General features: G+C 41.9%; 1 protein-coding gene and 1 long non-coding RNA gene across 2 annotated transcripts in view; both read right to left on the reverse strand.

Moving 5' to 3' along the window:
• Positions 1-13,474: 13,474 nt before the first annotated feature.
• On the reverse strand, positions 13,475-46,143 carry LOC129545103 (acyl-coenzyme A synthetase ACSM2B, mitochondrial-like). The gene is made up of 13 exons (XM_088832825.1): positions 45,955-46,143; positions 42,556-42,766; positions 39,013-39,220; positions 37,403-37,546; positions 35,803-35,959; positions 27,647-27,726; positions 27,309-27,432; positions 26,051-26,131; positions 24,850-24,951; positions 23,233-23,360; positions 23,011-23,110; positions 21,625-21,744; positions 13,475-13,633 (listed from the first exon to the last, which is right to left on the reverse strand). Exons 1-13 carry the CDS (start codon positions 46,129-46,131, stop codon positions 13,475-13,477), a joined length of 1,791 nt encoding a protein of 596 aa, XP_088688951.1. The 5' UTR covers positions 46,132-46,143.
• Positions 46,144-58,034: 11,891 nt separating this feature from the next.
• LOC148773672 (uncharacterized) overlaps positions 58,035-72,089 on the reverse strand; it is a 20,713-nt gene continuing 6,658 nt past the window's right edge. The window contains exons 2-3 of the long non-coding RNA XR_016036574.1: positions 67,639-67,765; positions 58,035-58,068 (exon numbers count right to left, since the gene is read on the reverse strand). This is a non-coding gene — a long non-coding RNA (uncharacterized LOC148773672). The remainder of the gene's footprint in view (positions 58,069-67,638; positions 67,766-72,089) is intronic.

Raw genomic sequence — 72,089 nt, forward strand, 5'->3', positions numbered from 1 at the left:
ATACCTTCACTTTCAGTCTATGTGTATCTTTGTATCTGAGAGGTGAGGTTCTCATAGGCAGTATATACGTGGCTCTCATTTTTCATTTTTGTTTTGTTTTTAATATCCTTCCAGTTACCCTATGTCTTTTGATTAGAGCATTTAGTCTATTTACATTTAAAGTAGTTATTGATAGACATGTACTTATTGCAATTTTGCTAATTGTCTCTCAGTTGTTTTGTAGTTCCTGTTTCCTTCTTTTGGTCTCTTCCTTGTGGTTTGATGGATTCCTTTAGTCTTCTGTTTGGATTCCTTTCTCTTTATTTTTGTATATCCATTGTAGGGTTTTTTGGTTTGCAGTTACCATGAGATTCATCTATACCAACCTGCATATTTAACCATCTGTTTTAAGCTAACAGTTGGTTAAATTTAAAAACATTCTAAAAGCACTGCATTTTTATCACCCTCCCATACTTTATGTTTTTGATGTCATATTTTATATCGTTTTATTTTGTGTATCTCTGAATTATTTACTGTAATTATAGTTGATTGAACTACATTTTTGTTTTTTAACCTTTGTACTAGATTTTTAAGTGGCTGATCCATTGCTTTTACTATATATTTGCCTTTACCAGTGAATTTTTTCCTTTTACATATTTTCTTATTTCTAGTTGTGATCTTTCTTTTCTGTTTATAGAAAACCTTTTAACACTTTTATAAGGTCGGTTTATTGGCAATAAACTCCTTTAGTTTTTGCTTCTTTGGAAAACTCTTTATCTCTCTTTTAATTTTTAGTGCCAACCTTGCCAGATAGAGTATGCTAGGTTGAGTTTTTCCCTTTCAGTACTTTAAATATATCTTGCCTGTAAAGTTTCTTCTGAAAAATCCACCGGTAGTCATGGGGTTTCCTTGTATGTGATTAGCTGTTTTTCTTTTACTGCCTTTAAGATTCTCTCTGGGGTTTCCTTGTATGTGATTAGCTGTTTTTCTTTGACTGCCTTTAAGATTCTCTCTTTATGTTTGATTTTTGCCGTCTTGCTATGGATCTCTTTGGATTCATTTTGTTTGGGACTCTCTATTCTTCCTATATTTGCATGTCTATATCCTTCCCCAGGTTATGAAAGCTTTCAGTCATTATCTCTTCACATCAGTTTTCTGTCCCTTTCTCTTTTTCTTCTTCTGGGACCCCTATAATACAAATGTTAGAATGCTTGAGGTTATCTCAGAGATCTCTTAAACTCTCATCATTTAAAAATTTTCTTTCTTCTTTTTCATGTTCTAATTGAATGATTTCCACTATTCCATCTTCCTGATTTTTTATTCATTCTTTTGTATCATCTACTTTGCAATTGATTACCTCTCAGTTCAGTTCAGTTCAGTTCAGTCACTCAGTCGTGTCCGACTCTTTGTGACCCCATGAGTCACAGCACGCCAGGCCTCCCTGTCCATCACCAACTCCCGGAGTTCACTCAAACTCATGTCCACAGAGTCGGTGATGCCATCCAGCCATCTCTTTCTCTGTCGTCCCCTTCTCCTCCCACCCCCAACCTTTCCCAGCATCAGAGTCTTTTCCAGTGAGTCAACTCTTCGCATGAGGTGGCCAAAGTATTGGAGTTTCAGCTTTAGCATCAGTCCTTCCAATGAACACCCAGGATTGATCTCCTTTAGAATGGACTGGTTGGATCTCCTTCCTCTGCTGCTGCTGCTGCTGCGTCACTTCAGTCGTGTCCGACTCTGTGTGACCCCATAGACGGCAGCCAACCAGGCTCCCCCGTCCCTGGGATTCTCCAGGCAAGAACACTGGAGTGGGTTGCCATTTCCTTCTCCAATGTGTGAAAGTGAAAAGTGAAAGTGAAGTCGCTCAGTCGTGTCCGACTAGTAGCGACCCCATGGACTGCAGCCCACCAGGCTCCCCTGTCCATGCGATTTTCTAGGCAAGAGTACTGGAGTGGCTTGCCATTGCCTTCTCCGCTCCTTCCTCTAGTATATTTTAAATTTTAGTTATTGTATTCTTTGTTTCTGATTGATTCTTTCTTATATTTTCTAAGTCTTTGTTGAAATTCTCACTGAGGTTCTGCAATCTTTCCTAAATTCAACGAGCATCCTCATGATGATTTCTTTGAACACTTTATCAGGTAAATAACTCATCTCTGTTTTATTTAAGCTTTTCTGGGGTTTTATTTTGTTCTTCCATCTGGGACATATTCCTCTGTTTCCTCATTTTGTTTGACTTTTGTTTCTGTGTATTAAACAAAAGACATACCTCTCTTGTTCTTTAAGGAGTGGTCTTGTGTGGGAACATCCCTTGTGTAGACTACTTTCACCTGGCACCTTTCACAGGCCAGCTGGAGCTATATTTGACCTAGGTCAGAAAAGTCACTGGGGAATGCTAAACCCAAGGTCACCTTGGTAAGGTGACTAGAGCTGCAGTAGAGCATGATTAAGTATAGTTCCTGGGTCAAGGCTGCCTTGGCAAGTGGCTGGAGCTGGAGCAGGCATGGGTCACAGGGAGTCAGAGGAGCAGTGGTGCTTATCAGCACCTCTGACCCTGGAGAGGGCTCCAGCTGTTTCCTGTCATTTTGGCTGGTGGCTCAGATGATAAAGAATCTACCTGCAATAAAGGAGAGTCAGATTCAATCCCTGGATCAGGAAGATACTCTGGATAAGGGAATGGCTCCCCACTCCAGTATTCTTGCCTGGAGAATTCCATGAACAGAGGAGCCTGGTGGGCTACATTCCATGGGGTCACTAAGAGTCAGACATGACTGAGATATTAACACTTTCACTTTTCACTAGGGTTAGCAAATGGGTTTCTTTCTTGTGTGGTCTAGGAGTCCTTTAAACTATTTTCACTGTGTCCCAGGGAGGATAAATTTGCACTCGGACCCTTCAGTAATATTGCTTCCTACTGAAGATTGCTGTGATAGGGGTGGGATTCCCGTGAATACCATGTCTCCATCTCTCTTACCTATTTCTATGTGGTCTGCCTATGTGCAGTCGTTATTCAATCAGTCCTGAAGTATTCTTCAAGAGGAATTGTTATATATGTAGGTATATATTTGGTGTGTCCCTGGGAGCATGTGAGCTCAAGATCTTCCTACACTGCTACCCCTCTCTCTAGGGAATATTTAAAAGATTATTTTAAGAGAAGTAAGCGTTAGAGATGAAGGCAAGCAAAGAAATGCATGGACATTATAAGCAGATAGGCCTGTGTTTGAACCTGATGCTGTCATTTACCATCTATGTGACTTTGCAGAACATCACTGAATCTCTCCAAGTCTTAGGATTTTCCACTGTAAAATGGGAAAAAATAATAGAACTTGAATTGAAAAGTGAGATTAATATATGGGTATCTTGCCATAGTGCCTGACACTTAGCAAGTACTTTATAAATAATTGATATTATTATTGTTGTTGTTATTATTACTAAGTATTAGAGTCGACTCACTGGAAAAGACTCTGATGCTGGGAGGGATTAGGGGCAGGAGGAGAAGGGGACGACAGAGAGTGAGATGGCTGGATGGCATCACCGACTCGATGGAGGTGAGTCTGAGTGAACTCTGGGATTGGTGGTGGACAGGGAGGCCTGGCATGCTGTGATTCATGGGGTCGCAAAGAGTCGGACACGACTGAGCAACTGAACTGAGCTGAACTGATTCTTAAGAAGAAGAGTCATAGACTCTCAGAGACCCTTTGTTTTCTTCTTCAACTCACTTTAACCTTTAATCTGCTAGGAAGATTCACCTTCCATCTCTTAGTTATAGGTAAAGCCCTCATAGTCCTTACCCCTCTCCTGGATCCCTGGCTGTGGGATCCAGAAGTCTCAGGAACTGACTCTATATTTTATTCTTCAACATAACTTCTTTGTTTTCCCCAAAGATAATCCTTAGGGTCTTAACTTTAATAAAAATGACTTTATTATTGATTCTAGGAAGAGTAGATAACAAAAAAATGAGAGAGAAAAGCCATGGGAGAAGGGCCACCCTTTTGAGGTGACTGTACTATTCTCATAGCCATGATGTGAAATCTGTAGATGCCACGTAGAGATAAGACATGATAGTATTTATGAAATGGCTTGCATGGACAGTGCTTTGCATGTGGCAAATACTCAATAAATGGTGTTTCTCCTCCTCTGGTCATGATTGCCCCCAAATCTGAAATTACTTGTGGATGATTCTAATTTTCCAACCACACTCACAAGCCTCTCTGCATGGAGATTATGTCCTAGGATGGCGACGGAGTGTCATAGCCTTTTGTTTCCTAGCTAAGATCCAGTTTTCTTCATGATTCTTGTCACTATTTGTGGGAGAAAACTAAAAGTTTCCTTCTCTCCTCCCTTTCTCCCCTTCTTACTGTCTCCCATCATTTTCCTTTATCATTTTCTCTTACTATTAACATTTTATTGGGTTCTGTCTTTCTTTTTTCCCATTTCTACCTTCCCACCTTCTTTCTTTCCTTCATTTCTTCCTTTCTCCTCCTTCTATTTCTCTTCTTCCCTCTAATTATTTCCGTCTTTCCTCCTGGCCTCCATCTCATGATCCCTCCCTCCTTTTCTTATTTCTCAATTTCTTTTTACTGCTATTTTAATTTCTCTTTCCTCTCCCCCCTTCCTCTGTTCTCCTCTCCTTTTCTCTCTTTCTCATTCCTCCTTTCTCTTTCTTTTTTCAATATCCAACATGGCACAATTTTGAAATAATAGCCAAGGAAAGACAAAAATCAGATCATGTTTTGTCATAAAGAATCTCATATCCCCAGAGGAAGGCAGATGACCCAAATGGAATTAAAGGGGAAGAAGGACAGGATCCACAGTAAAGCACCTTGCAGGTATCACTAGACTCCGACCTGCTCAGACTTTTTCCACTCCTTGTCTCGAAGCTTTGCCCGCTGAATTTTCCCTGTGTTGGTCTTGGGCAGATCTAAGACGAACTCTATCTGTTGAGAAAAAATCAGTCCAAAGTGGGTTATTTGTGACCCCAATGGGTTGGATTTTTCAGAGGAATTGCTATAGAGTGAGAGGAAACTCTTGAGGCCGAAGGCTCCAGGTGAGTGAGGACAGATCCTGGTAAGTCCCTTGGGAAATGCTTTGTGTGACAAAAATCTTCAGAAAGTGTTCTGGGACAGGACAAGAGATTAAACATAAAGATTAGTCACTTCGTCTCTGACATTCTCTACAAGAGTGACGACACAGCATGATGAATGCAACATGACACAGTAAACAGCCATCTGAGTTTTAACCTCAGACTCTCTGGGTTCCAGCCTTTCTTTACCATGTACCTGGCTTTGATCAGGTCACTTATTTTTTCTGAGACTCAGTATTCCCACTGAGTAGACTGAAGGATAACAACTTCTTTGAGTTGTTGTGATAGAAAAGTGCAATTACACAGACTAAATTTTTGCATGAAGTTGTAGGGGATGAAAATTTGCCAGCTCAAAATGTGCCTCTTGGGCATGAGGATTACTTTAGGCTTATTATTTTTAAGAAATAGAAGACTCAGGATGCTTTTCTTGTTACTTACCTCTTAACTGCTTAAAATTTTTAAATACTTTATTCCCCAGATATCTCTGCAAAGAATATAGTCAAGGGTGTGGGGAAGATTCAACAGGGCCTAGACATCAATGTGTATCTGTGACCCATTGTATCTGAACAGCTCAAAAAATATTTATTTACCAAATATTTGCTTTTCCATTTCCATTAGAATTGCCTAAAACCCTTTTGAGGTCCCAAAACCAGTATTCCCAACATCATGTTTTGTCTTCAGCTGAACATGGTATTTAAGGTGAGGGTTCTGACACTTTTGGTGAGTTATTGAGTTTTTCTGAGTCTCTCCCAAGAATACATGACTAAATTTGTGTTCGATTTCTCCTGTTAATCTGTCTCATACTGATTTAATACTTAGACCAGCAGGAAGAACCTAGAAAGGAAGAGGAAATTTTCTTGCTCTCCAACAAGGTAAACACTCAAAAATATTCAGTTCAGTTCAGTTGCCCAGTCGTGTCCGACTCTTTGAGACCCCATGAATCACAGCACACTAGGCCTCCCTGTCCATCACCAACTCCCAGAGTTCACTCAAACTCATGTCCATTGAGTCGGTGATGCCATCCAGCCATCTCATTCTCTGTCGTCCCCTTCTCCTCCTGCCCCCAATCTCTCCCAGCATCAGACTCTTTTCCAGTGAGTCAACTTGTCGCATGAGGTGGCCAAAGTATTAGAGTTTCAGCTTTAGCATCAGTCCTTCCCATGAACACCCAGAATTGATCTCCTTTAGGATGGACTGGTTGGATCTCCTTGCAGTCCAAGGGACTCTCAAGAGTCTTCTCCAGCACCACAGTTCAAAAGCATCAATTCTTCAGGGATCAGCTTTCTTCACAGTCCAACTCTCACATCCATACATGACCACTGGAAAAACCATAGCCTTGACTAGACGGGCCTTGGTTGGCAAAGTAATGTCTCTGCTTTTTAATATACTATCAAGGTTGGTCATAACTTTTGTTCCAAGGAGTAGGCATCTTTTAATTTCATAGCTGCAATCAGCATCGACAGCGATTTTGGAGCCCCCCAAAATAAACTCTGACACTATTTCCACTGTTTCCCCATCTATTTCCCATGAAATGATGGGACCAGATGCCATGATCTTTGTTTTCTGAAGGTTGAGCTTAAAGCCAACCATTTCACTCTCCTCTTTCACTTTCATCAAGAGGCTTTTGAGTTCCTCTTCACTTTCTGCCATAAGGGTGGTGTCATCTGCATATCTGAGGTTATTGATATTTCTCCCGGCAATCTTGATTCCAGCTTGTGCTTCTTCCAGCCCATGCTTCTTCCAGCCCAGCGTTCCTCATGATGTATTCTGCATATAAGTTAAATAAGCAGGGTGACAATACACAGCCTTGACGTACTCCTTTTCCTATTTGGAACCAGTCTGTTGTTCCATGTTCAGTTCTAAATGTTGCTTCCTGATCTGCATACATGTTTCTCAAGAGGCAGGTCAGGTGGTCCGGTATTCCCATGTCTGTCAGAATGTTGAAATAGATGTTTTTCTGGAACTCTCTTGCTTTCTCCATGATCCAGCAGATGTTGGCAATTTGATCTCTGGTGCCTCTGCCTTTTCTGAAACCTGCTTGAACATCTGGGAGTTCACGGTTCACATATTGCTGAAGCCTGGCTTGGAGAATTTTGAGCATGACTTTACTAGCATGTGAGATGAGTACAATTGTGCGGTAGTTTGAGCATTCTTTGGCAAAAATATTAGTATGGCTATTAATGTAGACCAGAGAATAGTATCTAAGAGTTACAAGGTCTGGTTTTGAATTCCATCTCAGTCATTTCCTATTTGTCTGTCCTTGGAAAAGGCAAAATGGCTGTCTGAGGAGGCCTTACAAATAGCTGTGAATAGAAGAGAAGCCAAAGGCAAAGGAGAAAAAGAAAGATATACCCATTTGAATGCACAGTGCCAAAGAAAAGCAAGCAGATTGGAAAGATAAGAGATAGAAGATATGAGATAAGATAAGAGATAAGATAAAGATGAGAAATAGGAGATAGGAAAGCCTTCCTCAGTGATCAGTGTAAAGAAATAGAGGAAAACAAGAGAATGGGAAAGTCTAGAGATCTCTTCAAGAAAATTAGAGATACCAAGGGAATATTTCATGCAAAGGATGGGCACAATAAAGGACAGAAATTGTAGGGACCTAACAGAAGCAGAAGATATTAAGAAGAGGTGGCAAGAAAACACAGAAGAACTGTACAAAAAAGATCTTCACGACCCAGATAATCACGATGGTATGATCTAGAGTCAGACATCCTGGAATATGAAGTCAAGTGGGCCTTAGGAAGCAGCACTATGAATAAAGCTAGTGGAGGTGATGGAATACTAGTTGAGCTATATCAAATCCTAAAAGATGATGCTGTGAAGGTGCTGCACTCAAAATGCCAGCAAATTTGGGAAACTCAGCAGTGGCCACAGAACTGGAAAAGGTCAGTTTTCATCCCAATCCCAAAGAAAGGCAATGCCAAAGAATGCTCAAACTACCACACAATTGCACTCATCTCACATGCTAGTAAAGTAATGCTCAAAATTCTCCAAGCCAGGCTTCAACAGTACATGAACAGTGAACTTCCAGATGTTCAAGCTGGATTTAGAAAAGGCAGAGGAAGCCAGAGATCAAATTGCCAACATCCACTGGATCATCAAAAAAGCTAGAGAGTTCCAGAAAAATGTCTACTTCTGCTTTATTGATTATGCCAAAGCCTTTGACTGTGTGGATCACAACAAACTGTGGAACATTCTGAAAGAGATAGAAATACCAGACCACCTGACCTGCCTCCTGAGAAATCTGTATGGAGGTCAGGAGGCAACAGTTAGATCCAGACATGGAACAACAGACTGGTTCCAAATAGGGAAAGGAGTACATCAAGGCTGTATATTGTCACCCTGCTTATTTAACTTATATGCAGAGTACATCATGAGAAACATCAGGCTGGATGAAGAAAAAGCTGGACTCAGGATTGCCAGGAGAAATATCAATAACCTCAGATGTGTAGGCGACACCACCATAATGGCAGAAAGCAAATAAGAACTAAAGAACCTCTTGATGGAAGGGAAAGAGGAGAGTGAAAAAGTTGGCTTAAAACTCACCATTCAAAAAACAAAGACCATGGCATCTGGTCCCATCACTTCATGGCAAACAGATGGGGAAACAATGGAAACTGTGATAGACTTTATTTTCTTGGGCTCCAAAATCACTGGAGATGGTGACTGCAGCTATGAAATTAAAAGATGCTTGCTCCTTGGAAGAAAAGTTTTGACCAACCTAGACAGCATATTAAAAAGCAGAGACATTACTTTGCAAACAAAGGTCCATCTAGTCAAAGCTATGGTTTTTCCAGTAGTCATGTATGGATGTGAGAGTTGGACTGTAAAGAAAACTGAGCAATGAAGAATTGATGCTTTTGAACTGTGGTGTTGGAGAAGACTCTTGAGAGTCCCTTGGACTGCAAGAAGATCAAACCATTCAACTCTAAAGTAGATCATCCCTGAATATTCATTGGAAGGACTGATGCTGAAACTGAAACTCCAACACTTTGGCCACCTCATGCAAAGAACTGACTCATTGGAAAAGACCCTGATTCTGGGAAAGATTGAAGGCTGGGGGAGAAGGGGATGACAGAAGATGAAATCATTGGATGGCATCACCAACTCGATGGACATGAGTTTGAGCAAGTTCCAGGAGGTGATGATGGACCGGAAGCCTGGCGTGCTGCAGTCCATGGGGTTGCAAAGAGTAGGACACTACTGAGGAACTGAACTGATCTGAATTGATCTCCCACTATATGGATCAGCTTGCCAGGGCTTTGGTCTAGGAGTCGGATGGTCTTGGGTTTAATGCAAAGAATAACAAAAGGGATTGTTGTTTATTCTCTAAGTTGTGTCTAACTCTTTTGCAACCCCATGGGCTGTAGCCCACCAGGCTCCTCTGTCCATGGAATTTCCCAGGCAAGAATACTGGAATCGGTTGCCATTTCTTTCTCCTGGGGCTCTTTCTGACCCAGGGATGAACCCATCTACTAAATTGGCAGATGGATTCTTTACCACTGAGCCACCAGAGAAGCCCCAACAACAGGGATACAGATATAGAAAAAGTATCTTAGCAGATGATATGGGAATCATCCATAAAGTAAGACTGACTTTGTTGGAGGAGTTTGTTAAAATCACGAAGGAATGGAGCAGGAGCTGGTAAACTATAGCCTTTGGGCAAAGTTCAGCCTTCCTCTGTTTTTGTAAATGAAGGTGTTCCCTGGTGGCTCAGAGGTTAAAGCGTCTGTCTGCAATGCTGGAGATCTGGGTTTGATCCCTGTGTCAGGAAGATTGACTGGAGAAGGAAAAGTCAACCCACTCCAGTACTCTTGCCTGGAGAATCCCATGAAGGAGGGAGCCTGGTAGGCTACAGTCCATGGAGTCGCAAAGAGTTGGACACAATTGAATGACTTCACTTTATTTAAACACATCCCCACCCATTCATTGACAATCGTCTCTGGCTGCTTTCACGGTATCAGGGCAGAGTTGCAATAAAGACTGTATGACCTAAAATATTTAATGTTTGGCCACTTGGATGTAGATGGGGTAGAAGGAAGTCTTGGGGGAGATCTGGGCTTAGCAGTAAGAAGAAAATCACTCTGCATATCATGAAGAAGGAAGCAGAAGGATATAGTCACCAGAAGGAGGGAAGAAGTGGAAAAAATCTGCTGCCCAGGGCATTCTAGAGGAGATACTCGAAAAAGAAGACATGTCTATTGAATAATAGAGTGTTATACTGTGGGATAGCACCACCCCACCTGATCCTCCAAGATACTGTTACAATTCAAAATTTATGTTATGATTGGATTTCTAGTGTCCTTTTAAAAATACTTATGAAATGTTTACTAATGTGCTAGTCACTCTTCCAAATGCATTATGCCTTACAAATATTAATGTTAACTTGTCTTAACAACTGTGAAGGTGTAACACCACCAGCCCACTTTACAGATAAGGAATTCGAGGCACAGAGTAATTGTTCAGAAAAGTAATGGAGATGAATTTCAAATGGAACAGTCTGATTTCAGAGACTCTGCTGTAATGCCTCACTATCAGTTTGAGGTTGAAATTCTGTGTGGTGGATTCTTTGATGTGCTACTCAGATCCCCCTGCAAGAATGAATGACTTACTCCCCCACTGCCAAACCACCTTGGGGAGTGTGGCAGTCAAGGAGCATTATCTCTTTCCAGGGCAGCTTGCATCCAAACCCAACCTACATGAGCATAGAGACCCTTCTCCCTGTCTTCCCCTGGGAAAAGTTGTCCTAGCTTCAGAACTCCTCATGGGGTTGGCTGAAGCCCTTATTAAGATTACATAACAGTGCATCTCCACATTCTGCCCTGGAGTTTGAGGATAAGTCTTTCTCTTGGGTTTAAGCTTCTACCCTCTTTGTGTTTTGAAGGTCCTTAGATTTTATTCAGGTTCTACTTAAAGGTTTCATCCTTTCTAGTTAAGGCCTTGTTCTCTGTGTGGTTGCTCCATTGAAACTTTCAGTTCAGTTCAGTCGCTCAGTCATGTCCGACTCTCCGCGACCCCATGAATCACAGCACGCCAGGCCTCCCTGTCCATCACCAACTCCCGGAGTTCACTCAAACTCATGTCCGCAGAGTCGGTGATGTCATCCAGCCATCTCATTCTCTGTCGTCCCCTTCTCCTCCCGCCCCCAACCTTTCCCAGCATCAGAGTCTTTTCCAGTGAGTCAACTTGTCGCATGAGGTGGCCAAAGTATTGCAGTTTCAGCTTTAGCATCAGTCCTTCCAATGAACACCCAGGATTGATCTCCTTTAGAATGGACTGGTTGGATCTCCTTGCAGTATAAGGGACTCTCAAGAGTCTTCTCCAGCACCACAGTTCAAAAGCATCAATTCTTCAGCAATTAGCTTTCTTCACAGTCCAACTCTCACATCCATACATGACCACGGGAAAAACCATAGCCTTGACTAGACGGACCTTTGTTGGCAAAGTAACGTAACCAAAGATCCTCACAAATTTGCTGAGTAATTTAATATTGTCACTAAAACTTAATCTGGTTTCTCCAACTTATATTAGCTCATCAGTAAATGCCAAACTCAGTATTTGATGAAAACTGTTAATAGGGAAAAGCTTGAAGGATCTCTGGGTCAGGAAGATCCCCTGGAGAAGGGAAATGCTACTCACTCCAGTATTCTGGCCTGGAGAATTCCATAGACAGTGGAGCCTAGCAGGCTAAAATCCATGGGGTTGCAAAGAGTTGTACATGACTGAGTGACTAACACTTCCAGTCCTAACTGACACAGGAGCCATACTCTCAGTGCTCAATCACACTACTATAAGCATCCCCTGTCTTGGAGTATTAAAAGGGATCTCTAAGAGGTTCTTCTCTCTAAATCCATTTCCTTTTGTTCAGGCTGGTTGAGAAATAACATACACTTTTCCCCTTAGTGCCTTTGCCCCAACCCATTTATTAGGCTGATAATTTCTTAGAAAAGTATGTCAGAATTTCTTTCTCAAAAAAGGGAACCAATAATTCTAGAATTTGACAGTAGTCATCAAAGCAGCCAACTATGTGAATTATTTATTTCCTCTGTGTCTGATGGTACTACAGCTGATTCTAGAAACAGATCATCTGACCCTGTTGGATTGGTTCCCAACTTCCTAATGAGCAAAATCTCCACCTGATATTGGAAAAATTCACAGTGCACCTCCCATCAAGATTTTAATAGATCCCTCAAAACCTCTTCTCAGAATCAATCAGTATCTAAAAGTAAAGAAGCTCTGCAAGACATAACGTCTGAATAGAAGATTAAAGGTTCAAAGTCACGTTATCCTTGGACTAACCCTTGAATATTTCTATTTTAGCAGTGGAAAAACCTAAAAATGGAGCGCATGGATTTGTCCAGGACCTCTGAATAATAAATGTTATTATCCCAATACCCTATTGTCCTTAACCCTCATCACTACTAATATCCATCCCCACTGGAAGCAAATTCTTCAATATTTATGCAGTACATTCTTTAGTATTCTAGATGATGAAGCCAGCCAACACCTTTTGCTTTACCTGGAAATAAAAGCAATTTACCTGGACCATAATGACTCAGGGTTTTACTTAGAATTTGTCACAAATCCTGAAGGCTGATGTGGACGATATCAAGTTATCTAGATGTTCTGCTGTTGTGGTTCAACAATCTTGTCCAACTTCTTGTGACCCCATGGACTGCAGCATGCCAGGCTCCTCTGTCCTGCACTATCTCCCAGTGCTGTTGTGGTTTAACAATCTTGTCCAACTTCTTGTGACCCCATGGACTGCAGCATGCCAGGCTCCTCTGTCCTGCACTATCTCCCAGAGTTTGCACAAATTCATGTCCCTTGAGTTGGTGATGCTATCGAACCATTTCATCCTCTGCCACCCTCTTCTCCTCTTGCCTTCAATCTTTCCCAGCAGCAAGGTCTTTTCCAATGAGTTGGCTCTTCTCATCAAATGGCCAAAGTATTGGAGCAGTCCTTCCAATGATATCATTTAGGATTGACTGGTTTGATCTTGAAGTCCAGAGGACTCTCAAGAGTCTTTTCCAGAACCACAATTTGAAAGCATCAGTTCTTCACCATGCAGCCTTCCTTGGGCTTCCCTGGTGGCTCAGATGGTAAAGAATCTGCCTGCCATGCTGGAAACCTGGGTTTGATTCCTGGGTTAAGAAGATTCCCTGGAGAAGGTATTGGTAACCCACTCCAATATTCTTGCCTGGAGAATTCCATGGACAGAGGAGCCTGGCTAGCTACAGTCCATGGGATCACAAAGAGTCAGACACGATTGAGCAACTAACACACACATAGCCTTCTTTATGGTACAACTCTCATATCCATACATGACTAAGGGAAAAATCATAGCTTGAACTCTATGGACCTTCATCAGTAAACTGATGTCTCTGCTTATTAATATGCTATCTAGGTTTGTCATGGGCTTCTCGGGTAGCTTATCTGATAAAGAATCTGCCTGCAATGTGGGATACCCTGGTTCAAATCCTGGGTTGGGAAGTTCCCCTGGAGAATGGATAGGCTACCAACTCCAGTATTCTTGAGCTTTCCTGGTGGCTTAGTTGGTGGAGAATCCGCCTGCAATGCAGGAGACCCCAGTTCAATTCCTGGATTGGGAAGATCCCCTGGAGGAGGGCATAACAACCCATTCCAGTATTCTTGCCTGGTGGACAGAGGAGCCTGGCAGGCTACAGTCCATGAGGTCTCAAACAGTTGGACACGACTGAGTGACTAAGAACAGCACAGGTTTGTTACAACTTTTCTTCCAAGGAGCAAGCATCTTTTAATTTCATGGCTGCAGTCACCATCTACAGTGATTTTGGAGTCTAAGAAAATAAAATCTGTCACTATTTCCACTTTCCCCCATCTGTTTGCCATGAGGTGATGGGACTGGATGCCATGATCTTACTTTTTTGGCTGTTGAGTTTTAAGCCAGCTTTTTCACTCTCCTCAAGAGACTCTTTAGTTCCTCTTCACTTTCTGCCATTAGAGTGGTATCATCTACATATTGAAATTTGTTGATATTTTTCCTAGCAACCTTGATTTCAGCTTGTGATTCATCCAGCCCAGGATTTTACATGATGTATTTTGCATATAAGTTAAACAAGCTGGGTGACAAAATACAGCTTTGGCATACTCCTTTCCCAATTTTGAACCCATCTGTTGTTCCATGTCCAGTACTAACTGTTTCTGCTTGACAAGCAAACAAGTTTCTCAGGAAACAGGTGAGGTGGTCTGGTACTCCCATCTCTTTAAGAATTTTTCACAGTTTGTTGTGATCCACACAAAGTCTTTAGCATAGTCAATGAAGCAGAAGTAATGTTTTTCTGGAACTCCCTTGTTTACTCCATGTTCCAACAAGTGTTGGCAATTTAATCTCTTGTTCTTCTGCTTTTTCTAAACCCAGATTGTACATTTGAAAGTTCTTGTTTCATGTACTGTTGAAGCCTAGGTTGAAGGTTTTTGAGCATAAACTTGCTAGCATGTGAAATGAGAGCAATTGTACAGTAGTTTAAACATTCTTTGTCATTGCCCTTCTTTGGGACTGGAAAGAAAACTGAAATTTCCAGTCCTGTAGCCACTGCTGAGCTTTCCAAATTTGTTGGCATGTGGACTGCAGCACTTTCACAGCATCATCTTTTAGAATTTTAAATAGCTCAGCTGAAGTTCCATCACCTCCACTAGCTTTGTTTGTAGTGATACTTCCTAAGGCCTACTTGACTTCACATTTGAGGTTGGGCTTCCCTGGTGGCTCAGAGGTTAAAGTGTTTGCCTCCCATGCGGGAGACCCAGGTTCGATCCCTGGGTTGGGAAGATCCCCTGGAGAAGGAAACGGTAACCCACTCCAGTATTCTTGCCTGGAGAATCCCATGGACCGAGAAGACTGGTAGGCTACAGTCCACAGGATCGCATAGAGTTGGACACGGCTGAGCGACGGAACGGAACGGAACGGCTCTAGGTGAGTGAACACCACTGTGGTTATCTGGGTCATTATGACCTTTATAGTATAGTTCTGTGTTCTTGTCACCTCTTCTTAATCTCCTCTGCTGCTTCTCTTAGGTCCCTACCGTTTCTGTCCTTTATCATGGCCATCCTTGCATGAAATGTTCCCTTGATCTCTCCAATTTTCTTGAGGAGATCTCTAGTCTTTCCCATTCTATGTTTTCCTCTGTTTCTTTGCATTGTTCACTTAAGAAGGCTTTCTTATCTCTCCTTGCTATTCTCCCAAAGTCTGCATTCAGTCTACATTAATCTTTCCCTTCTCCCTTGCCTTTCACTTTTCTTCTTTCCTCAGCTATTTGTAAAGCCTCCTCGGACAACCACTTTGCCTTCCTGCATTTCTTTTGCTTTGGGATGTTTTGGTCACTGCCTCCTAAACAGTGTTACAAACCTCTGTCCATAGTTCTTCAGGTATTCTGTGTACAAGATCTAGTCCCCTGAATCTATTCATCACCTCCACTTAGAATCATGAGGGATTTTTATTTAGGTCATACCTGAATGGCCTACATGTTCCCTACTTTCTTCAACTTAAGCCTGAATTTTGCAATAACGAGCTCATGATCTGAGTCACAGTCAGCTTCAGGTATTGTTTTTGAGACAGTATAGAGCTCCTTCATTTTTGGATGCAAAGAATATTATTAATCTGATTTCAGTATTGGCCATTTGGTGATATCTTTGTACAGATTTAGCTCATGTGTTGGAAATTGATATTTGCCACGACCAGCATGTTTTCGTGCCAAAACTCTGTTAGCCTTTGCCCTGCTTCATTTTGTTCTCCAAGGCCACACTTGCCTGTTACTCCAGGTATCGCGCGACTTCCTACTTTTGCATTCCAATCCCCTATGATGAAAAGGACATCTTTTTTTGGTATTATTTCTAGAAGGTGTTGTAGGTCTTCGTAGAACTGTTCAACTTCAGCTTCTTTGGCATAGAGGTTGGGACATAAACTTGGTTACTGTGACATTGAGTGGTTTGTTTTGGAAATGAAAGATTATTCTGTTGCTTTTTGAGACTGCACCCAAGTGCTGCATTTTGGACTCTTTTGTTGACTATGAGGGCTACTCCATTTTTTGCCCACAATGATAGATATAATGTTCATCTGATTTAAATTCACTCATTCCCATCCATTTTATTTCACTCATCCATAAGATGCCAATGTTCAATCTTATTGTCTCCCGCTTGACCATAGCCAATTTACCTTGACTCATGGACCTATCATTCCAGTTTCCTATGCAATATTATTCTTTAAAGCATCAGACTTAACTTTCACCACCAGACACATCCAGAGCTGAGCATCATTTTTTTTTTGGACCAGTCATTTCTTTCTTGATGGAGCTATTAGTAGTTGCCCTCTGCTCTTCCCCAGTAGTATATTGGACACCTTCTAATCTGGGGGTGCTCATCTTCTGGTGTCATATCTTTCTGCCTTTTCATACTGTTCATGTGGTTCTCCAGGCAAGACTATTGGAGTGAGTTGCCATTTCCTTCTCCAGTGGACCACGTTTTGTCAAAACACTTAACTATGACCCGCCCATCTTGGTGTCCCTACACAGCATGGCTCATAGCTTCATTGAGTTACACAAGCCCCTTCACCACCACATGGCTGTCATGGTCCAAAGAGTACTTCCCCAAATTATAATTTAGAACAACTTGCTACAGAAGCCAAATAATTGGCCTCATAAAAGGAAAACAAGATAGAAAATTAAAGAATTATTGGTTTGATGAAAAGTGATAACTCTGATTTGAACTAAATAACAACCCAGTCCTACCAGAGCCTCTAACGCTCTCATAGTTTCCCTTTCTGGTCTTTCAATTCTATTTTAATTGAGGTTTCTGTTTATTAAATCCATATGCTATCAAGTTCATAGAAACTGGGGCTCATTTGAAATGGTATGTCATCATCAAAGGTTTGGTGACAATCTTCTACCAGATCTGGTCCAAATATCTTGGGAAAGCTTTCTTATTAGATGTCATTTGCTTCAATTCCAGTAAATCTTTACCTTCCTCTTCTTGCCAATGAGAGATTGTCACAACTCAGCTAATGAAAAGACACTATACTTTGAACTTTCAGTTCCTCCCCTGGATACTCTGTTTACTATAGCCTTGCCAACTTCCTTTTCTCCTCTTCAAAAGAGACCTCCTTTCCTTGCACATGGCTTGCCATAGTTCAAGACTCTGAATTTCAATCTTTGCTGCTGTCAAGTAAACCCATTTTTGATGGACAGTCTGGGGTAAAAAATGGGAAAGACTAGAGATCTCTTCAAGAAAATCAGAGATGCCAAGGGAATATTTCTTGCCAAGATTGACAAAATAAAGGACAGAAACAGTATGGACCTAACAGAAGCAGAAGATGTTAAGAAGAGATGGCAAGAATAAACAAAAAAACTATACAAAAAAGGTCTTCATGACCCAGATAACCATGATGGTGTGATCACTCACCTACAGCCAGACAGCCTGGAGGATGAAGTCAAGTGGGCCTTAGGAAGCATTCAGTCAGTCAGTTCAGTGGCTCAGTCATGTCTGACTCTTTGCGACCCCATGGATCACAGCACGCCAGGCCTCCCTGTCCATCACCAACTCCCAGAGTTCACTCAAACTCATGTCCATTGAGTCGGTGATGCCATCCAGCCATCTCATTCTCTGTCATCCCCTTCTTCTCCTGCCCCCAATCCCTCCCAGCATCAGAGTCTTTTCCAGTGAGTCAACTCTTCCCATGAGGTGGCCAAAGTATTGGAGTTTCAGCTTTAGCATCAGTCCTTCCAACGGACACTCAGGATTGATATCCTTTAGAATGGACTGGTTGGATCTCCTTGCAGTCCAAAGGACTCTCAAGAGTCTTCTTCAATACCACAGTTCAAAAGCATCAATTCTTCAGCGATCAGCTTTCTTCACAGTCCAACTCTCACATCCATACATGACCATGGGAAAAACCATAGCCTTGACTAGACGGACCTTTATTGGCAAAGTAATGTCTCTGCTTTTTAATATGCTATCTAGTTTGGTCGTAACTTTCCTTCCAAGGAGTAAGCGTCTTTTAATTTCATGGCTGCAATCAGCATCCACAGTGATTTTGGAGCCCAAAAAAATAAAGTCTGACACTGTTTCCACTGTTTCCCCATCTATTTCCCATGAAGTGATGGGACCAGATGCCATGATCTTTGTTTTCTGAATGTTGAGCTTCAAGCCAACTTTTTCACTGTTCTCTTTCACTTTCCTCAAGAGGCTTTTTACTTCCTCTTCACTTTCTGCCATAAGGGTAGTGTCATCTGCATATCTGAGGTTACTGATATTTCTCCTGGTAATCTTGATTCCAGCTTGTGCTTCTTCCAGGCCAGCATTCCTCATGATGTACTCTGCATATAAGTTAAATAAGCAGGGTGACAATATCCAGCCTTGACGTACTCCTTTTCCTATTTGGAAGAAGTCTGTTGTTCTGTGTTCAGTTCTAACTGTTGCTTCCTGACCTGCATATAGGTTTCTCAGGAGGCAGGTCAGGTGGTCTGGTATTCCTCTTTCAGAATTTTCCAGTTTATTGTGATCCACACAGTCATAGGCTTTGGCACAGTCAATGAAGCAGAAATAGATGTTCTTCTGGAACTCTCTTGGTTTTTCCATGATCCATGTATTAATATGAACAAAGCTAGTCGAGGTGATGGAATTCCAGCTGAGCTATTTCAAATCTTAAAAGATGGTGCTGTGAAAAGGCTGCACTCAATTTGCCAGCAAATTGAGAACTCAGCAGTAGCCACAGGACTGGAAAAGATCAGGTTTCATTCCAATCCCAAAGAAGGGCAATGCCAAGGAATGGTCAAACTATCACACAATTGCTCTTATTTCTCACGCCAGGAAGGTAATGCTCAAAAGCCTTTAAGCTAGGCTTCAGCAGTATGTGAACTGAGAAGTTCCAGACGTATAAGTTAGGTTGGAAAAGGCAGAAGAACCAGAGATCAAATTGGCAACGTCTGTTGGATCATAGAAAAAGCAAGAGAATTCCAGAAAACCTTCTACTTCTGCTTCATTAACTACACTAAAGACTTTGACTGTGTAGATCACAACAAACTGGAAAATTCTTAAAGAGATGGGAATACCAGACCACCTTACCTGCCTCCTGAGAAACCTGAATGCGGGTCAAGAAGCAACAGTTAGAACCAGACATGGAATGACTGACTGGTTCAAAATTGGGTAAGGAGTATGAGAAGGCTGTATATTGTCACGCTGCTTATTTCACTTATATGCAGAGTACATCATGTGAAATGCTAGGCTGGATGAAGCTCAAGATGATGGAATCAATATTGCCGGGAGAAATATCAATTACCTCAAATATGCAGATGACACCACCATAATGGCAGAAAGCAAAGAGGAACTAAGAGCCTTTTGAGGAAGGTGGAAGAGGAGAGTGAAAAAGCTGGCTTAAAACTCAACATTCAAAAAAACAAAGATCATGGTATCTGATCCCATCACTATAGGGCAAATAGCTGGAGAAAAAATGGAAAAAATGAGAGACTTTATTTTCCTGGGCTCCAAAATCACTGCAGATGGGGACTGCAGCCATGAAACTAAAAAACACTTGCTCCCTGAAAGAAAAGCTATAACAAACTTAGCCAGTGTCTTAAAAAGCAGAGACATCATTTTGCCAACAAAGGTCCATATAGTCAAAGCTATGATTTTTCCAGTAGTCATGTATGGATGTGAGAGTTGGACCATAAAGAAGGCTGAGTGACAAAAAATTAATGCTTTTGAACTGTGGTGCTAGAGAAGACTTGAGAGTCCCTTGGACTGCAAGGAGATCAAATCAGTCAGTCCTAAAGGAAACAAATACTGAATATTAATTGGAAGGAGTGATGCTGAAGGTGAAGTTCCAATGCTTTGCCCACCTGATGTGAAGAGATGACTCATTGGAAAAGACCTTGATTCTGGGAAAGACTGAAGGCAAGAGGAGAAGGGGCTATCAGAGAATGAGATGGTTGGATGGCATCACTGACTCGATGGACATGAGTTTGAACAAACTCTGGAAGATGGTGAAGGACAGGGAAGCCTGGTGTGCTGCAGTCCATGGGGTCATAAAGAGTCAGACACGACTGAGTGACCAAACAACAACAGCAAACACCTGTCTCTTCCCTTCTGTTTCCTTCCCCTTGTGTTGATCCCTAATAAACCTCCGCATGTTAATTTCCTTCCCAGAGTTTGCGTCTCAGAAAACCCACCCATGATAATTAGCCTGTGTTGACAAAGCATCAGTGAAAATCTGAGATGTGTAAGGCTTACCACTTAAAAAATATAGTGTCTTTGTGTGTGTGTGTGTGTATGTGTGTGTGTGTGTCTACCTCAGACACAAAAATGCTTTTTTCATGCCCTCCAGCAAGCTTCTATCTTGTACCCAGCTCCAAAACCTGGGATACCCATTTCTACATCAGTCTCCATGCCTTAGTTTCTTGCCCCAGTGTAAAAATAGCTGAAAACAGGGAGAGTGTATTCTATGTTCTTTACCTTTCCTGGTAAGAGCAGTTCCTTTTTATTGTGGTGAGATCACTGAGTCCATGTCAGGGGTGTAGAGCAGTCCTCTCTCCCACCCTTCCTGTACTTGTCAGGGCTGATTACATGACTCACCACTCTGGCAAATCAGAGTGTCCATTCCCCTGGTTACAAAGACTGGTTTAATCATGGGTACATGACCCAAGTTCAATGAGAATGAGCTTGAAGACTTTTGCTGGTGCCTTTGAGGGAAAAGATGTTTTTTTTTTGTCCAACTGAGATTATCTAAACTGCTAAAACTGTTTGTTTGGAGCTCGTGGGGACTATCTCACAGGGAGCACAATTCAAGAAATGAAGCCAATACAGAAAGAAGGAGAGTTAAGGGATGAAAAAAGACATCCTTGACCACACCATCTGAAAGATAGGTATCAGCCACAACAAAGTTTCCCCAACCTTGGACTTTTCAACTGTGTGAGCAATACACTTCAGATTGAATTTCTGTCACTTGCAAGTGAGAGAATCTTGAATAATATAGCAAGACCTCAAAGCCAAGAGTGGGGATATGGGCCAGATATTGGCTAGAACTTGTTCCCATGGGAGAATCTGAGTTTCAATTCTGAGTGAATTAAAGGCCAATTTTCAGGCATCTAGGCAGTTATTTGGAGAAGGCAATGGCAAGCCACTCCAGTACTCTTGCCTAGAAAATCCCATGGATGGAGGAGCCTGGTAAGCTGCAGTCCGTGGGGTCGCTAAGGGTCGGACACGACTGAGTGACTTCACTTTCACTTTTCACTTTCACACATTGGAGAAGGAAATGGCAACCCATTCCAGTGTTCTTGCCTGGAGAATCCCAGGGACAGGGGACCCTGGTGGGCTTCTGTCTATGGGGTCACACAGAGTCGGACACGACTGAAGTGACTTAGCAGCAGCAGCAGCAGACAGTTACTGGATTGTCTTTTTGGATTTTCTTGGTCATAATCAAGCAGAACTTTAGAGTAAAGGCTTGGTCCTTGCCCTGAAAAAGAGAACTACAAGAGGAAAACCATATCTCTATCCCTAAGTAGAGGGGGAAGGGCATGGGGATCCAGAGGCCTTACCTTCCTTGGGTACTTGTATGGGGCTGTCACTGACTTCACATGCTGCTGCAGCTCCTTGGTGAGCTCATCTGGGTCATGGGACTGAAAGTGTGGGGCCAAGACCACAAATGCCTTCACTACCTACAGCAAGGATGAGGGCCCAGAGAGAATGATCAGAGTGCATCGTCATCCCCTGGGATAATCAGTGTCAAGACTTGCACCATAGCCACCATCTTTATATCCCCTCATTTGCATATCTGGAGCAAAGGAAAAGTAGGACCCAGGGACAATCATTGCCAAGATTCCAACTTTCTCTCAAGCTGTTTATTGATGAGCAAGTAGGACTGTAGATTGAGACCAGGATTACCTCATATCCCAAGGACAATAGAGTGTGATGGGAAAAAGCTAGTTAGAAGACAGGAAAATAAAGGCTGGGAACAATAAACCTAAAAGATTTGTTTAACCTCTCCCAATTAGTTTGCCAGCCTATGAAACAGAGATCCAACTTTCATGTTTAATTCATGGGAAATAAAAAGAAATCATATACAGTATGGCTTAGGTCAGTGCTTGGCACCCAGGGTTTTGAGCCTATGATATTTCCCACAACTACCAGGTGTATGATATTATCAATTTTCACCCTGGACATCAACCAAGTCTTTCCATCCTTAAATTTTCCTTTACATACACAAGCTCTTCTAGATTTCATCTGGGCTTATTTCATTAACCTTGGCATTATAGGGGCCTTTTTTCCTCTCTTCCTCTCACTAAAAACCGCATGCCTCAAAGGCTTTGCTGCTGCTGCTGCTAAGTCACTTCGGTCATGTCTGACTCTGTGTGACCCCACAGACGGAAGCCCACCAGGGTCCCCCATCCCTGGGATTCTCCAGGCAAAAACACTGGAGTGGGTTGCCGTCTCCTTCTCCAATGTGTGAAAGTGAAAGTGAAGTCACTCAGTCGTGTCCGACCCTTAGCCACTCCACAGACTGCAGCCTACCAGGCTCCTCCATCCATGGGATTTTCTAGGCAAGAGTACTGGAGTGGCTTGCCATTGCCTTCTCCGATCAAAGGCTCTATCTTGGCTTAAATTCCTCCTCTGTTCTAGTCAGTGAATAGATTCTGATTCAAATGCCAAAGAGGATAGAATATCTGCAGCCCCAGATGATAGACTTTGTATAGTACTTATTACAGGTCAGACTTTGTTTCAAGCACTTTACAAACACATTTAATCCTCACAACAGCTTTGCATCTTGCATATGGTTAAACTGAGACAGAAAGGCTAAATAACTTGTCCAGGGACACACAGCTAGTAAGCAGCAGGGCTAAGGTTTGGGCCCAGACTGTCTAGCCCCAGAGTTCATACCCTTAACTACCATCTGTACACCCCCCAGGCTACAGTTCCCCCGTCACCTCTCCTCGAATGGGGTCCGGGCTGCTTACTACAGCTGTCTCAACCACAGCAGGGTGCTCCATCAGTACATTCTCCACTTCTGAGGGCCCAATCCGGTACCTGTAGAAAAATCCGTCTTTCAGAGAAGACTGGACACTCAACCTCTAGCTCAGTTCAGAAGTCTAGGATCAGACAGAATAAAGAACTGGATTACCCTTTTCCTGCCCAGAAACCAAGCTTACCCACTGGAGTTAATGATATCATCTGTTCTTCCCATGAATCGGAAATATCCATCTTGATCCTTGATTGCCCGGTCTCCCAGGACCCAAAAATCCCCTCTAATGTTGGCTTCTGTCTTCTCAAGATTGTCCTGGTGACCACAGAAAGACAGTCATTATACCTGGAAAGCCTAAATCCTCCCTAGGCCTGCCATCACCAGATGTGCAGATTGTTCATTTTACAACTTGAATTATTACACATGGTAGGACTTCCCCGAACAGGTGGAATTGGCACTTCCCTTTTTATTTATTCCACCCAGAGTCTCTCACTTACTCCTCTGGGGTCCAGTTTGATGGATAATATCAATGAATTCATTCACCCATGCTCTAGGGCCTTTTCCCCAACAGATTCCACCTTTCCTTTACTGGTCAGCCTAACCCTTGCTCCACTCCATGACACTGTTCAAGGGAACCAAGATTTATTAGACATTTTTCTTGGGTCCAGGTTGTTAGATGTGAAAGTTCTAGAGATACACCAGCAAGCTGCCTGCACCTGGGTCAATGTGCGTATTTCTGTAGTGGCTGAACCCCTCTGTTCAGTTGAAGTAACTGTTTATGAGCAGAGAGAAAGATTGAGGTTCGCCCCTTGTCAGAGCATCTCTATATTTTGTTCAAGAGTAGGGGTGTGAGATTTAGAATAAATGTTCCATCTCTGGGTCAAAAGGTGGCATAGAGAAATCATAGCCTAACTCCTTCATTTGGAAGTTAGGGGTATTGAAGATCTGAAAAAGCAAGAGGAATCTGAGGAAACTGAGGTATGAGAGAGGAAATTGAGGTATGAGAGATCAGTAACTTGCCTAAGATCACACAGCAATTAGTAGAGCAGGATTTTAAACTCAAGTAATTTGGGCCCAAGGACTTCAAGGATTAATTGGAAGGATTAAGCAAGTTTAAAGTATATAAACTGCTTTAGGAGAGTGCTTGCCATGTGGTTAGCTTGCAATAAATGACAGCAACTGTAACTATTGGATTATTTATTTTATTATTTAATCATCTTGATGTCAGAAGGTATGTGTTTGAGGTCTTCCTTGCCCCTTGTTTGCTGTGGTGGACTTGAATGAGTCTTGTAAACTCTGACTTTACCATTCTCACCCATATAGTGGGGCAGTTGGATTTGAGGGTCACCTAATTTTAATATTCCAAGATCTGAAGATAGGAATGCTTCTAACTTATGGTGAAGTCTTAGTGTAAAGCATCTTGTATAGCTCTAGAGGAGATCAGTGGAATAGAACAGGGGCATGGTACTTGAGACAGGGGGCAGTACTGCCCTTGGAAGAATGCTGCTCTATATAATTCAGGGGCAATAAACTTTCTGTCATAAAACAGCTCTTGGGAGTGCAACAGGGGTCCTGTGAGAAAGACAATTCATCAAGGGGAATCTTACCCATAGGCTAAGAAAAGCAGGAGTGAATAATCAGGATTTTTGCTAGGCAAAGTGCCCATTCTTAGACACTTTTTGTCCTTTGTCTGTTTGTCCCTTTTTCTTACCAATGCCTCTTGGCAGGTGGGAACTCCCCTCATGCCTCTCAGAACCCACGATTTCCACTAGGAGACAGAGGGGGATGAGCAAGCTTTCCTCACCACATAGCCAGAAAAGATGCCTATAGGTCTGATGGGTTTGACTCTGACGCCCACGTCTCCTTCTGTGCCAGGTGGCAGGACATTGCCCTTCTCATCTATTACCTGGAGGAAGAAGCAGATTGGAAGAATGGTCTGCATAACAGTAGACAGCTTGCATGGCAACATGAAAGAGCTGATCATACAGATCCTCTTACTCTAGTGGTGACTGAAAAGAGTTGGAAACCAAGAGAAGTCAAGAGCTTTAAGCCCAAATCTTTAATCCATTTGTCTGAAATGGTTTAGGTGCAACCCCTTAGTGAGACTGGACCAGATGATCTTGGGAAGATACTTGTCGTTTTAGGAGTTCATGAAGTATAATAGCACCCCATTATTTTTGAGGCTCACAGACTTGAACATCAGATAGATTAAAGTTCAAATTATGACTCTGATACTTTATTAGTTGACTTTGTGTTACCTAAGTTCTATGTCTCAGTGTCTTCATCTGTGAAACAGAGATAATAATAGTTTATTTTAAGAAATTATGTGAAAATTAATTAATATACTAAAAAGCAGTCTTCATCAATGATTATCATATATATCAGGGATCAGGTAATTACACATAACATTGACTAAAATGTAAGTTTTTATACTTTAAATACGTATGCTTATATATATATATATACACATACACACATATAGATAAGTTCTATATCTTGGAATTTAGCCCAAAGAAATAATAAGGGATAGGAACAAAATTTTAGCTATGGCATATTCATTGTAGTGTTGATTTTACTGGCGAAAATTTTAGAAATCATCTATTAACTAACAAAAGGCATAAAGAGTGGTGGAATGATACTATCTACTGCTATGTAGTAATTAAAAATTATGCTGCAGATAGGTATTAATTGACCTGAAAAGATGGCCACTCAAGATTACTCAGTGATAAAATGAAGTTACAAAATGGTATGTCAAAATTCACCCCTATTTTTGTTTTAAAATGTGTATATTTACATAACTAACTAATTTTCCAGCTATTCAAAGTATTTTTTCCTGGATGATTAGAATATGAATAACTTCCTTTCTCCCTCCTCCCTCCCTTCCTCCCTCCTCCCATCCTCCTTTTAAAATATTATTTTAATATCTTTATTATTTTTGGACAATGTAATAAGTAAATTGCTGAAAAAAAAATACATACCCTCCCTCCTTAATACCCTGAACAAACCTGCACATCATAATGGGGAATTGCAGTTCCCAGGTAGCCAGGTTTGATTTTCATTGTCTTGGAAACTCTGCAAGTGAGTCCCTGAGGAAAGTAGTAGACAGATTGGTAAAAAAGATTCAGCAGAGCAGGTCCTGACACTGTCCTGTAGTTGGTTCATGTTTGGTAGCTCCCTCTCTCCCTTTTCCCTGGCTTGTTGCCTTTTCCTGGAATCTCCATCCTAGAGGTTTCACTAAAGTATTTGAAAGGTTTCTGATTGACCTTGCCCCAGGGAAGAGGAACTAACAACTGTTAATTAATGCATTGCAATCTCTTTAGAGGGGGCATACTTTAATAAGGGACTGTGGATACCAAAAGTCCTTTAATACAGTGTGGGATTAAATTCTCTCCCATAAGAAGGAGAGCTCTGCTTGAATCTTGAGATGAATTCTCCTATGGAGATCTTTGTGTCCAAAGGAGCATCCCCAGACATGGTCTCCTGTGGATGGCTAGAAGTCCAGCTGTAACTCCATTGTCCTCACCCACACTTGTACTGTTCTTCTACATCACAGTGCTGCCGTGAGCCCTCTCAGGAGCTCTAATGGGTCAGGGGACCCGTTAACCATAAAAGGATGTGCATAGAAGAGTACAGAGGAGGAGGCAATAAGTACTGAGAGTCAAAGTAAGAACACTGGGGAAATGAGTTGGGGGAAGTATTCCCCAGGTTGTTTTGATAAGTGGCATAGTATGACACAACATGAGTCCACGTTGTGCTCAAGGGACCCCAAAAGTTCCAAGAAGACATCTCAGCAGATGAGGTGGGGGGGGGTCTTAGTGGGTTCTCTTCTCCATCCCTTACTTCAGTCTGAGCAGCTTGACATGTGCCTGACACATGTAATAAACTCAGGTCTCTGCCAAAACATTCCCCCACTACAGAGGACTCTCCTATTGACACCACCTGAAACACTAGGCTATTATCCCACCTTTCTTCACCTTACCTGCTTCACTTGTCTCTGTAGAACTTCTCACCATCTGGCATGTCATTTATTTGTTTATATCTTTCTCCCCCATGAATGCTAGAATGTAATCTCCATGAGAGCAGGAGTGTTGTCAGTTTTATTTCTGCTGAATTGCCAATATCTCCCCCATAGTAGTTGCTTATTAAATATTTTTATTTATTGAATAAGTATATGATAAATGGTGACTCATATTTTTATTATCAAAGAGCCTTTGAAACCCATGAGCTTCACCAGCCCATGCTTTCCTAGAGCAAGTTTCCTACCGTTTCTGTCTGGCCATAGAATTCTAGGATGTCCAGTCCTGTTTGGGCCTTCCATTTTTCCAGAGTGTCTGGAAGGAGGGTCTCCCCGCCACTGAAGCAACACTTTAGATGTGGGAACTTATAACTGAGGAAGAGAAGAGAGATCAGTGTTCTCCTGAGCCTCCCTTGAACCAGACTCTGACTAAGCCTAGAGCTGGATTCTAGGTGCTTTGACAATGAGGTTGACTTTAAGGAGGCTATGCATGCTCAGAGGGTCACATAAATAAGCACATGTGTATGTCACAGAGGCAAGGTATGGTCAATAGACCAGAGGCTCTTAACCCCAAAATCCCCATCACCTGGAAAGGTCCTGAAGTAGCAACATCCGGTAAACAATGGGTGCGCCTACCATGTAGTTAATTGGATAGCTGGACAGAACCTGGGAGAACAGAGTTAAACTTAATCAGTAGCACAGTGGTTATGGGGATAGCTATGAAGCTATAGACTTAAACCACAGCTTCTTTACTGGGTCTAATTCAGGCCAAATGAGCCCAATTTTCATGAACCTTCAACCAAAAGTGACAAATAAATGATTGCAGTTTTTATTACAGTTTTTTTTTTTTTTTTTTTTGTCAAATCAGGCTGCTTCTTCCTGCCAATTGACTGACTTGTCCCTATGAACTCACCTCTAGAATTATATAAACCTCCAGTCACCAACGGGAGATCAGCTGCTATTGCAAACCAACCGTGTGGTCTTAACTGGTGGAGGTTAAGTCTTTAACCTGCTTAGAACAGTTTTACAAGAGGTTAATGATCTCTGTTCATTTCCAAGGTAAACCATTCAATATCACGGTAATCCAAGTCTATGCCCCGACCAGTAATGCTGAAGAAGCTGAAGTTGAACGGTTCTATGAAGACCTACAAGACCTTCTAGAAGTAACACTGAAAAAAGATGTCCTTTTCATTATAGGGGACTGGAATGCAAAAGTAGGAAGTCAAGAAACATCTGGAGTCACAGGCAAATTTGGTCGTGGAGTACGGAATGAAGCAGGGCAAAGGCTGCCAAGAGAGCTCACTGGTCATAGCAAATACACTCTTCCAAAAACACAAGAGAAGACTCTACACATGGACATTAGCAGATGGTCAACACTTAAATCAGACTGATTATATTCTTTGCAGCCAAAGATGGAGAAGCTCTATACAGTCAGCAAAAACAAGACCAGAAGCTGACTGTAGATCAGATCATAGCTTCTTCTCACCAAATTCAGACTTAAATTGAAGAAAGTGGGGAAAACCACTAGACCATTCAGGTATGACAAGTGAGAAATAGATTTAAGGGACTAGATCTGATAGAGTGCCTGATGAACTATGGGCGGAGCTTCATGACATTGTACAGGAGACAGGGAACAAGACTATCCCCAAGAAAAAGAAATGTAAAAAAATGCAAAATGGCTGTCTGAGGAGGCCTTAGAAACAGCTGTGAAAAGAAGAGAGAAGTGAAAAACAAAGGAGAAAAGGAAAGATACACTTGAATGCAGAGTTCCAAAGAATAGCAAGAAGAGATAAGAAAGACTTCCTCAGTGATCAATGCAAAGAAATAGAGGGAAACAAGAGAATGGGAAAGACTAAAGTTCTCTCCAAGAGAATTAGAGATACCAAAGGAATATTTCATGCAAAGATGGGCTCAATAAAGGATGGAAATGATATGGACATAACAGAAGCAGAAGATATTAAGAAGAGGTGGCAACAATACACAGGAGAACTGTACAAAAGAGATCTTCATGACCCAGATCATCACAATGGTGTGATTACTCACGTAGAGCTAGACATCCTGGAATGTGAAGTCAAGTGGGCCTTAGGAAGCATCACTACAAACAAAGCTAGTGGAGGTGATGGAATTCCAGTTGAGCTATTTCAAATCCTAAAAGATGATGCTTTGAAAGTGCTGCACTCAGTTCAGTTCAGTCGCTCAGTTGTGTCCGCCTCTCCGCGACCCCATGAATCACAGCACGCCAGGCCTCCCTGTCCATCACCAACTCCTGGAGTTCACTCAAACTCATGTCCACAGAGTCGGTAATGCCATCCAGCCATCTCATTCTCTGTCGTCCCCTTCTCCTCCCGCCCCCAACCTTTCCCAGCATCAGAGTCTTTTCCAGTGAATCATCTCTTTGCATGAGGTGGCCAAAGTATTGGAGTTTCAGCTTTAGCATCAGTCCTTCCAATGAATACCCAGGATTGATCTCCTTTAGAATGGACTGGTTGGAACTCCTTGCAGTCCAAGGGACTCTCAAGAGTCTTCTCCAGCACCACAGTTCAAAAGCATCAATTCTTCGGCGATCAGCTTTCTTCACAGTCCAACTCTCACATCCATACATGACCACGGGAAAAACCATAGCCTTGATTAGACAGACCTTTGTTGGCAAAGTAATGTCTCTGCTTTTTAATATACTATCTAGGTTGGTCATAGCTTTCCTTCCAAGGAGTAAGCGTCTTTTAATTTCATGGCTGCAATCAGCATCTGCAGTGATTTTGGAGCCCCCCAAAATAAAGTCTGACACTGTTTCCACTGTTTTTCCATCTATTTCCCATGAAGTGATGGGACCAGATGCCATGATCTTTGTTTTCTGAATGTTGAGCTTCAAGCCAACCTTTTCACTCTTCTCTTCACTTTCCTCAAGAGGCTTTTGAGTTCCTCTTCACTTTCTGCCATAAGGGTGGTGTCATCTGCATATCTGAGGTTATTGATATTTCTCCCAGCAATCTTGATTCCAGCTTGTACTTCTTCCAGCCCAGCGTTCCTCATGGTGTACTCTGCATATAAGTTAAATAAGCAAGATGACAATATACAGCCTTGATGTACTCCTTTTCCTATTTGGAACCAGTCGGTTGTTCCATGTACAGTTCTGACTGTTGCTTCCTGACCTGCATACAGGTTTCTCAAGAAGCAGGTCAGGTGGTCTGGTATTCCCATCTCTTTCAGAATGTTGCACAGTTGATTGTGATCCACACAGTCAAAGGCTTTGGCATAGTCAATGAAGCAGAAATAGGTGTTTTTCTGGAACTCTCTTGCTTTCTCCATGATCCAGCGGATGTTGGCAATTTGATCTCTGGTGCCTCTGCCCTTTCTAAAACTTGCTTGAACATCTGGGAGTTCACGGTTTACATACTGCTGAAGCCTGGCTTGGAGAATTTTGAGCATGACTTTACTAGCGTGTGAGATGAGTGCAATTGTGCGGTAGTTTGAGCATTGTTTGGCATTGCCTTTCTTTGGGATTGGAATGAAGACTGACCTTTCCCAGTCCTGTGGCCACTGCTGAGTTTTCCAAATCTGCTGGCATATTGAGTGCAGCACTTTCACAGCATCATCTTTCAAGATTTGAAATAGCTCAACTGGAATTCCATCACCTCCACTAGCTTTGTTAGTAGTGATGCTTTCTAAGGCCCACTTGACTTCACATTCCAAGATGTCTGGCTCTAGGTCAGTGATCACGTTATCGTGACTATCTTGGTTGTGAAGATCTTTTTTGTACAGTTCTTCTGTGTATTCTTGCCACCTCTTCTTAATATCTTCTGCTTCTGTTAGGTCCATACCATTTCTGTCCTTTATTGAGCCCATCTTTGCATGAAACGTTCCCTTGGAATCTCTAATTTTCTTAAAAAGATCTCTTGTTTTTCCTATTCTGTTGTTTTCCTCTATTTCTTTGCATTGATCACTGAGGAAGGCTTTCTTATCTCTCCTTACTATTCTTTGGAACTCTGCATTCAGATGCTTATATCTTTCCTTTTCTCCTTTGCTTTTCGCTTCTCTTCTTTTCACAGCTATTTGTAAGGCCTCCTCAGACAGCCATTTTGCTTTTTTGCATTTCTTTTCCATGGGGATGGTCTTGGTCCCTGTCTCCTGTACAATGTCACGAACCTCTGTCCAGAGTTCATCAGGCACTCTATCTTTCAGATCTAGTCCCTTAAATCTATTTCTCACTTCCACTGTATAGTCATAAGGGATTTGATTTAGGTCATATCTGAATGGTCTAGTGGTTTTCCCTACTTTCTTCAATTTAAGTCTGAATTTGGCAATAAGGAGTTCATGATCTGAGCCACAGTCAGCTCCTGGTCTTGTTTTTGCTAACTGTATACAGCTTCTCCATCTTTGGCTGCAAAGAATATAATCAATCTGATTTTGGTGTTGACCATCCATGTGTAGAGTCTTCTCTTGTGTTGTTGGAAGAGGGTGTTTGCTATGACCAGTGCATTCTCTTGACAAAACTCTATTAGCCTTTGCCCTGCTTCATTCTGTGCTCCACGGCCAAATTTGCCTGTTACTCCAGGTGTTTCTTGACTTCCTACTTTTGCATTCCAGTCCCCTGTAATGAAAAGGACATCTTTTTTGGGTGTTAGTTCTAAAAGGTCTTGTAGGTCTTCGTAGAACCATTCAACTTCTGCTTCTTCAGCATTACTGGTTGGGGCATAGGCCTGGATTACTGTAATATTGAATGGTTTGCCTTGGAAATGAACAGAAATCATTCTGTTGTTTTTAAGATTGCATCCAAGTACTGCATTTCGGACTCTTTTGTTGCCCATGATGGCTACTCCATTTCTTCTAAGGGATTCCTGCCCACAGTAGTAGATATAATGGTCATCTGAGCTAAATTCACCCATTCCAGTCCATTTTAATTCACTGATTCCTAGAATGTCTATGGTCACTCTTGCCATCTCCTGTTTGACCACCTCCAATTTGCCTTGATTGCCAGCAAATTTGGAAAACTTAGCAGTAGCTACAAGACTGGAAAAGGTCAGTTTTCATTCCAATCCCAAAGAAAGGCAATGCCAAAGAATGTTCAAACTACCTTACAATTGCACTCATCTCACACGCTAGCAAAGTAATGCTCAAAATTCTCCAAGCCAGGCTTCAACAATACATGAACTGTAAACTTCCATATGTTCGAACTGGTTTTAGAAAGGCAGAGGAACCAGAGATCAAATTGTCAACATCCGCTGGATTGTTGAAAAAGCAAGAGAGTTCCAGAAAAATATCTACTTTTGCTTTATTGGCTATGCCAGAGCCTTTGACTGTGTGGACCACAATGAACTGTGGAAAATTCTTCAAGAGATGGGAATACCAGACCACCTGACCTGCCTCTTGAGAAATCTGTTTGCAGGTCAGGAAGCAACAGTTAGAACTGGACTGATTCGAATTTGGAAAAGGAGTATGGCAAGGCTGTATATTGTCACCCTGTTTATTTAAGTTCTATGCAGAGTACATCATGATAAAGGCTGGGCTGGATGAAGCACAAGCTGGAATCAAGATTGCTGGGAGAAATATCAATAACCTCAGATATGCAGATGACACCACCCTTATTGCAGAAAGTGAAGAACTAAAGAGTCTCTTGATGAAAGTGAAGAACTAAAGAGTCTCTTGATGAAAGTGAAAGAGGAGAGCAAAAAATGTTGACTTAAAGCTCAACATTAAAAAAACAAAAATCATGGCATCCAGTCCCATCACTTCATGGCAAATAGATGGAGAAACAGTAGAAACAGTGTCAGACTTTATTTTCTTGGGCTCAAAAATCACTGCAGATGGTGACTGCAGCCATGAAATAAAAGACTCCTTGTAAGAAAAGTTACAACCAACCTAGACAGCATATTAAAAAGCAGAGATATTACTTTGCCAACAAAGGTCCATCTAGTCAAGGCTATGGTTTCTCCAGTAGTCACGTATGGATGTGAGAATTGGACTTTAAAGAAAGCTGAGCGCCAAAGAATTGATGCTTTTGAACTGCGGTGTTGGAGAAGACGCTTGAGAGTCCCTTGGACAGCAAGGAGATCCAGCCAGTCCATCCTAAAAGAAATCAGTCCTGAATGTTCATTGGAAGGACTGATACTGAAGCTGAAACTCCAATACTTTGGCCACCTGATGCGAAGACTTGACTCATTTGAAAAGACCCTGATGCTGGGAAAGATTGAAGGCAGGAGGAGAAGGGGATGACAGGGGATGAGATGGTTGGATGGCATTACCGACTCAATGGACATGAGTTTGAGTAATCTCTGGGAGTTGGTGATGGACAGGGAAGCCTGGCGTGCTGCAGTCCATGGTATCGTAAAGAGTCAGACATGACTGAGCAACTGAACTGAAGTGAATCCCAGCCTTATTTTCCCCAAAATATTTTTGGGACATAATTCAGGTAGGAAGTGCTTTTAAAAGTTAAAAGCACCTATAGACATTCAGAAGTGTTACAAAAAATAAGGTACTACTGAGTACTTGCCAGGCCCTGTGGTCTCTCATTTAATTCCCACTATAACCTGATGGAGTTTGTATTATCATTCCCACTTTACAGAGGGTTGAATAACTTGCCCAAAGTCACACAATCAGCAAATAGCAGCACTAACGTTTGCAGCCTATACTTTTTAGTAATACCACCCTCATAGATTTCCCTGCTGGCTCAATGGTAAAGAATCTACCTGCCTGTGTAGGAGACACAGGTTTGGTCCCTGGGTCTGGAAGATACCCTGAAAAAGGAAATGGCAGCCCACTCCGGTATTCTTGCCTGGGAAATCCCATGGACAGGGTACCCTGCTGGGCTATAGTCCATGGGGTTGAAAAATAGTTAGACACAACTGAGAGATTAAACAACAGCAACAATAATACCACCTTCATTCCATGCTTTGCTTTGTACAGAATTTATTACAAAGAATGGTTTAGACAAAACATCTAAAAAAATTACTAATGTTAACACACCATGTATTTATTTCCTTTGAGTGCTTTTGACATACTGGTATAAGAGATGAAAATTATCTCACTTCGCTTATTGCCTTGCCTTACAGGAAACTCAACATGCAATTATCTACTTATTTGCTTTACCCACTTATTTGCAATTACCTACTTATTTGCTTCTTTTCCTTAGTCTTTTCACTCACTCACCCTACATCTTCAGCCTATATTTTCCTAATAGGCTTTATAATTTTACATTTGTTCCATGCTTTTCTTCTATTTGTGACTCTTCACAAAAGCCACTTCAAATCTTTTTGTGGAAGGAGACAGAATAAGAATTTGTTTAAAACAGAAAATGACAGAATCATATAAAGAGAATCTCTTGAGAGACTGCAGAACTTGTCTGGTCTCTTGACCTTTGAAGATGTCATCTACGCCTCAGTTTTCTCCTGGTATCTCTACTGCCAGCCAAACAGAAACCTGAGTCATTAACGGCTACAGAGACCTGGAGGCCCCAGGGTGTTGATTGCCCAATCTCTATCACAAATGAAGTCCAAATAGGGTGTGCCCTTGCAAGCAAAATGAGCCTATTTCCATTGCTTTGTTGCTCCAGGATCATGCAGTTTGTAGATTTTAATGGTTACCCCATCAAGTTCCACAGGAAGAACTCTTATTTATTCTTCAAAATTCCTCATAGAAAATAATCCTGTACTGAAAATGACCCTATATGTCCATCAACAATAGGATGGTAAGAGAAACTGTGATAGATCCACAGAATGGAACACTACACAAACTTCTAATATGTGCAGGAATATGGACAGGATTCACAGAGAATATATTGAGTGAAAGAAGCCAGACACAAAAGATTACATGAAGTTCAAGAAGAGACAAAGTAAATCTATGGTGATAGAGGTTAACAATGAATAATCTGTGGAGTGTGAACAATGGCATGAGGGGTATGGCCTCTTTCTGCAATGCAGGTAACATTTTATATCTTGATCTGATGGTGATTACATGGCTATCTGTTATGGACTGAATGTTATGTCCCCCCACAATCCATACGTTGAAGCCCTAACCCCCAGTGTGATGTTATTTAGAAGTAAGTCCTTTAGAAGACAATTAGGTTTAGATGCAGTCATGAGGGTGGGTCCCTCACTGTGAGACTATTGTCCTTATAAGAAAAAGAAGAAATACCAGGGCTCACTGTCTTTACCATATGAGGATATAGCAAGAAGGCAGCCAGGAAGAGAGTTCTTCCTAAGAACCCAACTACATGGGCACCTTGATCTCAGATTCCCAGGACAATGAGGAAATAAATATTTGTTGTTTAAGCCACCCATTCTATGGAATTCTGTATAGCAGCATGAGTGACTAATAAAATGTCTAACACAGGTCAATCATTTTCAAGCTACACACTTAAAATAGTTACATTCTAGGCACACACACACACACACACACACACACACACATGCACCAAGACGGCATCATCTCTAGTAGTCCATCCCTCTGTTTCACACTCAGTTCACTGTCATCTGTCTGATACTTGATACCAGAGCAGAGGCCCATCAAATATGTGTTAAACGAAGGAATGACCCATGATGCTTGTCTCCTGAATATAGTCCTTTTAATTGTGTATGTGTCTGTCTCCTTTCCCAGACCATGAATTGCATGAGGGCAGGACCCATTTCCATCTTGCTTACTGAACACTTTCTGTCCGCGTGGCCAAGCTTAGTAAAAATTAGATGAATTGAAAGAAACTTCAAAATGGGCTCACTCTGACCATCCGATGCAAACTGGATATTCTCTTACCTTTAGAATGATCACTGGATCAAACATTGGCAAGTGATGGATAAATGTGCATGCTCCTGACGTCCAGGGTTCCAGAAGTGAGCCCAAAATGTTCACTATCCAGGCTGTGTCTGATATAGGCCATATTATGTCAGAGGCTTGCAGGTCTGTCCATTTTCTGAGAACACAGAGGAAACACGTATGTGAGTGCATGTGGGTGTGGATGGAGCATGAGTGTGTGTATACGTGGGTAGCGGTAGGTATGTGTGCAGAGGAGTGTGTATACCCAAATGTTTGCGCATGTGTGTAGGTATGTTAAGGTATAAGCAAGCAGGGGAAAGGAGTTGTTCTATCCACATGTCCTAGCTCAACAGCAGGTGCCTATTCAGAAGGTGTCACTCCAGCTCCCATGACTCAACAGCTAATTGGGTCTCATTTCCATTTTAACTCCAGTACTGAGTACAGCTTTCGGCCTGTGGTAACCACTCAGGAAATGTTTACTAACAAAAGACACCTAAGTGGATATTCTAAAAAGTGGCCTTGCCTGCAACTTGAGCTTTGGCTGCATAGACCTTGGTTGGGTCTCTTTTTTTGGAGCATCACGAATTGCCTGAGCACAACTGAGGGTCTCACACAGAGTGACACTTGTACCCTTTCTCTTTTTAGGCCAGAATTTAAAGTATTAAGCTTGTCTTAAAGCAAAAATAATTTAAGCTGTTTAGAAAGAACGTCTTTGTGGCTGGGAATTACCATAGAATATCTCCTGTCCTAAAGATGATTGCTACTTTCACCCACAGCCAGCTCTGTAGAGAAATTAGGTCTTAGCCTAATGGAATCAAATTTTGGAGGGTGAATGGGAATTTAATAGCTACATTTATCTTTCCATCTTTTGAAACTATGTTTTCCTTACTGTAGCTCTTCTATTAAATAATTTCTATGAAATTTAATTTTCTGATGCCATAGGCTCATAGATAGGACATTTAAGTTTTTGAGGTTTTTTGCATTAAAGCATTTTTCTAGTTCTAATAATAAAATTAACATGGCAAGCAGGATCTACTGAAAAAACCCAGATCTCTTGTTATCATTGCATGACAATCTTAGCACACTATTTTCTGACTTCACTGATGGGATTGATGTAGAGTGAAAGAAAAGCCTAAATTACGAGATCCAAGATACAGAAATTCTGAGATCTCAGCTCATCTTATCAATCCAATTACAGATCCCTATGTAATGAATTTGGAAAGTAATTTGATACTGACAAAAACAGCCTCTTGGAATGTGGACAGCATCAAAGAAAATTACTAACATTCCAAAGGACAAGATGCAGATGTGTCTCGGGAAAAACACATATAAACCTTGTGCTAAGCGCTCAAGCTAGTAGATACACTGCTCAAAGCACTGAAGAGGTTTGGTGATCCCTTGTTATCTACAAGAGAAAAATTCTACCGCGGGACACTGGATACCCAGCTTGCTAAGCTGTGTTCCCTCATGCCCCACTTCCCAACTCTGTTTCTCAGAAGTGCCACATGGTAACATATTTATTCCAAGAGAACTGAATTTGAGATCAGAAAAATCTCAAGGCCTGGTCATGTAGTTTTCAGAGAGAAAGGACTCTTCTTACCCAGCATCCATCTTGGCCTTTATTCCCAGGCTTGAGTGGGAGTGTTCTGCCATCTTCGGAAGGCCACTAGTTCCACTGGTGAAGTAGATGGCAGCTGCTTCTTGGCTCCCAGTCTCCACAGAGCAGTGGGTAGTAGATGCTTTCCTGACAACAGTGACACAGATTGTCACCTAATCAGATCTGCCCTGGACCCCAGATGTCCTGGTGACTCATGCCTTCCCATCTTCCCTCATAATGGAGAGGAAAGTCCGCTGACCCACTCTAGAAGGGAGGCTTATGAGTGGATAAGATCGTGAAACTTTGAGTCAGTCAGACTTGGGTTTGAACACCACTCAAGTTTGATACTTTGTTAACCATGTTACTCTAGATTATTTATTTAACTTCTCTGAGTCTCATTTTTCATATCTGAGATACAGAATCAATATAACACCCATCTCAGAGTTATTGAGAAAGTTAACTTTAACACAAAGGAAACGGCAACTTGCTTTGAGAACTCAGTGAATGTTAATTTGCTTGTTGTTGGAAGCCACAGCTTGACAGCAGGTGTATAGGAGATGCTCAATTAGTGTAAATATTCCCAATCTACCCTCTTCTATTCCCTAGAAGCATTTACTCCTCTTTGGAGTTTCTCAAAGCTGCTGTTATGTTGTCTATTTCCCTGACAGTTATATTAAAGACTATAACATTAGAAAGAAAAAGCTTACACTCTTCCCAGGAATTTCCTAAGGTATTGTCTCTCGTGTGGAGATTTCAGACATATGAAAGGGAGACTCGTTCTTCTGGCCAATCATGTTATAGACTGCTGGCAGCCTCACTTAGGGTAGCAGAAGATGGGAAAAGGAGTCTAGAAACTCTGTGTGTCAGCCATCTCCCGTGTTTTATCACATACCCTCTCAGCTTTCCCTGTTATTCCACACAGTGAAAAGCTCTGGGTGAGTTCCAACCCACTTGCTGTTGCTTCTACTGCGAGCCACAGGTGAGGCACACTGTGCCTCTGGCCTTCATTCTCTGTCACCACCATGGCATAGGACTCTGAGCCTATCCTGCATGCATGTATGTGCAGCCCGGAGTGTGGGGTAAATAACATCCCTGGGCAGCCCTCTACGAATGGAGGTTGAGGGCTGATGGGTCAATGTTTGTCAGTCCTTTAGTAGACAATCCTGAGAGGCATTCTGTGTGCTCCTCCAAAGGTCCCTGCAGATCAAGGCCCACTTATGCTGTGCAGTGACTCAATAATAAAAATAATAAACTCTGTATTCTTTCCTGCTTAATTCTCCCACATCTTACACACTGCTCCTCAGACTTCCCAAATAAAGAACTTGCACATAAGTGCTTAGTTCAGTTTCCATCTTTGGTAAAAGCTCAGGCTAAGACACGCTGATGGACTTCCTCCGTGCCTCAGTGGTAAAGAATCCAGCTGACAATGCAGGAGACGTGGGTTTGATCCCTGGGCTGGGAAGATTCCCCTGAAGAAGGAAATGGCAACCCACTCCTGTGTTCTTGCCTGGGAAATCCAATGGACAGAGGAACCTGATGGGCTCTAGTCCATGGGGTCACAAAAGAATTGGATACACCTTAGTAACTAAACAACAAGACATGTAGGTACTCACCACAGTAATGTCTTGAAGTCCAGCCACCCATCCCGGCTCTTCTCAGACACCAGTAGCTTCGTTTTCAGAGAAGGGCACTCAGGTGCCACAGTGTCCACTATCTCAGCCACCTCATCTCCAGCCACAATGGCCCTGGCCTTAGACACCTGCAGCCTATAGAGAATGTCTTTGGCTTTCATCTGGATGGTCCCGGGCATGAAGACAAGGCCTGGAAAAAGTCAAATGGCTTAGAGAGAGAACTGGAAGGGATGGTTGATTTCTCCCCTAGAGAATCCTGATATGAACAGCCAGTGGGGAGCAGCTGGGTTAGGGGGGGTTGGGGTGGTGATGACCAATGGGGAGTATCAATGAGAAAGGAGCTGGGAACCAGAGAATGATTTAAACACAGATGTCCCGGGGGTTGCCAGAGCTGCAAGGAGTCTACCGAGCCTGAGAGAAACTGAATTTCCTGATATTACCATTGGTAGTCTAAGGCCACTAACACACACACACACACACACACACACACACACACACACACTGCCCTATAGAAGTTTGCTATATCCAAACTCTCATATATAGTAACTAAAATAATAGAGCCTTAAAAGAACTTGGACTTGTCCATGCGATACCACGGTGCTCAAGGTCCTAACTATCTCAAGCAGGGGACACTGAATTTTCTTCGGGAAGAGCACTCCTAGGTTTTTGTTTTCTATCTTGATGAGACTTTTATGACTTTGCTTTATTCTTCTGGAGAATAATTAGACTGTTTCTCACCTTTCGTAAAGCTGCTCTCACAAGTTCTTCCTGGTCATTAGTGTCCACCTCTGGCTTACTCTCTCCCACTCTCAACGCTTCAGGATCCACACTGCAGACCTGTCCCTCCATCTCCCGCTCTGAGTTCTCCTTCCCTTCAGGCCATGATCTCTTCGCGTGTCACTTTGTGTCACTTTTCTCTCAGGGCCTGCTCACTCCTCCCATGGGCTACCTGCTTCTACAGTTGTGTTCAGATTCCTCTGATAACTCTTCCTTCTTTATGGCAATCACATTTTCCTCCTTATTGATGAGAAAGCTTGTGTGTGTGAAGAAGGCCAGGAAGGATAAGTTGTATATGAGGGATACTGGTGTTTCTTGAGGCTCTTTCACTTCTCATCTCTTAAATCTAAAAATTGATAATTCTTAAATTTCTGTCTGCATCTCAGATGTTATGCCCTTAAATCCCAGCTATTCACTTCTCATCCCTTCTTTATATCCATATATTTAAAAAATTGAGATATAACTGACATACAATAATTTATATATTTGATATTAATATTTATATTTATATATCATTATATAGTTTAATGATTTGATATACCTATATACTAGAAATGAATACCACTAATAAGTTAATAATAATAATAAATAAAAACAAATAATTAATAAATACTACCTTATGTCATCTATCACTGTACATGATTACACTTATTTTTATCTTGTGATGTGAATGTTTAGAATCTACTCTCTACAATACATATTGTTAACTATAGTCATCATGTTGTATATTTTATACCTAGGACATGTTTATCTTATAAATAGAACTTCTCACCCCTTCTTGAACATTACTTGGGTACCCCTAACTCAACAGCTCCCAAATTGAACTTGTCATCATTCCCTGATACCCCATAGCTGCTTCTCACTGTGGAAAAGACATCTGCATCCACCCAGTTGCCTGAGTGACTCTGACTTCTCCATCTCCCACGACTTCTTCCTCTACTTTATGTCATTTATCAGAAAAATCTTACAATCAGCTTTCTCAAATCCAACCGCTTAACTCCATTTCTACCTCCCCATCCAAACTGAAATCACTATCATTCTTGGTCTCCTATTTGAATTCCCCAACCCCATTTTTTCCCTCCTTCATCCCAGTCTCCATGTACCATCCAGAGTCACCATCTATACACAGAAAACAATCATGTCATGCAATCAGTTTATGGTTTCCTTTCCTCACTGCATAAGGACCCAGTACCCTTCCCTTGTCATGGCTTACGAGGTTCTGCCAGTTTAGCACCTGTCCATCTCTCCAGAGGCATTTGCCATTACTTTCTCTTTGCTGCCTGGGTTGTAGGCACACAGATCATCATTCCAAGTTCTTTCATAATTTTCAGGCTTCCCTACCCTCTACTGTTCCCTCTGCTTGGAACACTCCCCTCTTCCTCCTTTCCTGGTCAAATCCTACTTGTCCTTCAGCTCTCAGACTAAATACTACTTCTACTAAGACTTCTGTAGACCCCTCAGATTAGTCTGTTTGGGTCTCCTTTTATAGCAAAGATCAGCAATTTTTTTCTACAAAAGGCCAAGCAAATATCAAATATCTTAGGCTTTATGTGCCAGAGGCTCTCTGTCCAAACTGTGTTAGTCTGTTATTACCGTGCCAAAGCAATCACAGACAATATAAAAACAGGGCATGACTGGGTTCCTATAAAACTTCTTATTTATAAAAACAAGCTGTGGACTGGATTTGCCCTATAGGTCATAGTTTGACAAATATTTTTTATAGGTTCTTATAGAACATTCAGAAAACAAAGATCATGGCATCTGGTCCCATCACTTCATGGGAAATAGATGGAAAAACAGTGGAAACAGTGTAAGACTTTATGTTTTTGGGCTCCAAAATCACTGCGGATGCTGATTGCAGCCATGAAATTAAAAGACACTTACTCCTTGGAAGGAAAGTTATGACCAACCTTGACAGTATATTAAAAAGCAGAGACATTACTTTGCCAACCAAGGTCCGTCTAGTCAAGGCTATGGTTTTCCAGTGGTCATGTATGGATGTGAGAGTTGGACTGTGAAGAAAGCTGATCGCCGAAGAATTGATGCTTTTGAAGTGTGGTGCTGGAGAAGACTCTTGAGAGTCCCTTGGACAGCAAGGAGATCCAATCAGTCCATTCTAAAGGAGATCAGTTCTGGGTGTTCATTGGAAGGACTGATGCTAAAGCTGAAACTGCAATACTTTGGCCACCTCATGCGATGAGTTGACTCACTGGAAAAGACTCTGATGCTGGGAAAGGTTGGGGGCGGGAGGAGAAGGGGACGACAGAGAATGAGATGGCTGGATGGCATCACTGACTCAATGGACATGAGTTTGAGTGAACTCCGGGAGTTGGTGATGGACAGGGAGGCCTGGCGTGCTGTGATTCATGGGGTTGCAAAGAGTCGGACACGACTGAGCGACTGAACTGAACTGAACTGATAGAACCTCATTCCACTTATCAAAACTGTGATTCAATAATTATGCATGCAATTAATAATTTAAAGTGGCTGTCTTTCTCCAGAGACCTGTGAGTCCCATACATAGACTGTTTCATTTACTCTGTATTAGCAACCTCTTTGCATTGTGCTACGTTTGCATAGTTTGTGCATGGTTTGCTTAAATAAATGGAAGAAGAGTGGTGTCTCTATATTAGGAGGGACCACATGATAGGTGGAGGGGGCATCTTTTGGGAGGAATGATTGTGTTTCTCTGCCACCAGTTTCTTTCACAAGGAAGATGGTGCCCAGCTCAGGTGGTCAATCACCAACCTGTTCTCATGCAGCCAAGGATCACCAGCCACCACTCAGGCACTCGGGGCAGCACCACTGTCACACGGTCCCCACGCTGTAGACCACATGGCCCTGAGAAGACGTTGGCTGTTTGTTGACTGAGTTCACTCAGTTGGCTGAAGTTCCACATTACCTCATCCCCACTGCCACTCACCCACCACAGGGCTGGACCAGGGGGTCGCTTGCCAGCCTGAAGAAAGAGAAGGCCTAATGATTAAGGGAGATTGGTACACAAGTTTGTAGAATAAATTCCCATCTTGGAACTGCCACAGTGGTGCTTAATAGGCTTTTTGATCCCAGGACTCCTATACACTCTTAAGAAGTATTATAATCCTAAAGAGCTTTTATTTATAAGAGCTTTATAATATCTCTTAATGTTTGTTAGAAATTAAACTGAGAAATTATATACATGTGTGAATAAATCCATTATTGTTGCTATTGTTGCTCAGTCACTAAGTCATGTCCAACTCTTTGCGACCCCATGGACTGCAGCATGCCAGGGTGCTCTGTCCTTCACTATCTCCTGGAGTTTGCTCAAAGTCATGTCCAGAGTTGGTGATGCCATCCAACCATCTCACCCGCTGTCATCCCCTTCTCCTTCTGCCCTCAATCTTGCCCTGTATCAAAATCTTTTCCAATGAATTGGCTCTTCACATTGGGTGGCCAGAGTACTGGAGCTTCTATTTTAAATATAACAGCAATAAGTCCATCATATATTAAGACAAATAAGATATGTTTTATTGAAGAAGTAAGTATACTTTCTGAAACAACCAAAATATAATAAGAGTGGCATCATTTTATATTTTTGCAAATCTTTTTAATATCTTCCTTAATACAAGAAATTTGGATTCCTTTATTTTCCTGTATTTACTTTGTTATAGCCTCTGGAAAAATGACACAGTATACTTATGAGAGAATGATAATTAAAAAGGCAAATATTGTCTTAGATTTATTTATCTCTATGTATTTGTTTATTTTTTGTTGTGGTAAAACATGCTGTGCTTAGTCACTCAGTCATGTCCAACTCTTGCAACCCCATAGACTGTAGCTTGCCAGGCTCTTCTGTCCATGGGGATTCTCCAGGCAAGAATACTAGAGTGAGTTGCCATGCCCTTCTCCAGGAGATCTTCCCGACCCAGGAATCCAACTGGGGTCTTCTACACTGCAGGTGGATTCTTTACCAACTGAGCTACCAGGGAAGCCCGTGGTAAAATATACATAACATAAAATTTACCATTTTAGCCATTTTTAAAGTACACAGTTTGGTGGCATGCATTTATACTGCTGTGCAATCACAACCACCATTTGTCTCCAGAACTTTTTCATCATCTGAATCTGAATCTGTGTATTCATTATACAATGACTCCCCAGTCCCTCATCTCCCAAGTCCCTGGTAGCTACTATTCTACTTTTTGTCTTTGAATTTGACTACTCTAGATACCTCATATAAAGGGAATCGCACAATATTTTTCCTTCTGTATCTGGCTTATTTCACTTAATGTGATGTCTACAACGTTCATCTATGGTGTATCATATATCAGAATTTTGTTCTTTTTAAAAACTGTTGTGTATATATGCCAATTTTATTTATCCACTAGTCCATTGATAGACATTGGATTGTTCCTACATTTTGGCTACTGTGAATAATACTACTGTGAACATAGGTATATAAATATCTCTTCAAAACCCTGCTTCTGATTCTTTGGGGTACATACACAACAATGGAAAAACTGGATTACACAGTAACTCTATTTTTAATATTTTGAGAAAATATATTGTTTTCCACAATGGCTGTACCATTTTACATTCCCACCAGTGTTGCACAAGAGTTCCAACTTGTCTTAGTTTTGTTTTGAATTGTTTTCATTTTACATATTTCCCTGGGAAAAGTCTCAGGAATCCTCAGGGTCTCCATATCATAGTTTGAAACCACTAATGCCAAGTCAAAGAGAAAATTTATTTGTAATTGTATTAGATATTTCAAACTTCCTCTTTATAAGAGTTGACTCATTTTGCACTTTGATCAGTACCTGTGTCTATTTCCTCATAGCTTTGTCAACAGAGTATGTTGACAAAATTTTTATATAACTAGTAGGTAAGATATATTATTTAAGTGAAGTTTTCATTTGTGTAATTATTACTATGAGTGAGGTTGAGCATTTTTTCTTATATTTAAAAGCCTTGTGAGTTCACTTTTCTGTGAACTGTTTAAATATTTGCCCATATCTATTTTTGATTGCACATTTTTATTTTTGATTTCTAGGAGTTCTTTTTGCATTAGAGACATTAACTTTTAGCTGATTTATGAATTGCATATATTTACTCTGTCATTTTAAAATTTTGCTGACAGTGTTGTTTGTCAATGGAAATTTGTTTTTGAAATGTACATATATTTAGTAAATCACTTATTTTATGGATTCAGGATTTTGAGTCATGGTAGTAAAGACCTCCTTCATTATTCTAAAGAAATATAACTTCAAAAGAAAAGCCAGAAATCTGAATTTTTATTTGAAAAATTTCAACTTTAAAATGTTTACCTATTTTTTTTTTTAGAGAGCCTTGCACTGTGGGCCATGTTTAACCTAGAGGCCTGGCAGTTGCCACTTCTGTACTAAAGTTATGTCATGGTGTTGAGACATCACAATATTACAACTATGATTCCCTTTGGTCATCATTCTTTTAAGCCCCTGCTAACAGATCCACCTCTTCTGCTACCCTAGCCAGGATGAATCCTTTCATCTTCCATTAAGGTACACTGAACTCAGGTAAAGTCAATCACGGCGCCAGCAATGAATGGAGCAGAATTCTGGAAATTCAGGCTAGGAAAGAAAATTCAGGAATTTTCGCATCACTCTCTTCTCTGATGTCTCAGAGAAGATGTCTCTGGAATCCTTTTGACACCCCCTGCCTAAAAATCATTCTACTTGTGTACCCCTAATGACAAGGACACATAGCTTTCTGAGAAGACCAACTCAGTCTTTGGTTGATGCTGGTTTAACAAGAGAATGCTGATTTTTCTTTTATTAAATACAAATTTACTTCCTCTATGACTCCAACTCGCTAGTCCTTGTTTCACCCTGGGAGGTCACAAGACAGAATGTGGAGTATGTTCAGGTTGGCTGGGTGTATCAGCTGCCTGAGGTGTGGCTGTTCCCAGATTGCTCCACCCTGCATCAGATTCCTGAACCCTTCTTTCTGCCAAGCTCATGTTCTCTTGTTCCTACCCTATGCACCTTAATGGAAGATGGACATCTTGTTCACAGCTCATCATAGTGCCTGACACATAATAAGTACTCAACAAATACTTATTGAATGAATGGGTGAACTAGCAAACTCAGTCAAATTCTCCAACTCTGTGCCTCTTCTCCACCCCATTACCTTCTCCATGCCAGCCCAGTGATCTATCACGTCAGTAGCAAAATTAAATTTGGCAGGAACTTCCTGGTGTCCCCACTGCAGGGATGCCAGTTGCCTAGTATGAATACGGATAGTGCGATTGGACATCTGAGACCTCCATAGGAAGCAAAGTGCCTGGAGTTGCCGCTGCCAATGCATGTTCAAACCTACGAAGAAAAGACAAGACAGAGGTGAGTCTTTCCATACTGTCAGTAGTTGCTTAAGGAGCCCCATTCCAACCTTACAGGGTTCTTCCAGAAGTTAATTTGCTGTGGTTATGAGTGAACTGGAAGCCAGCATCTATCTCAGTTACCTTCTGATGTGCCAATCTCCGAAAACACAGCACCTGCTCTAAATCCTATTTCTCCAGCACCTCTGACTGTTTTGTGAACACCCAATTCCACATAATAAATCCTTTTGTGCTTAAAACACAGCAGTGTGGTAGATGGGATTGTTATTACCAGCAACTCTGTGTGCATTCCGGAGAAGAGTGTGTATGGACCTCTCGTTGACTTTGGCTTGTCCGTAGGATATGCTTTGGAGAATGTGATATGAGTGGATGTGCTTGTGTAGTTGGTCAGAGACTCTTGCATTTCTGCCCTCTGACATGAAAATGGCTTCCCTGGTAGCTCAGATGGTAAAGAATCCTCTTGCCAATGCCATGAGAAAAGCATATCCCAAGTGAGCCTACCTCCAGCCTGGGTCCCAGAATGCATGTTGACTTGAGCTGAGCCTAGTATAGCCACAGATAATTCCCAGACTCACAGGAAAGTATGTATGGATATGAGCATCTGAGATGTTCAGGATGATTGCTATCATGGCAAAAACTGACTAATACAAACAGCATTTGTTTTCTTTAACTGATCCTTGACTGAGATATCTTGCGTACTAATTATTTAGCACACAGGACCTGACAAACAGACTCACTTTAGAAATTATAACTGTTGGGATTTTCATTTCGATCTCTGCATTGGCTCCAGGCAAAGTAGTTCAAATGCTACTGGTCTCAAATTTCCAGCATGTGCACCTTGATGAGGATTGCAGAATTTAAGTGTAATGACCTTTGACACAAGGAATCTAGCCAGTAGTTCCTCCAGCTGGCCAGATTCCCACTTCCTGTTGTTTGGGCAATAGCAGTCAGAATGCTTCAGTTCAGTTCAGTTCAGTTCAGTCGCTCAGTCGTGTCCGACTCTCTGCGACCCCATGAATCACAGCACGCCAGGCCTCCCTGTCCATCACCAACTCCCGGAGTTCACTCAAACTCATGTCCACAGAGTCGGTGATGCCATTCAGCCATCTCATTCTCTGCCGTCCCCTTCTCCTCCTGCCCCCAACCTTTCCTAGCATCAGAGTCTTTTCCAGTGAGTCAACTCGTTGCATGAGGTGGCCAAAGTATTGCAGTTTCAGCTTTAGCATCAGTCCTTCCAATGAACACCCAGGATTGATCTCCTTTAGAATGGACTGGTTGGATCTCCTTGCAGTCCAAGGGACTCTCAAGAGTCTTCTCCAGCACCACAGTTCAAAAGCATCAATTCTTCGGCGATCAGCTTTCTTCACAGTCCAACTCTCACATCCATACATGACCACGGGAAAAACCATAGCCTTGACTAGACAGACCTTTGTTGGCAAAGTAATGTCTCTGCTTTTTAATATACTAATGCTTAAGGTCTCTTAAAGACCTTCCTCTCTTATTTTCTAAAAGAACAAAAAATGAAGATTTCCTTACCAGCTCCGAGGCAGGACATTTTTTTGCCTTTCTACCTGCTGATTCCTCTCTCTTTCCATACCTGGCTCATTCTCATTCGTCCGGCCTCACCTCCTTCCCTGACTACCACCCAACTCCCAGCCCGTTTTGACCACCCTTCTCCCAGTCATCCTAGTCTTTCCCTTGTGCTGTGCTAAACACTCCCTTTTCCTTTGCCCACTGCTGCCTCCTCACTAAGACCTGGCAGGCCTTTCTTGGTCCCTAGAGATTGCAGACTACTTTCCCCTGTGGATTGTTATTCTCCTCACCAGTCGTGACTTCTAAAGATTGGGTAGTGCCATCGTGAAACATGACTCCGTCCGTTCATTTCCTCACAACGTGCTCACCTGCCAAGTCCTTTCAAGAAAGTCTCTCTGGAGATCTCTTGGTCTACTCCCTCCTGAACAGACAGCACCAGAACCCCTGTCACCTTGGAGGATGGTACAGCTAATCAGGCAGATAGTTTGAGAATCCCTACAGCCTTCAAAGAGGGCACAGCTAATCATTAACTGAGGCTAACTTGGGATATGGATTTCACAGTCCTACAGCCTTGGAGCCAGCCAGGATCTATCCTTTCAATCCAGGAGATAAAAAGGAGATTTATGCAGAAGACTGATAGCAGGTTCATGCTCCTGCATGAACAGGAGCTCCTGACAGGAAGGCAGGAGCAGAACTCACACAAGGTTGATGTACATCCTGTGCTCTCATTTCCTTTAGCCCTTTCCTTCACCTGATTTTCCTCTTATTCTTGGTCTCTAGTAATGATTCCTCCTCACCTCCTTTATTCACACTTGGTGCATGATTTTATCCCCTATCATCGCTTGAAACCCAATTGCCTCGCTGATGACCATTTATGTGTCTCCAGCCTAGATCTCTCTCCTGCACACTAATCAGTTTGACCTCTCTCCTCAGATGTCTAACAGGCCTGTCAAACACGCTTTGTTCAGAGCTGAGCACCTCATTTTCTCTGTCTCAGTGAAGTATCCCACTCTGCCACCTTGTCCATCTCAGTGAATGTTAGTGCTTATGCGGCTGTGTTTGAGTCATAGGGGCAGAAAAACAAAGACCTTTCCAGATCATTGAGTAGATAATATAACAACTCGGAATGGAACAGTAACTTGCTTAAAGCTATGCAGAAAATCAGTCTTAGGCACAGGTCTGGAACCCTAAACTCAAACACACCCAGGCTGCTGACTCACAGTGAATCCTCAAGGCCCAAGATTAGACCTGGAAATCAGGGGACTCTGAGATGCTGAGACAGACTGTTTTCCAGGAATACCCACCAAAGGAAAAGCCAGCCACCTTGGCTTCTGTATCTTCTCAGATCTTCCCTGATGCCACAGAGTTTTCTCACCTGCTCCCCTGTATCCTATGCCCACTTTGAGTTATTCCTCCAAGGTGTTGGCCACCAGCCACCCATCTACTAAAAGAGCCCCATGACAGGCAGGGATGGCAGTTCCCTAAATACAGATGTCTTTGTTGGAGGCTAACAGGCCAGGGGCAAGACTAGGGTGCCAGCTACCTGGCAGTGCTGTGGGCACAAGTGACAAAGACCCAACTAGAGGAGCCAAAGGGGCTTAAATACACTCAAAGCTAGGGTTTAGGGTCTGGGGAGCGTGTGTGCTGTGCTTAGTTGCTCAGTCATGTCCAACTCTTAACCACCTTATGGACTATAGCCTACCAGGCTCCTCTGTCCATAGGGATTCTCCAGGCAAGAATGCCGGAGTGGGTTGTCATGTCTTCTTCCAGGGCATCTTCCCAACATAGGGATTGAACCCAGGTCTCCCACATTGAAGGCAGATTCTTTACTCTCTGAGCCACCAGGGAAGTGTTAGGGAAATCAAATAGAAGTAGTCTTGCTCAGGCTTCAGAGGCAAAATAGCAGAGCAGGCCTCTGACCTTGCTTCTGACTTACATGGCCATGGCCCTGACCACTGCTGTGGGTGTCAGCCACACCTGCTGTGAATGTTAGAAGAGAGGCACAATAGATAGATAGGAAGTGGATCATGCAATTTGTTAAGTTCCTGGAGGAGGTCTGGCCAACCATTCCCTGGATTTAGCAACATTCCAAGAGTTACGGAACAAAATAAACAGCATTGACATGAAAATAGAGCTGCAATTTGCTCACAGATTGATGATGTTACCAGCTTGCATCCTGGGATTATACGTGGGAAACCAGAACTACAATCTTTGAGATCTCACCCAGGGAGCAGATGCACTGCCTGGGACCTTTACTCAATTGGGATTCCAGATGTGCTGTGACATGGGATTTCCCAGTGCTGTTTGAGTCTGAATGTTGTCAAAACCCAATTTGGTGATGTGTCCTCTGCTGTTTCTGTTTCTCTTTTCTTTTAATGCTAGTATATTGAAAGTAAGCTGGATAAATCTCTAATAAATATTGGTATTATTCATTTGTCTATAACAAATGGCTTATTTTGTTAACAAATTCTTTGAACCTGAAAACTTTCAGCAAAACAGGGAGAGAAGAGGTGATATACCTTGGGAGGTTACCCAAAGCAATTTGCTTTTCTCTGGGAAAGCCTAGAAATAATTCACATAGAAAAACCTGCTAATGTAGAGAAGCAGGTGTGCCCTGGGAAGAAATACCCTTTCTGGAAAAATTCATAGAAGTGCACCACCTAGCCCCCAACCCCAGTCTTGAAAGTGTCAACCCTTTCTTAAATACCCTGCAAAAAGTGTTTCTGAGTGTCTCAGCATCACAGTCGTGAGACTCAGTTCTCTTCCAGGAATTCTCCTCACTGTATGCCCTAAATCCCTCTTCCTGTCACTGCTTTCTGCCCTCTCACCACCTACCAACAGGGAAGTTTCAGAACACCAAGACCACGGGGCAGCTGCGCATGTCCTTCCCTTCTCTCCAGTCACTCCCTTTATGTTGACTTACTCACTATAAAGAGTAAGAAAATACTTGGAGTGGAGACCTAGATCTTGCAGAGTAAGACCCCTGAGTTGCTGTCCCTACTAAGGCTCTGTAAAGAAGTAGGTGAATCTGCTTAGAAAGGGAGATAAGGCTTTCTGAAGGAATTTGATGGCAAGACATAAGAATTACCTTGTCAGCAGTGCTGGAAGTCTCCTGAAAATGTCAGGCTCTCTCTAGCCACCCAGTCTCAAAATGATCAGCTTCTCTCCTTCTCTCTTCTCTCCTTTTAAAGGCTCCCTGCTCTCTCTTGAGTGTCTATCAGAGACATTGCGGTCTCTCCCCTCTGCCTCCTTTACTTCCAAGGACTGGGAAGGGGATGTAGACTTCACCGTAGTCCCAGTCCATTCTGGCTCATTGCTGTTTTCAGTGCCTTAAATGCCTCTCTTCCTGAGACCAGATTCATGCTTTCTTCTGAACCAGTCAACTTTTCTTCTGTGTACAAATACCCTCTGGCTCTTTATCTCCAGTGGTTGGCAATCTCTTCATTCATGACTATGCAGTAAGTTTCAAGATTAGGGATCAGGGGCCTAAAGTATGCCTAGATTTGAATTTGGGCTCCTCTATTCCTGAACTGTGTACTCTTGAAGAAGTTATGTTACCCTTGCCTCACCACAAGACTCAGTCTTCTCATCTGAAAACTGGGGATAAGGCTAAAGCACCTCTAAGGATTGAACTTGATAATGTATATCAAGCACCTAGCACATGACCATGTTTACAAAACTTCTAGTATCAGAAATTGCTAGCCTGAGCTGTTTCTGGAGAGGAGAGCTAGTCTGATTTGAAACAGGTCTAAGTGGGCCTTTAAAAAAAAAAAAAAAAACTTATTCAAATTTGAGTTTTTATTAAAAAGTTCCAATAGCTAAAAAATGAACCAAATGCATAGCACATAGCATGCACTTCGTAAATCACAATGGGAGTGATTTGAGCGGGTCTTTAAATTCACACAGCAGCCTGGGCAGGGGACCTGGGTGCATTAACTTTCCTACTGAACACATGGATGCAGCAGAATTGGAGAATGAGAGTCTTGATCCTGGGAACAGTGATTGTTGTTGCTGTTCAGTCCCTCAGTCATATCTGCCTCTTTGTGATCTCATGGACTGCAGCATGACAGGCTTCTCTGTCCTTCACTATCTCCCAAAGTTTGCTCAAACTCATGCCCATTGAATTGGTGATGCCATCCAACCAGTTCACCCTCTGTCATCCCCTTCTCTTCTTGCCCTCAATCTTTCCCAGAATCAGGGTCTTTTTCAATGAGTCAGCTCTTTACATCAGGTGGCCAAAGTATTGGAGCTTCGGTTTCAGCTTCAGCACTAGTCCTTCCAATGAATATTTGGGGATCTCTTTTAGGATTGACTGGTTTGATCTCCTTGCAGTCCAAGGGACTCTCAAAAGTCTTCTTTAGCACCACAATTCAAAAGTATCAATTTTTTGATGCTCAGCCTTCTTTTATGGTCCAACTCTCATATTTGCACATGACGACTAGAAAAACCATTGCTTTGACTATATGAACTTTTATCAGCAAAGTAAGTCTCTGCTTTTTAAAATGCTGTCTAGTTCTGTCATAGCTTTTCTTCTAAGGAGCAAATATCTTTTAATTTCATGACTGTAGACACCATCTGCAGTGATTTTGGAGGCTAAGAAAATAAAGTGTGTCACTGTTTCCACTTTCCCCCCTTTTATTTGCCCTGAAGTGATGGGACTGGATGCCATGATTTTAGTTTTTTGAATGTTGAGTTTTGAGCCAGCTTTTTCACTCTCTTCTTTCACCCTCATCAAGGTGAAAGATTTCACCCACTTATGAATGATTGTAGAAAAGAAGAAATTAACACATCCCCTCCCCAGTGCTAACTAAGCAATGAGATATTTTGCAAGATAAATGACCTTTTCATTTTCTCATTGCTTCTCCCTCTCTGATTCTATGAAAGAAATTGACATCTAGACCCCAATGAAATGGTTATTTTGAGACACTAGTCTGCCATCTTCTCAGTCAGCCAGCTTTCTGAATAGTTGTTATGAAGCCATTCACCTCAGACTGGTACTTGAACCCATGTACCAGGATGCAAACCTGGTCAAAATCCAGATTGGGACTCTAACCCATGTAGCTGGTCTTGAACCCAGCCAAAACCCGTGGTCTTCCAACCGAGCTTCAGTTCAGTTCAGTTCAGTCACTCAGTCGTGTCCGACTCTCCGCGACCCCATGAATCACAGCACGCCAGGCCTCCCTGTCCATCACCAACTCCCGGAGTTCACTCAAACTCATGTCCACAGAGTCGGTGATGCCATCCAGCCATCTCATTCTCCGTCGTCCCCTTCTCCTCCCGCCCCCAACCTTTCCCAGCATCAGAGTCTTTTCCAGTGAGTCAACATGGGGTGGCCAAAGTATTGCAGTTTCAGCTTCAGCATCAGTCCCTCCAATGAACATCCAGGATTGATCTCCTTTAGAATGGACTGGTTGGATCTCCTTGCAGTATAAGGGACTCTCAAGAGTCTTCTCCAACACCACAGTTCAAAAGCATCGATTCTTTGGCGATCAGCTTTCTTCACAGTCCAACTCTCACATCCATACATGACCACGGGAAAAACCATTGCCTTGACTAGATGGACCTTGGTTGGCAAAGTAATGTCTCTGCTTTTTAATATACTATCAAGGTTGGTCATAACTTTCCTTCCAAGGAGCAAGCGTCTTTTAATTTCATGGCTGCAATCAGCATCTGCAGTGATTTTGGAGCCCAAAAAAATAAAGTCTGACACTGTTTCCACTGTTTTTCCATCTATTTCCCATGAAGTGATGGGACCAGATGCCATGATCTTTGTTTTCTGAATGTTGAGCTTCAAGCCAACATTTTCATTCTCCTCTTTCACTTTCATCAAGAGGCTTTTGAGTTCCTCTTCACTTTCTGCCATAAGGGTAGTGTCATCTGCATATCTGAAGTTATTGATATTTCTCCCAGCAATCTTGATTCCAGCTTGTGCTTCTTCCAGCCCAGCGTTCCTCATGATGTACTCTGCATATAAGTTAAATAAGCAAGGTGACAATATACAGCCTTGACGTACACCTTTTCCTATTTGGAACCAGTCTGTTGTTCCATGTCCAGTTCTAACTGTTGCTTCCTGACCTGCATACAGGTTTCTCAAGAGGCAGGTCAGGTGGTCTGGGATTCCAATCTCTTTCAGCATGTTCCACAGTTTATTGTGATCCACACAGTCAAAGGCTTTGGCATAGTCAATGAAGCAGAAATAGATGTTTTTCTGAAACTCTATTGCTTTCTCCATGATCCAGCGGATGTTGGCAATTTGATCTCTGGTGCCTCTGCCCTTTCTAAAACCTGCTTGAACATCTGGGAGTTCACGGTTTACATACTGCTGAAGCCTGGCTTGGAGAATTTTGAGCATGACTTTACTAGCGTGTGAGATGAGTGCAATTGTGCGGTAGTTTGAGCATTCTTTGGCATTGCCTTTCTTTGGGATTGGAATGAAGACTGACCTCTTTCAGTCCTGTGGCCACTGCTGAGTTTTCCAAATCTGCTGGCATATTGAGTGCAGCACTTTCACAGCATCATCTTTCAAGATTTGAAATAGCTCAACTGGAATTCCATCACCTCCACTAGCTTTGTTAGTAGTGATGCTTTCTAAGGCCCACTTGACTTCACATTCCAAGATGTCTGGCTCTAGGTCAGTGATCACGTTATCGTGACTATCTTGGTCGTGAAGATCTTTTTTGTACAGTTCTTCTGTGTATTCCTGCCACCTTTTCTTAATATCTTCTGCTTCTGTTAGGTCCATACCATTTCTGTCCTTTATCAAGCCCATCTTTGCATGAAATGTTCCCTTGGAATCTCTAATTTTCTTGAAGAGGTCTCTTGTTTTTCCTATTCTGTTGTTTTTCTCTATTTCTTTGCATTGATCACTGAGGAAGACTTTCTTATCTCTCCTTGCTATTCTTTGGAAATCTGCATTCAGATGCTTGTATCTTTCCTTTTCTCCTTTGCTTTTCGCCTCTCTTCTTTTCACAGCTATTTGTAAGGCCTCCTCAGACAGCCATTTTGCTCTTTTGCATTTCTTTTCCATGGGGATGGTCTTGGTCCCTGTCTCCTGTACAATGTCACAAACCTCCATCCAGAGTTCAGCAGGCACTCTATCAATCAGATCTAGTCCCTTAAATCTATTTCTCACTTCCACTGCATAATCATAAGGGATTTGATTGAGGTCATATCTGAATGGTCTAGTGGTTTTCCCTACTTTCTTCAATTTAAGTCTGAATTTCGCAATAAGGAGTTCATGATCTGAGCCACAGTCAGCTCCTGGTCTTGTTTTCGCTAACTGTATACAGCTTCTCCATCTTTGGTTGCAACGAATATAATCAATCTGATTTCGGTGTTGACCATCTGGTGATGTCCATGTGTAGAGTCTTCTCTTGTGTTGTTGGAAGAGGGTGTTTGCTATGACCAGTGCGTTCTCTTGACAAAACTCTATTAGCCTTTGCCCTGCTTCATTCCGTGCTCCAAGGCCAAATTTGCCTGTTACTCCAGGTGTTTCTTGACTTCCTACTTTTGCATTCCAGTCCCCTATAATGAAAAGCACATCTTTTTTTGGGTGTTAGTTCTAAAAGGTCTTGTAGGTCTTCATAGAACCGATTAACTTCGGCTTCTTCAGCATTACTGGTTGGGGCATAGGCCTGGATTACTGTAATATTGAATGGTTTGCCTTGGAAACGAACAGAAATCATTCTGTCGTTTTTAAGATTGCATCCAAGTACTGCATTTCGGACTCTTTTGTTGACCATGATGGCTACTCCATTTCTTCTAAGGGATTCCTGCCCACAGTAGTAGATCTAATGGTCATCAGAGTTAAATTCACCCATTCCAGTCTATTTTAATTCACTGATTCCTAGAATGTCTATGTTCACTCTTGCCAGTTGGCCAACTGAGCTTACTCACCTGATTTCAGGACTTAATATAGCATAAGTCCTTGATGTCTCACTGCAGAAGGAATCCAGTGAGAGACAAAGTGATAAGTAAGAAGTGGATTTATTTAGAGAGAAACACTTCATAGACCTGGGTCAGGAAGATTCCTCTGGAGAAGGGAGTGGCAACCCACTTCAGTATTCTTGCCAGGAGAAGTCCATGGACATAGGAGCCTGGAGAGCTACAGTTCATGTGGTCGCAAAGAGTTGAATATGAATGAATGACTAACACTTCCACTTCCATATGCCATAGACAGAGTATGGGCCATCTCAAAGGGCAAGAGTGGCCTTGAAATATGGTATGGATAGCTTTTATGGGCTGGGTAATTTCATAGGCTAAGGAGTAGAAGGATTATTCTAACTATTTCAGGGAAGGGACAGAAATTTCCAGGAATTTGGCTATCCACCACTCATTTTTTGGTCTTTGATAGTCGACCTTGGAAGTGTCACTGTGCCTGTGGGTGTGTCATTTAGCTTTCTGATGTGTTACAATGAGCTTGTATACTGAGGCTTAAGGTCAATGAGTGTGTACTGAGGCTCAAGTTCTTTATCTGCCATTTTGGACCCATTTTGTCCTAATCGGTTTATTTCCTATCCTCAAGCTACATCATTCTTTTAAAGTTTGTGCCCTACTCCTTTCTCGTTTCTCGTTTCATTTCCACCTCAGAGATTTTACTCTCATATTCTTATGGGAAGCAGAAGGGTGATGGTCCATCTGTTTCAAGGCTGAGTAGGGGCATTGACCTTGCTTGTGATAGGTTACCTTGAACAGTGTAAAATTTGTGCTCTCAGAAGGAGAAAATTTCACTTTGGGATAAAAGACACAGCTTCAATCATTCAGTGATTTGTGTGGCAAAAGTTTTATTAAAGTGAGAAGAGATAGAGAAAGCTTCTGACAGACATTAGTCATAGCAAGGCCTTATATACTTTTTCAATTGGTTCAGTTCAGTTCAGTCGCTCAGGCATGTCTGATTCTTTGTGAACCCATGAATCACAGCACGCCAGGCCTCCCTGTCCATCACCAACTCCTGGAGTTCACTCAAACTCACCTCCATCGAGTCAGTGATGCCATCCAGCATTCTCATTCTCTATCATCCCCTTCTCCTCCTTCCCCCAATCCCTCCCAGCATCAGAGTCTTTTCCAGTGAGTCAACTCGTCGCATGAGGTGGCCAAAGTATTGGAGCTTCAGTTTTAGCATCAGTCCTTCCAGTGAACACCCAGGACTGATCTCCTTTAGAATGGACTGGTTGGATCTCCTTGCAGTCTAAGGGACTCTCAAGAGACTTCTCCAGCACCACAGTTCAAAAGCATCAATTCTTCGGCGATCAGCTTTCTTCACAGTCCAACTCTCACACCCATACATGACCACTGGAAAAACCATAGCCTTGACTAGATGGACCTTGGTCGGCAACGTAATGTCTCTGCTTTTTAATATGCTATCTAGGTTGGTCATAACTTTCCTTCCAAGGAGGAAGCGTCTTTTAATTTCATGGCTGCAATCAGCATCCACAGTGATTTTGGAGCCCCCCAAAATAAAGTCTGACACTGTTTCCACTGTTTCCCCATCTATTTCCCATGAAGTGATGGGACCAGATGCCATGATCTTTGTTTTCTGAATGTTGAGCTTCAAGCCAACTTTTTCACTCGCCTCTTTCACTTTCCTCAAGAGGCTTTTTAGTTCCTCTTCACTTTCTGCCATAAGGGTGGTGTCATTTGCATAAATGAGGTTATTGATATTCCTCCCGGCAATCTTGATTCCAGCTTGTGTTTCTTCCATCCCAGTGTTCCTCATGATGTACTCTGCACATAAGTTAAATAAGCAGGGTGACAATATACAACCTTGACGTACTCCTTTTCCTATTTGGAACAAGTCTGTTGTTCCATGTCCAGTTCTAACTGTTGCTTCCTGACCTGCATGCAGGTTTCTCAAGAGGCAGGTCAGGTGGTCTGGTATTCCCATCTCTTTCAGAATTTTCCACAGTTTATTGTAATCCACACAGTCAAAGGGTTTGGCATAGTCAATAAGGTAGACATAGATGTTTTTCTGGTACTCTCTTGCTTTTTTGATGATCTAGGGAATGTTGGCAATTTAGTGCTGGGCTTAAAGAAAGTTTGTCTTAGGTGAAATAGATTGTTACCATAACAATTTAAAGCTTAAGAAAAAATGTCTTATATGACTAAGATGAGGAATATAGAAAAAAACATTTGTCCCTTCCTCTTCCTCAAGGGCCCTAGACTCCTTATCAACCTACCTAAGAATTAGCTCTCTCACTTGTCAGGGAGTAAAAATCTCTGGATTCCTGATCTAAGGTCCCCAGGGGTAGGACAGGTCTTTTTTTTTTTTTTTAAGTCAGTATGGTCTGGAAGGGTCTTCCCTGGTGGCTCAGTGGTAAATAATCTGCCTACCAAAACAGAAGATGCAGGTTAAATCCCAGTGTCAGGAAGATCCCCTGGAGAAGGAAATAGCAACCTACTTTAGTATTCTTGACTGATAAATCTTATGGACAGTGGAGCCTGCCAGATTGTAGTCCATGGGGTCCCAAAATTTGGACATGACTTAGTGACTAAATAACGAAAATGGGCTGGAATACTCGCACAGCCGTCATCTTGATGTGGAACTATTATAACAGCTTCCATAGCCTTTCTATGAATCTCCTTGAGGAGAAAGCACTTTTTCTGTAACTGCACCAGAGTACAAAAATATCTATAAATGATAACAGACTTAAAAGACATGGTTAAGCATCTTTTATAGTATAATTGATAATGAAACTTGGTTACAACAACCAGAATTATAAATGATTATGTATAACATGATCTTGATCGTCCAAAATCACTGCAGATGGTGACTGCAGCCATGAAATTAAAAGATGCTTGCTCCTTGGAAGAAAAGCTATGACCAACTTAGAAAGCATATTAAAAAGCAGAGACTTTACTTTAGGAACAAAGGTCCATCTAGTCAAAGCTATGGTTTTTCCAGGGGTCATATATGGATGTGAGATTTGGACTATAAAGAGGGCTGAGCACCAAATAATTGATGCTTTTGAACTGTGGTGTTGGAGAAGACTCTTGAGAGTCCCTTGGACTGCAAGATCCAACCAGTCCATCCGAAAGGAGATCAGTCCTGGGTGTTCATTGGAGGGGCTGATGTTGAAGCTGAAATTCCAGTACTTTGGCCACCTGATGCGAAGAACTGACTCATGGGAAAAGGCCCTGATTCTGGGAAAGATTGAAGGCAGGTGGAGAAGGGGACGACAGAGGATGAGATGGTTGGATGGCATCCACCTACTGAAGGACATGAGTCTGAGCAGTCTCTGGGAGTTGGTGATGGACAGGGAAGCCTGGCATGCCGCAGTCCATGGGGTGGCAAAGAGTCAGACACAACTGAGTAACTGAACAGAACTGATGTATAACATAACATAGCAAACAACAGAGTTAAACATTTCTCTTTGAGTTACTGCAAGAGCCATCTAAAGCATACCCAAAATTAGCTGGAAATCAAAAGAAATTTAATTAAAATTTGGTATGTGGGAAATTTGCCAAAAAGTTTTAAAACTTGGTCAAATAATATCATAGGTCACTATGAGACAATACTTATCTGTTATTAAAAGTAATCTTTCAATAAAACTCTGGAAGAAAGCAAAAGTAGTCTTATCTCAGCCCAGTTCAGTTCAGTGGCTCAGTCGTATCCAACTCTTTGCGACCCCATGAATCACAGCACGCCAGGCCTCCCTGTCCATCACCAACCCCCAGAGTTCACCCAAACTCATGTCCATTGAGTCGGTGATGTCATCCAGCCATCTCATTCTCTGTTGTCCCCTTCTCCTCCTGCCCCCAATCCCTCCCAGCATCAGAGTCTTTTCCAATGAGTCAGCTCTTCGCATGAGGTGGCCAAAGTATTAGAGTTTCAGCTTCAGCATCAGTCCTTCCAATGAACACCCAGAACTGATTTCCTTTAGGATGGACTGGTTGCAGTGTCCAAGGGACTCTCAAGAGTCTTCTCCAACACCATAGTTCAAAAGCATCAATCCTTTGGTGCTCAGCTTTCTTCACAGTCTAGGCATATGGAAAAAACTGCCATTCTGGTAAAAAAATTCTTTCTCAAAAATGTCCTTGTTGCAATAAGGGCTTCCATTAAGCTAATCAATGCCATTCCAAATTCAATAATAAGGGACAGCCTCTGTCAGGAAACTACTGGAGGGGCCCAAACCCAGGCCCGCAGCAAAAACAGGGGACAAAAAAAACAGACTTGGATCATGAATGCCCCAGAATGGAATTGCAACAATCCCTTTCTGAACCCCAACATGGCTCAAAAGGAAAACTAATCTCTGATTTAAATGCTGCCACAACTGGCAGTGGGGTTCCCTGGTGGCTCAGATGGTAAAGTATCTCTCTGCAATGCTGGAGACCCGGGTTCGATCCCTGGGTTGGGAAGATCCCCTGGAGAAGGAAATGGCAACCCACTCCAGTACTCTTGTCTGGAAAATCCCATGAATAGAGGAGCCTAGTAGGCTATAGTCCATGGGGTCACAAAGAGTTGGACATAACTGAGTGACTTTAATTACTTACTTACTTTACAACTGCCAGTGCAGAATTGGACCTTGTTATTACTGAAAGCTATACTTTTGATATTATCAATGAAGTTAAAAGTATTCCTGCAGAAGTTTATGGCCCCCTACCTAAAGGTATACTTGGAAACATTTTAGGCTGCTCCAGCATAACTATGAAAGATATTCATATTTTGCCAGGAGTAATTGATGCTGATTACACAGGCAATATTCAAATTATGGCTCTCTCACATATTTATCAGTCAGTAGAAAAAGGTTCAAAACTTGCACAATATTATTCTTGCCTTGTTTTGTGCTCTCAACAGAGAAATAAGTTAGTAAAGGAGGTCTTGAATCTATGACTGCAGCTTACTGGACTATGCTAATTGACTCAAACCACCTCATATTAACTCTAAAAATTCAAGACCTTTCTTTCAAGGGTTTAATAGACACAGGAGCTGATGTAACTATCATCACACAACAGGAATGGCTCTCCCATTGGCCTTTAAAAAAGGCCTATGGACAAATGTTAGATGTTGGGGGATTCCAAGAAGCTTATCAAAGCCCCTTTCCAAAAATCTGTACAGATCCAGAAGGATATGTTGCTATTAATCATCCTTATATCATGAATATTCTTATAGCTTTATGGGAATGAGATATATTGCAACAGAATCAACTAAAACTGCAAACAAATTTATCCTAAGGGCCACTGCTATTATACCACCATTACACATTATCTGGGCTGATGGCCCCTCTGTCTGTATAGAGAAGTGGCCCATGACTAAAGAAAAAACAGGCATATAGAACAATTGGTTAAAGAACAGTTAGATGCAGGACATATAGAGCCTTTCACGAGCCCATGGAATACTCCCATCTTTATTATCCCCCAAATCAGGAAAATGGTGTTTAATTCATGAGTTAAGAGCAATTAATGCTCAGATGCAACCGATGGTCTCATTACAACCAGGTATTCTAAATCCCTCTCTAATTCCAGAAGATCATGCTATAATAATTATAGATCTTAAGGACTGCTTTATCACCATATCCTTACATCCTGAAGATAAACAGAAATTTGCATTTTCAGTTCCTAATATAAATAATCATCACCCTTTACAATGATATCAATGGGAATACTTGCCTTTTGGTATGGTGAATAGCTCCACAATGTGTCAAAGATTTGTAGATCTAATTCTGTAACCATTATGACAACAATTTCCTGATGCCTATACTTATCATTATATGGAGGACATTCTTTTAGCTCACTCTTCACCACAAAAATTAACAGAAATTCTTTCTTCATTGCAGACATATTTGAATTCACAGGGATTAATTATAGCTCCAGAGAAAATCCAATGCATGCCCCCATGGAAATATCTTGGCTTTCAAATTTTACAGAAAGCAATTACTCCTTTATAATTTTCTTTCAAGGTTCCAGAACCATTAACAGTTTATTCTTTACAGCAATTCTTGGGTCACTTAAATTGGATAAGACCTAGCTTAGGCATCCCAACATATGCAATGTTTCCTTTTTTTCAATTATTACAGGGAAATGAAGACCCTATTTTACCCTGCTCAACATTATGCTTTATTACAACAATTCAGCACTGCTTATGCTAAACATTTTCTTGACAGGTGTTTTCCTTCACATCCTTTTTCATGGATTCTTCTTTCCACAAAACATACTCCTACAGCAATACTTGCACAAATCTTACCTAAAGAGATAAAAATCATCGAATGGCTACATTACTCTAATCAACCAAAATACTGTATCCTTCCTTATCTGCAGGCAAGGCTACATCTATTATAGCAAAGACGCTTACATCTCCATCGCCTTACTGGCTCAGATCCACAAACAATTTATATGGGATTATCTAAAGAAAATGTGAACAATTTCAAATTTCCATATCAGATTTTACAGGGGAATTTATTTACAACTTGCTGATGGATAAAATAATTTCTATTTTACAATTAGTGCCCTTTTCTTTACATCCTATTATTTCTAAGCATCCTATTCCTAACCCTCTACACAAATGGCAATCAAACTCATTTCCCCTCTATACAGATAGCAATCAAGCTTGAGGAATAGTAACCTGGAAGGAAACCTCAGGATGAAAAAAGATCTTTACCAGCCACCAAGCTTCCCCACAACGTTCTGAATAGCTGCTGTCTTGCTTGCTTTACAAACCTTCTCGCAAACTTCCTTTAATCTCTTAACAGATTCCTTTTATGTTGTCAATATCATTCGACAAGATACCCGATTCTATTTTAAATACTTCACCAGATAAACCGTTACTCTCCTTCTTTGTTTCTGTTCAAACTCTTTTATCTAAATGACAACATCCTTTTTTATAGCTCATATTCAAGGACATACACAATTTCCTGGAGCTCTTGTTTTGGGAATCAGCAAACTGATTCCTCTCTTCACTTTGTAGAATCATCGGTTACTGATGCCTTTCAATCACATCAATTCTTCCACCAGGGTGCCAAGGCACTACATAAACCACTTGCTCTAATCCTACAGGAAGCCAAAGAGAAAAGAGAAGCCTGTCCCACATGTCAATTATTAACTCCTTCTCTCCCTGCGGCTGGCATTAACCCTCACGGTCTTTCTTCTAATGAGTTATGGCAAATGGATCTAGGGACCCATTATCTTCCATTTAAACCATTTCACTTTGTACGTGTAACTGCTGATACTTTCTCAGGCTTTTTGTGGGCTACTGCACAACGAGGAGAACAAGCACATCATGTGCGAGCTCACCTTCTTGAATGTTTTGCTATTCTAGGACATCCTCAAACCATTAAAACTGATAATGCTCCATCATACACATCTCATAAACTTCACGATTTCTTTTGTCTATGGGATATTAAACACATCACAGGTATTCCTCACAACCCTACTGGGCAAGCCATTAGTGAATGTGCAAATGGACTACTGAAATTATTTTTAAATAAACAGAAAAGGAAAGAATTAGCAAGAAAGCTGATCGCCGAAGAATTGATGCTTTTGAACTGTGGTGCTGGAGAAGACTCTTGAGAGTCCCTTGGACTGCAAGGAGATCCAACCAGTCCATTCTAGAGGAGATCAATCCTGGGTGTTCATTGGAAGGACTGATGCTAAAACTGAAGCTCCAATACTTTGGCTACCTTACATGCGACAAGTTGACTCACTGGAAAAGACTCTGATGCTGGGAGGGATTGGTGGCAGGAGGAGATGGGGACGACAGAGAATGAGATGGCTGGATGGCATCACCAGCTCGAAGGACATAAGTTTGAGTGAACTCCAGGAGTTGGTGATGGACAGGGAGGCCTGGCGTGCTGTGATTCATGGGGTCGCAAAGAGTCAGACACGACTGAGCGACTGAACTGAACTGAACTGAACTGAGGGAATGATTATATGTTGCCTTATTCACTCAATCACTTGTCAGTTTCCAAAAATTCTTCACAATCTGCTGCTGCTAGACATTTTGCTCCTCCATGTTCTCAAGAATACTCTCTGATACTTTCTAAACAACCACCCTCTCCTATTTGGCAAGGACCTGTTAAGTTACTAACATGGGAAAAGGATGTGCTGCTGTTTTGTCTTCATTAGGTTCACTTTGGATCCCTGCCCGTTGTGTGAAATCTTATCATGAGTTGGTGCCAAGGACTTCAAGATCCATTACCAGAGTTTTGTCTACTGACACCCAGATGACTCCTCCTGGCATGCCTCCTCCAAAAAGACTGAGGAATAATCATCCACCAGCCGCTGCCATTACTTGGGGTTATATTAAACGTCTTACTTCAAGAGCTGAAATAGAACTGGCACACCTATTATTCCTGAAAATATGTTGCTTTCCCTTCTAGCCACTATAGCTGCTAACTCTGCCCACAAAGTATGGCTGTATTGAGTTAGTTTTTTCATTCTGTTTTTCACTAGGTTTCCTGCTAATATATTACCTAATAATAACTATATATACTGGGCTCACTAAATGAACCCCCCTTTATTTCTCTATTGTCGCATGGGAAGATCCAGAAATTCCTCTTTCTAGCAATGACTCCACCATTACTGAGGGAGAATGGCTTTCTCCTCCATCTCCTTTACCTATGCACACCTTAGATTCTCCCTGGACCATCAATGCTTCACATCTACCCTTATGCATAACCAATTCAACAAATGCACAAATATCTTATACCAGCACTCAATGGTATATGAATAATATGATAAGATCCCCCCAAAACAGGATCTTGAATCCTTACCATTAAACATCAGACTTCTTTGTTTACTTCTGGCTTCTTAGGAAACTTAACATCTGGAATGTCTCACACTAAACCATCAATCCCATTATGTACTCAGTCCTGGGTTGATATGGGACATTTGACAGATTTAATTGGCACGTCTGCTGATCAAGCAATATTTTCACACAGCTCCTCCTGACTGATAGCTATACTATAGAAAATTGGGGTCCACAAAGAGTATTAGTTCAAGATATTAACAGAACTTGACATGGTCAGATTTGGAATTGTTTCTTCCCTTTTACTATAACAAATCTGATCCTTTATGGAATCCCGGATTTGCAGGACCTGTACTTCGATTAAAATATGCACCATTACAATGTGGTTTAGTTGCTGTTGTGTCCAACTCTTGCAACCCCGTGGAATGTAGCCTGTCAGGCTCCTCTGTCCATCAGATTTTCCAGGCAAGAATATTGGAGTGGGTTGCCATTTCCTTCTCCAATACTCTCCTACTAAAATCCTCATGTAGCATCTTTCACTTCCTTTCTTCTCACAGGTTTTACGACAAGGCCTTGCAACCTTTAACAATAGTCATTTCATTTGGCACTTTACAGACTTGAATGCCCATGTTAATATCTGCACGACCAGACCATACATCTTTGCACTTGCTTATAAGTTTACCCTTTCTAATTTCTCCTTAACTCTACCATCTGGAACTGTTCTCACTCCATGTTATAACTATTCCCCCTTAGTTAATCACTCATATATTTTTATTCTGAAATGACAAGCCCAAACTTGGATACCTGTTACTGGCATGACGGTTCTCCCCTAGCTCAAATTGTTCAAACTCTTTCCAATCTAGTTTGGCATAAAAAAGCATTTTTTAGGAGCTCTTTCCATTTCCGTAATAGTTGTTACTGAGAGAGTCAATTCCTAAGTAGGTTAATAAGAAGTCCGGGGTCCCTGAGGAGGAGAGAGGGGTCTGGGGCTCTTGAGGAAGAGATAGGGGTCTGAGGTTCTCAAGGAGAAGAAAGGACAAACATTCTTTTCTTTAAGCCTGGAGCTGATGATTACATAACAACACAACTCAGTTTAGGGATTATACAAAAACAATGTATCCTGCTTGAAGACAGTTTCTCCTTCTTAAAAAGCTTATGGCTAATCTTGTTATCTTAAAATGTAAATTATTGGAATGGGTTTGATTTATTGTAATAGCCAATTGAAAAAGTATATAATTCCCTTTTTTAAGACTAGTGAGGAGGGCATTCTTTGCACCCTTTCTGATGTCTATGTCAGATGCTTTCTATGTTTCTTTTCATACTTTAATAAAACTCTGCTACACAAAAGCTCTTGAGTGATCAAGCCTGGTTCTTGGTCCTGAAGCTAAATCTTCTTCGGAGATCATGAATCCAGCATCATTCACCGTAAGTTATCATTACCACAGCAGCTGCTATTGCAGCAACTGCTGCCACTGCCCTTTCTATTTCCTTAAAAACTGCCAACCAGCTATAGACTCTTATGACTGATATAGCTCTGACTTTACTGAACAAGTAGCAATTGATCAAATGGTTTTATCTCGACTTGCAGCTTTGGAAGCTGCAGTTTCATGGCTTGGTGAGCAAGCAGTGTGATCTTTGGACTCAATCACAGACTGTGACAGCATGTTTTCTCATGTGTGTATAACACCTTATTTTGCTCATAATTATTCTGAAACCTGGAATAATTTGCGTCAATGACGAGATCCAAAATCAGAGGCTATACTTAATGACTCTGACCTACATTTACAAGACATCCTTCATCAACAGACTCAATCCTTTCAACAACACTCTTCAGATGTTACTATTCAAACCCTCTCAGATATAGCTACATGGTCCAACCTAAAAAACTGGCTCTCCTCCCTAAATATAAAGTCTTGTTGTTGTTTTCTTTTATCTTATTCATAATATTGCTTTGTGTTTTGTTCCTAGTCAGAACATTGATTACCTTATTTTCTCAGCTTATCCACACTGAGGTGATGCTAACACTGTTCCTCTGACAAGAAGATCAAAGAAGCATTCATTAAAGGAAACAAGAAGAGGGGAATTGTAGGAACCATGTTTTCTCAGGAATGTCTCCTGGAGGTCCAGAGGTAATCACACAAGGGTTGTAAAGAAAGGTCTTTGAAGATAAGGGGGTTTGTTCTGCGTACATATTTCTCTGGCTACATTCAGTCTTTTCAGTCATATCCCTGTTATTGAAAGTTAAATAAGCCAATTGGAACAAATCATTCACTGGACTCTGAGGACCAGCAGATGCTTTCTAAATTTTGGGCCTGATGTCTGTGGCAGACTGGACTATAAAATAGAGAGCCAAAAGGGGCTATCCCTCAGGGGAGGAGGGCTCCAAATTTGTATGCTTCCAAAAAATTTTTACTAATCTCCCTCAGAAGACCGCAGGATTTTCATTTTGTCCTTGTTGGATCTCTTTCAATTTTATAATTAATAATTTACCATAAGTTTACCATAAGTAAACTTTACCATACGTTTCTTCATACCCTCTCTTAAACAGTTAGTCATATGGCCCCATCTATCTCTCTGTCAATAGGATGAACTGGTAATTCCATTGTGGGTTTGCCTCAAGGATGTCTTGTTCTGCACCCAGTATACCCTGGTAGCTCAGACAGTAAAGAATTAGCCTGCAATGCAGGAAAACTGGGTTCAGTCAGAAAGATCCCTTGGAGAAAGGAATGACAACTCACTTCAGTATTCTTGCCTAAAGAATTGCATGGACAGAGGAGCCTAGTGGGCTACAGTCCATGAGGTCACAAAGAGTTCGACTTGACTGAGTGACTAACACTTTCTTTCCATCCAGTGTAATGTATGACCCATAGGGTGTCTCCATAGGGTTAAAATGTTCTCTGTGTCTTTTCTTGAATTATCCCTCCAAGCTACACATGCCTTAAATTTCCCTTGGGTTCCATTACCAACATTACATGCAAGGTCATGATAATTTGGACATATAGTACCTCACTCTATTTAAATTTCCTAACTGATTGTGATGAAATCTGATTGCATAACCTAATATTTATTTTTTCTTTTTAAATTCCTGTTGTTTGACTCTTTCCCCATCCCAGAGTATATGGTCCAGAGAGGTATTGGCCAGGATTGATGCAGCCTGACCCATTTGAGACCTAACCCTGAGGTGTTGTCTCTAACTTCTGTGCTATCTACAATTTCACTATTAAGTCAAAATCCACCATGCAATTCAGTCAAAATTTGTACTTACAATTTTAAATGTTATCCTTTTCAAAGTAGTCTCCCAACCAGGTGTCAGTGCCTGAAATATTGTCACAAAGAAATGGCACAGAAGACATTCCCAGTGGCGGTGATGATGAGCAGGAGTTGGTCTAGATCTAAGTTGAAAATAAAGAGTCAGCATTTGTAAGGGTCAGAGGGAGGGGCATAAAAGCAATCAAAAAGTACTTCTTGGCTGTCACACAGATCTTCTAGGGTTAACAAAAGAAAGGAAGGAAGGAAGGAAAGGAAAGAAAGAAAGCGAGCAGGAATAAACAACAATGCAAGAATGTAAGAGAAAAACCTGAGAGCCAGGTAGAAGAGGATAGAAAGTAACAGTTCTGTCCCGGACATGCTGTTGGATATGCATAAGCATATGGAATTGACCCTCTGGTAAAAAATGAGCAGACACTGGCAGAGTGTCCTCCCCAGTACACCTGGTTCACGGCATCCCACAGGCCTGTTAGGGACCGAGATCTAACTCTACACCTTTCCTAACCTTTCACAATCCCTTCATGGTCATCAGCTGAAACTGTTCACCTCAGATTGGAACTTGAATCCACTTGACAGGGATTCAAACTCAGCTAAGACCGTCTTTCAACTGAGATCACACACTTGGTTTAAGGACTTAATGAAGCTCAGGTTCTTTCATCACTGAAAGAATTCAGACTCTCCACAGACAGAATGTGGACCATCTCAGATGGTAAGAGTGGCCTTGAAATATGGCATGATTAACTTCTATGGCGGAGAAGGCAATGGCAAGCCACTCCAGTACTCTTGCCTGGAAAATCCCATGGATGGAGGAGCCTGGTAGGCTGCAGTCCATGGGGTCGCTAAGGGTCGGACGCGACTGAGCGACTTCACTTTCACTTTTCACTTTCCACTTTCACACATTGGAGAAGGAAATGGCAGCCCACTCCAGTGTTCTTGCCTGGAGAATCCCAGGGAAGGGGGAGCCTGGTGGGCTTCCGTCTATGGGGTCACACAGAGTCGGACACGACTGAGGTGACTTAGCAGCAGCAGCAGCAGCAACTTCTATGGGCTGGGTAATGTCATAGGCTAATGTGTGAGAGAATTATTCCAGTTATTTTGGGGAGGGGATGGGGATTTCCAGGAATTGGGCCACCCACTGCCTGCTTTTTGGTCTTTGATAGCCTTGGAAGTGTCATGGTGCACGTGGCTGTGTTGTTAGCTTGCTGATGTTTATGATGAGAGTATACTGAGGCTCAAAGTGTAGTGGAAGTAGACTAATTGTCATCTTTGACTGATTTGGTTCTAGTCAGTTTATGTCATGTCCTCAGGCTTGTCATTCTTTTAAAGTGTGTGCCCTGCCCCCTTCCCTCCTGTTTCAGTTATTTCTTGCCTCAACACCTCATCTCCAAGTTTATTGGCCTGTTGTGTGGCAAACAGAGCAAGCTTGGACTTGATAATAATTTCTGCCACCATCAGGTTAGGTTGGGTACTCTGGGATCCCCGGGAGATTCCTACAGGGACTGGTCCAGGGGAGCTTTACAAAAGGAATGACTTTAAAAGCTGAACCACATGTTCAGTTGAGTCCTCAGTACAGAAAGAGGAAAAGTAAAGAACAAAGGGAATTTTAGTAGGAAAAGGACAGAGGCAGACTCTGAGAGGGAGGAAGAAGCTGTTAAAGGAAAAAACTACAGGCCGCAAAGAGCATCACTTGTTTTAAAGCCATAATGCCAAACCTAGATTTAATACCTGGACTAATTATAGTTTCAGCTGTTGTAGCCACACGTTCCGGGAAACAAACTCACTAAGAAGGACAGTGCAGATAGTGGAGTGCAGTTTATTACACTGGTGGACCCAAGACAGTCTCCTCTTAGCCAAGGACCCCAACCAGCATTTGTGAAAATCTTTTATACCCCATGTGTACGTGTCTGAACCCACCACCCCAAATTCCTTGAGACTTACATAAACAAAGGAAGGGTAAATTCAATCACAATAACCCCATCATTCACGTGTTAGGTGTTCAAACAGTTAATAATCAATAAGCCTGTGGTTACACTCTGATAGATACAGAAAAAAATTATGATCTGTCCAGAGGCAGGGGTGATTAGAGTATGTTTTCTTTTAGGCAATGTGTGACCTGGATGTGATCTTCAAGAATCCCCTGTCCAGAGAGGGTCTTATCCTTCTATTGTAGTTTCCATAGGCACTAAGCACAGAGTTCAGAGTCCATTGGAGAGGTGGCCGAGCATGATCAGCATGAACAGGCCTAAGATGGAGTCCAGGCTCTATGAATTCCTTCTTCACAACCTTTACCAGAAATGTAATCTTAACCAATGAGATAATGTGATGGGCCTTCTATACCTGTCAGAGGAAGAAAGAGGAAGAAGAGGCATCTGCAGATAAAACTGAAAGATTGCTGCCACAAGCCATGAGCACTTGGATTCATGGCCTAAGGAGAAGAAGAATTCAATCTGGGGCCAGAGACAAGGCTTGATTACTCAGAACTTTTTGTGTAATAAAGTTTTATTAAAGTATAAAAGAGATGGTGAAAACTTCTGACGTAGACATCAGAAGGGGACAGAAAGAGTGCCCCCTTGCTAATTTTCTGCAAGGAGCTATATACCTGTTGGCAAGCTGCTACTTAGAGAAAAGAAATGCCTCAAAACTGAGAGAGTGGCACCAGGCCTCTCACCTACAACATGCATTTTGAGATAGCTTTGACTCACTCAAGGTGAGTCATCCGGAACCAAAAAGCCATTGACATGAATCTTGAAGAAAGGCAGATTTCCAAGCAAATACATAGTTCATTAACATAGCTCAAGGAAGACATTTCCATGAGAAAAAATGCATTGGTTAGCTCAAGTTTTGAGATAAAGTTAAGTTCAGGTGGACCAGGTGTCACGATGACAACACAGGATTAGGAGAGGAAAAAAAAAAAAGTCTGCCACTTGCAGTTTATCTCTTTCTGTCACTTGGGGACCTCTGTCTGACCTCCCTACTGAGGCTATTAACACTCTCAAAACCCTTGCTCTTGCCTTTCCTTCTCTACTAAAAGATGTCCTGGTCTAAAAATAATCCTTTCTTTTCTTTCTCTAATAGCTCCCTTGCTCCTCCATTTTTCCCATTAAAACCTTCTGTTTCATGCTACCCTGGGAGAACCTTCCAGATTGCTAGACGAGATTGTGCCCTGTTCATGAATCATTGAATAAAGCCAATTAGAGCTTCAAATGTACCTGCTTAAACTTTGTATTTTAACAAGAATTTAAAAAGTCTTGTTTTCCCGCTGGAAAGGTTTAAAGGGATCTTGGCAGGGTTTCCCAATTCCTGACAGGAAAAGGGGTGGAAACAGTGAGGGGCTGCTATGCAACTATACAGGTTGCTTTCCCTGATGCTGGGAAAGATTAAGGGCAGGAGGAGGAGAGGGTGGCAGAGGATGAGATGGTTCAATGGCATCACCAACTCAATGGACGTGAGTTTGATCAAACTCTGGGAGATAGTGAAAGACAGGGAAGCCTGGCATGCTGAAGTCCATGGGGTGGCAAAGAGTTGGACACTACTTAGTGACTGAACAACAATTGGGCTCTGGTGGCTCAGCTGGTAAAGGATCCCCCAACAGTGCTGGAGACCTGTGTTCAATCCCTGGGTTGGGAAGATCCTATTGAAGAAGAAATTCATAGGGCCTGGACTCTGTCTTAGGCCTGTTCATGCTGATCATGCTCGGCCACCTTTCCAATGGACTCTGAGCTCTGTGTTTAGTGTCTATGAAAACGACAACAGAAGGATAAGACCCCCTCCAGACAGGGGAACCTTGAAGATCGTGTCTAGGTTACTCATCGCCTAAGAGAAAACATACATTAATAACCCCTTCCTCCAGACAGGCCATAAATTTTTCTGTATCTATTGGAGTGTAACTTCCGGTTTATTGATTATTGGCTAGTTGTTTGACTGTTTGAGCACATGAGCACATAGCACGTGAATGATGGGGTTATTGGGATTGTATTTTCCTTGGTTTATGTAAGTCTCAAGGAATTTGGAGTGGTGGGTTCGGACACATACACATGGGGTATAAAAGATTTTCACAAATGCTGGTTGGGGTCCTTGGCTAAGAGGAGACTCTGCCTTGGGCCCGCCGGTGTAGTAAACTGCACTCCACTATCTGCATTGTCCTTCTGAGTGAGTTTGTTTCCCGGAACGCGTGGCTACAACATGATGGAGAAGGGGAAGGCTACCCACTCCGGTATTTGGGCCTGGAGAATTTCATGCACTGTATAGTCCATGGGGTCACAGAGTTGGACACGACTGAACAACTTTCACTTTTACTTTTCAGTCTCTTTACCTGTTAAATGGAGATTATAATACTTTCTTCTTAGGAGATTTAATATTTTTCTTTCTTTCTTCTTATAATAGTTCAAATTGGATTGGATCAGTTTTCCCAAAAGTAGGTTTCACAATGGGATTTTAAATGAGCAATTT

Source organism: Moschus berezovskii, chromosome 27, assembly GCF_049115385.1.
Source record: "Moschus berezovskii isolate FMDL1 chromosome 27, NW_MosBer_1.0, whole genome shotgun sequence".
In the NCBI taxonomy this organism is placed as follows: domain Eukaryota; kingdom Metazoa; phylum Chordata; class Mammalia; order Artiodactyla; family Moschidae; genus Moschus; species Moschus berezovskii.

Excerpts from the sequence above, each read along its gene's own strand:
- LOC129545103 (XM_088832825.1), bottom strand. The coding sequence starts at position 46,131 with ATGCATTGGCAGCGGCAACTCCAGGCACTTTGCTTCCTATGGAGGTCT. Across the intron at positions 27,727-35,802 it reads ATCCAGTGATCATTCTAAAG|GTTCTGTCCAGCTATCCAAT; the intron begins GTAAGAGAATAT and ends CTGTTCTCCCAG. Across the intron at positions 27,433-27,646 it reads CTACTTCAGGACCTTTCCAG|TTATAAGTTCCCACATCTAA; the intron begins GTGATGGGGATT and ends TCTCTTCCTCAG.